The sequence below is a fragment of the Cibotium barometz genome, chromosome 32 (genome assembly GCF_041138505.1).
Source record: "Cibotium barometz isolate CiBa-2024 chromosome 32, ASM4113850v1, whole genome shotgun sequence".
Taxonomy (NCBI): Eukaryota; Viridiplantae; Streptophyta; class Polypodiopsida; order Cyatheales; family Cibotiaceae; genus Cibotium; species Cibotium barometz.
The window spans coordinates 15,626,744-15,698,832 of NC_141077.1; the positions used below are offsets into that span (position 1 = coordinate 15,626,744).

Genomic DNA, 72,089 nt, shown 5'->3' on the forward strand with positions numbered 1-72,089 from the left:
AAGAGGCAATTTCAGAGGTTGCTACAAGCGGTCCAAGGAAGATACAAATGGATATCACCAAACAATTCATATTGGATGAAGTTGTCAAGAAGCATACGAAGAATGAATCAAATAGTAACAACATGGAGTTGTCACTATTATTGGAACACATGAATCTCCTAATTCAATGTCAAAGGTAATGTTCTTTCCATATTGATTTTAATTGTTTGGAATTTCTTGTGAATGAACGTTTACATAGTTTGTTAATTGGTCCAATTCTCTTATAGATTCAGGAGGATGGTGCGTGCTTCTAGGATCAACAGTTCAGTCCAAGGAGTAGAGTCAAGTATCCTAGAAATGAAGAGACAATGTGCTTTTGAGTTCTTCCATGGTAGTCGTGTTCTTGGGCAAGCTTTGGATGGGTCAGATTGGTGTTATGTGTTTAAAATGTCAACCACAAGGCCTACATCGGGTTCAGATCTGGTGAACCATATGCACCAAATAGGAGACGAGAATTTAAGGAAGGCTTCGATTTATTTTGATCACGTCAAGCATGTGCAAGGATGTACAACAATGGCTGCACATGTATATGATCCAAGGTAGTTTGTTCTTATTAAGTTCTTGAAGAAAATTGATCTTGTTTTTAGTACTTTTCCACCAATTGTCGTATGATGGCATGCAGCCTGCAAGATCTCATGACAATTGCAACTTGTGAAATGAAAGAGGAGGACACAATGGCACAAGTGCTTAAATTCTGGGAGATGGTTAACAATGTTGTGGTCCAAAAACGCTTCTCCAAGCCAGATTTTTTTACCTTCATGGTGGCTGATGAGGCTGGAGCCAATTAGAGGGCAGTTAGGACTATCTATAACAATGGACCAGAGAATATATTAGAAGTTCAAGAGTGTTCATGTCTTTTTCATTGTGGGAACAAATCTTGAACATCCATATAGTACAATATGTAGTTAGGAATTTTCAAGAAGAGCACAATCGACTATGTTGTCCACCAGTGGCATTGTGCATTGATGAGTGAGGAAGAGGTACTTTTAAAATACAGACACATTAGATCGTGGTGGATGAATGGTAAAGTTGCTGATGAAAACTTACCAGCCATGGATTGTTGGCTTAGTTGGTGGCATACTAGATATCCCCATTAGAGGAAACATCTTGTAGGGGTAAGTATTGTTTTCTTGGTTCTTTGAAAATAATAGCTTGTATTTTGAATCTAAATTATCAACTTAACTATTTGGTTCTAGAATGCAGTTAGATGATGTAATTAACTTAATTTCTTGTTGTAGGATGTCGACGATGCTTGTGTGCCACACATGCCGACCACTAATCTAGTAGAAACAAAGCATGTAAGTTGGTTAGTAGGAGAGGGTTTTAGTAGGGGGACCATCTCTTTATATGATGTAGTTGTTTCAGACCTCTCTAATGCCCTCTTGCAATCCACAAAGAAGAATGCATTCATGCAAGGCAAATATCACAGAGCAAGCCCTACAATAACAAAGTTGATGGAAAAGGCCAAAACATCAAAAGCTCCAAGTCTGTCAAGCACTAGCAGATTGATGGAGGAAGCAATGAGCGGCACACCAATGCACGTGTAACCAAACTTTTTTGGTGATAACATTACTATTAGCGAGCATCGAAAACCCATACTTATAAATCTTGAGGAAGATAACTCATCACATCGTCCAGAGTATGTCATAGAAAACCAACCACGCGCTCAACACCATAAGCGAAACTGAAGGCAGTATATCCCGTCGCTACCTTATATGATGTTCAATATGCCCATAAGGCTGCTGTTAGCTTATGTTCCGTTCGACTTGCTTCCAATGTTTTTGTCAAGATAATACACAAAATCCTATTTGTACTCTCCGCTTGACCATTAGCCTGTAGATAATAAGGTGATGACTTTCGGTGTACTACAAGGAATCCAAGAAGTAAGTGATCAATCACCTCATTAATGAAATGTGAGCCACGATCACTGACTAACTCTAATGGGTAGCCGAATCTCAAAATAATTTGCTCATATAAGAACTTTGTTGTTGTTCGTGCATCAGCTCGCTTAAAGGCTCTGGCTTCTGCCCATTTTGTGAATAGTCCGTGTGGCCACGATCATATATCGGGCTTGTGATGGATGCGCAACTAGACTAATAGATTCAACAAAATCAATTTCCCATTTTTTAAAAGGTTGTCTTATAATAACAGGGGGTAAGTGGTATCCTGTCCCTTTGTTGTGACGGGGATAGCAAATCGCTGACATTCTTTGTACCTTTTGACAAACTCTATGGCATCTCCAAACAACGTAGGCCACCATAGTCCTACTTGAAGTACCTTGCGGACCGTAATCTTCCCAGCAAAATGTCCTCCGGCTATCCTTGAATGTGCTTCATCCAATATCGTACAAACTCATCTTCCCTCACACATCTCCTTAGGACATTTTCCTTATACCTAACTTGTATAGTTCTCCCATAATTAATTGATAAGGTGCAGCAAGCTTAACAAGCCGCCGTATTTTATCTTTGTTCAAGGATTGTTCTTGTGGAAAACCATAAGCTAGATAATCAAATATTTCCTTGCTCCATCCGAGCACCATGTCCAGTTTAAACAAACAAGCATCAGGGGGGTCATCATCAACACTAGTTGCCGGTTATCCATTTGGAATTCTCAACATATGATCAGCCCCAACACATGTGTTCCCTTTCTCACCCCGTAACTGTGAAGTCAAATTCCAATAGTAATAGCAACCAGCGTGTTATTCTTCTCGTGGTGCAAGGCTTGTTCATCAAATATAATAAGGCCTGATGGTCCATGAAGAATACAAATTTATTGGCTAGGTAATGTTAATACTTCTTAACTGCATAAACCATGGCCAACTCTTCTCGTTCTATGGTAGTATAATTCAGCTCTACATCATTCAATTGGTGACCAACAAAGCAAACTGGGTATTCCAATTTGAACTCACCAGGGTGTGCCAATACGTATCCAATAGCAAAGTTCAATGCATCGATATACACATGAAATATAAGGTCCCAATTAGGTGGTCTTAGAATTGGCGCACTAGCCAATGCTTACTTCAATCTATCATATGCTTCTTGGCATTCTTGAGTCCATTCAAAGACAATGAGTAGCTTATGTAATGGCCTCACGATTTCAGCATAGAAGATTATGAAGTGACCGTAATTCCCAACGTGGTCCATAAATCTTTGCACACCTTTGTAATTAGTGGGTGGTGGCAGTTCTAAGATCAACCTGAACTTACTGCTATCATCTGTGGATATACCATTCTTAGAGACAATGTGTCCCAATATCACACCGTGTTTGACCCAAAATTGGCACTTTAAAGGGTTTAAGGATATACAATACAATCGACATCGCTCAAACACCTTCCTTAAGCAAGTCAGATGGTCTGTCCACCGAGAGTGTGCACACAGATCATCAATGAATACCTCCAACCACTTCTACAACAAGTAGTCTTTGAAGGCTATGCACATTAATCGTTGGAATGTTGCTAGGGAATTGGTGAGACCAAAAGGCATGACTTTGTAAGCAAACGTCCCCCACATTGTATTGAAGGCTGTCTTATGCTAGTCTTCGGGTGCTATAGTCACCTCATTGTAGCCTAAAAATCCATCCAAGAAGTTGTAAGCTTCCTCACCAGCTACTCTCTCCAAAACATATTCCGTATAGGGCAATGGATAATGGTCCTACCTAGTAGTTGCCTTATGATCTAGTCCCTTCTATGCTAGAGACCTCCTCTTCTAATTCCTCATCAATGGTTGCCAATTGACCATACAGACAGAGATAGTGGGAATAGTTCCAGATTCCACATATTGGGTTCCTCAAGGTTGCATCACTTCTATAGTAGCTAGCACATGCATCTAGTTTTCACTGAAATCCGGAGGAGGAAGTGATGCATACATTTTTGTTTCTTCTTCCTCTTTGGAAATTTCCACCGTGAGGTAGCATATTTGCACGAATGTGGTCCGCTCGGTTGTTGTGACCGAATCATTACCGAACAGTTTTCCTTCCATAAGCTATGCTCTCCATGTTCTCAGATCTATCTTTAGAATTTACAAATCCCTATGAGCATACACATGGTCTAATACCCAATCGTGCACCAATTTGGATTCCCTCATGAAGGGTCTCCCCAATATTATGTCATACGAGTCTGGTTGGCGTAGAAAGTTCATTACTACAAATGTATGATGGTAGAGAAACGTAAAGAGTTTGAGTCTCACATTCTCCAAAAGCCCAATGCGCCTGAAGATGTTCCTACTATCATTTTAACGATAAGATCTGCTCTTTTTAGATCAGGTTTGCCCTAGTTTTCCCAACATCATTTTGTGATGATGCTAACCCCCCCATCCAGGATAGCTAGTGCCTGGTATCCGTTATGATAAATTGGGATCGTAGCATTAGTGTCGTCGCTTTTAGATCAGGTTTGCCCTAGTTTTCCCAACATCATTTTGTGATGATGCTAACCCCCCCCATCTAGGATAGCTAGTGCTTGGTATCCGTTATGATAAATTGGGATCATAGCATTAGTGTCGTTGCTTTCATAATAACGTCCCAATTGATTAACTAGTATCTTGACGACTCTGGTTGTTCCTTCCCTTGTTTGTTTTAAGGTTCTTTCTGCCATAGGTGACAGAACATCCTTGTCGGCTGGCCTTAGACCACCCTCTACCTATTCCTTTATATCTACCCATAATGTGGGTGAACTGTGCGTAGCAATTGTCCCCATGGCATTTTCACAGAAGTGGATAGTATAGTTGCAAGGCTGCCTATGTCTCTGGTTTCTCTAGCAATTGAGGGTTCCTTCCATGTTTGCGTCTCGTATCCATCCCTAGGGAATGAATGGATGGACACATCCTGCGCATCTTCCTCAAACATTCTTGACATCGTGTTTCCTTGAGATCCCTCTTCCGTCTTTTCTTGAATTGGAGTAGGTACGTCCGATTTCCTTTCCCTTGTTGGTTCGTTCTTCCTAGGATACATCGTATCCCTGACTCGGTTAGCCCCTAACTTTTAGCTTCGTGAAGTTGTTGACACTCTTCTACTACGGCCCTTGCTTCTTCGAGCTTCCTTATCTCCTCTTTGGCATTTGGGTATTCACTGGCTCCTTTAGAGGTTGATGGTCTTTCCCCTTGCATCTCTTGGTCAGGCTCTTTTGGTTTGACCACTTGATCCCTCTCCTCTTTTGATTGAGTGGATCCGATGTCAATCGTATCTTCTTTAGATCCATCTTGAATTATGACCCTGGTGTCACCCTTACCCACTTTTTGCACCCTCCTTCTCCTACCTGTTCTAGAACTGGTTACATCTGCTGGGTTCTTCCCTTTGTCCCCCAATTGGGCATGGGCTCATGTCAGGACATTGAGTGATGTGATGTTTCCAGGTTGCACACTAATGGTCTAAACGGTGCCCTAGTTAGAAGTAGAAGTCAAACCACTAACGCAGTATGGACAATCTTTGATCAAATGATCAATCCCACATTTAATACAAGTAAGTACTGGCATGTCATTGGGGGGTGCAGTCAATTGTTGAGGTTGGCGTGTATGAACCACATTCTTATTTGGACATTCAGCAATCCGTGCGGTCCACCACCACGACCAAAACATTGTAGCGGTTCTCTCCTCATGTTCAATTTTATGTCCTTACCCTTCCATTGTACCATGGTTTGAAACACAGGTACTGGGGTGTTATTCTGTAAGACATAGAATTCTGGTGCAATCTCCGGCAGCTTCCTCATAGTACTCACCACTGAGTTCTACTTCACGCACCATATCCATATCTTCTGATGGCTCTTCAATCAATACTTAGTTTATTTTAGCCTATGGTGGTTGTCGTGGTTGTGGTGGTAGAATAGGTGGTGGCAGAGGTGAAGTGTCATGTACCTAAAACATCCCCCTAGGTAAATAGGAAGAGTTTGGTTGTCCTGCAGGTGCAATGATTTGCACAGGTGGTGCTGGTAAGGTTAATGGAGCTTTAGGTGCCGGCAATTGTGCTACTATTTGGAACCTTGGATATCTACACATGGAGGTGTCATGATTCCCTAATTTTACACAATAAGCACAATAGAGTAACGGTCTTGCTCTTAAGTGTGGGCGTTTGGTGGTAGTGTGATTCAATCTGCACATAGAGCACCACACCAATTCTCTACGAGAGCAAAGATGGGTATGCCCATGCCCAGATGATTCTCTTCCATCCTTTACCTTCAATTTTTCCCAGTATTGCATTACTGAGTTCATCCACAGTCATGTTCCCGACTTGCTTGCTCTGAGTTCCAATCTCTTAGTGACTCGAAACTCGCAAAGTCATTGCTACCGAAGATATTTTGACATCTTTTGGTTGTGGCAATTCCAGCATTTTATCTTCATATTCAATTGCCAGTTTACAACATGCATCCAGAGTAGCCGATCGGGCTAATACCAGATAATCATGCATCTTGTGGTCTCAGACTCCTCTCTGGAAGCAAGGCAATAATTGATTCATCAGTTAGCCTCACCCGTAGTTTACACCTTGAATTCAAGTGCTTGAGTCAAGACACATGGTCTCGCATCGACTCCATTTCCTTTTCTTTGAAGTTGTGCAGCTGTGCCGCCCCACAGGACTCCATTTGTCACCACTTCTGACAAAGCTTGGTACAAACACATTCTTGAGCCGTGTGAAATTAACCTTATCTTCAGGTTTGAGGGTTCGGAACCATTGATGCACTTTTTCTTCTAGGGTCAGTGAGAAAGCATGAATCATTGGTACATCACTTTACTGGCCCGTAGGTTTCACATGTGGACTCAAAGATCTCTACATGTTAAATAGGACCCCCATCCCCATAGAATTTCTAGATGAGCTTTGAAATGATGTGTGGCTTCATTTGAGAGGGTCGGGTTTCTAGAGCAGTGGCCTAGTTCCCTGACCACTCCTCGGCCCATTTCCACAGCCATATTCAACAAATCCATCCTTGTGACTGCATTAAGATCTATGGTTGGATCCGCCCTTGGTCTTTGAGGAGCTACTCCCCCCTACCTAGACCTCGTCTTCTTCCTAAGTTGGCTCTTCTAAGAATTTCTAGTCTATAGGATGGTCTGGCCACTTCACTTTGGAATGGCTCATCATTAAGCACCTCTGTATGCCTTTGTAGAATTAAGAGCTCCATGTCCTGTAAGAACGTGGGATGATTGATCATCTGCTCGATGGTCCTTCTTGGTGTACAGGCGGTCTTCCACTTCACCTGCTTCTCTTAGTAGATATTCCCTTCATCTAGGGTTACAAACTCTTCCTCCGCTCTTGGCTCTTCATTAATGGGTTCTAAGTTTGGAATTTCTCCCTCACTCCTGCCCACGACTATTTTCATCGGCTCTTTACCACATGATTGAAGTAAGTTCACACTTCCCATCTCCTTTTATTCTGCTCTAGCCCTTCGAGTATCGAGCTCTTGTTTCCTTAAGCTCAATTCTCGTAGTTGTTGTTCTACCTCAATCCTTTTCAGATCTAATTCTCCTTCCTCTAAGGTTGGGAAGAATACTTGACCAATCTTGGCTGCGCTTTCCATGTCTCTTCTCATTCGGGGGGTGCCAGTGTTTGACAACCTCGAATTTGAAGGTTGGATAGGTACTTCTTGCCTTGGACAAGGTTGGATAGGTACTTCTTGCCTTGGACAAGGTCCAATGCTAGTTGACAGACCCATGCCTGCAGATTGCGCCTCTTCATCGTCGTTACTGGTTTGGAGACCAAAAAATCCTCGGGCTATATTAATGATATCGCTAGATCTGCTAGGGAGGGTCGTTTCTCCTCTTCCCCAAACCCAAAGTATCGTAGCCCTTATTTCATGGATTCTTCACTTCTAGTTTCGACGGTGGTTAGATTCCTTAAGACACTCAATTGAGTGCTTATTGAGTGGCCTAAACTGACACTCTTTTGATAGGAAGATCTTGGGTGATTTGATGCACTATTGTCAGGAGAGTGAGGTCGTCTCCGATGAGCTTTCCGGACCTCAAGTGCATGAAAATATGATTTGATAAGCTATTTTGTTGTCCCAATTAAATTCTGGTCAGATACTGTCGACTTGTTTTCTAAGGCCGTAAGATTGCATAAGAACAGTTCACGGCGTGAAATGTCAGAAAACTGTTCACATCATGAAGAACGATTTTTTACACTTTCACGTGTTTAAAATTTTTGCTTTGGACTCAAAAATCCACGTTACATTGTTATGATTTTTACTGGTCTCAAGAACTTCCTTAACCTTAATACGACAATACCAAGTTCGTGAGTTAGATTTGATTAAGGCGTGAAATTATAGAAATAGTTCACGCTGTGAAGGGAAAATGTTTCATGTCGTGAAATGCAAATGGTTCACGTCGTGAAATGAAAATGGTTCATGCCATGAAAGGCTCTGAAATAGTTCACGCTGTGAAATGAAAATGTTTCACTCCATGAAATGCAATTGGTTCACTTCATGAAATGCTCTGAATCTGTTCACATTGTGAACATTTTCTACTAATTCGTGATTCTTAATTTTGTCAGGCCTATGGTGTCAGAGGTGTCAGGATAAGACTACCTATTTTTGTGGCAAGGTAATCCCGTGAATTGTGGCGATGATGTCCAGAGCGTTTCACACCGTGAAGTTGTAGAAAACCTTTCACATCGTGAAATGGTCTCCTCCAGTTTCACATGGAAAATTCTTGTGTCGACTGAGATGAATTTGGGTGCAAAACACCCATCCAGATTTTTCCAAAATGATTATGCCACGCAGAAGGAATGTAATACGAGTTCAAGACAACACAATCAATGGCTCTTTATTTTTATGATTTTTATAAATTTTTGAAAGGAAAGAAAAATAAAACATCACCCTGCTTGTTCACGTTAACGATTCTGGTGATACAAACATTAAAATTGACTGGAAAAGACAATGGAGCCTTCTTTCAAGACCACTCCACCACACAAATACACAACCAAAACAACCAATTTTTTACTTTCACTAAAATCTTATCCATTCATTCCATACATAATGCACTACCAAAATGCAAAGGCAATGATGAATCTTATGTAATGGAAGCTGAAACTCAAAGAGGATGGAAGAAGCAAAGGTGTTTCCCTGGTAGCAGCGCCAAAAATGTTATAGGCTACCACACCTCTAAGAGGAAACTCAATGCATTCACCTTTAGGAAGAGCAATAAAACACAACTATCGTAGGGCACTTTTACCAATGCTTCGAACTTGGTCCCTTGAGGTCTCCAAGATCACTTGAGAAACTCCAGCTCTACACTGTCACCGTAGAGTCCCTCACACCACCACACAAGGCAATCACTCTCTCTCACTCATAATACAAGCATGCAACATACAAGTATAGAGAAGGCACAAGTGCTAGAATGATCTCTCTCAAGACAAAAGCAAGAGCTCTCATAGCACAAAGGGGGATTGTGTCCATTTATTATGAGAAAATGCCTTATATACAATTGGTCCTTATTCACACTTGGGCGCCCAAAACTTACTTAACTAAGGCCTTACGTGGCCAATAACTCATAATCTACAACTTTTATAGTGCCTTTGCATGACACTTATTAATGTCCTCAATGGAGGAGCATATTTATTAATCCAAACTGGGATTAACACATGTCTTTTGTATTAATTGTGGGTTTGTTGTTGTTATGATTAATTATATCAGATTTTAAGTTTATTGTATTTTTTGAATAGCAGTGTCATGTTATTATCTCTCTCACTCTCTCTCTCTCTCTCTCTCTCTCTCTCTCTCTCTCTCACTCCCTCTTCCTCTCAGATAATTAGGCCATGATCTCAATCATAATTGAAAATTTATTGACCTTAATAAATTTACATTCTTCATTGCTTCTTACGTAAGGCATAGTAGATAGCTTGTATGTATAAATCTGGAAATTATTCACCTTGTTAATTGTACTCATCACCTTGTTAATTGTACTCACATGCAAAGATATACCATCACATGCAAAGGCTTTAAATGCTATGAAATCGCATGCAAAGGGCATGGAGTACCATCATGCAATCACATGCTAACAAGGAGGGTGGGAGAGTGAAAGGGAGGGAAGAGAATAGGAGAAGGAGAGAGAGGGTATTGTGTGGGACAAGGAGATAGAAAGGGAAGAGGGTGGGAGAAGGAGATAAGGGAGGGTGGGAGAGATGAGAGAGAGTGAGGGTGGGAGAGAGAAAGGAAGGGAGAGAGGAGAGAGAGGGAGGGTGGGAGAGAGAAAGGGAGAGAGGGAGAGGAGAGAGAGGGTGGGTGGGAGAGTGAAAGGGAGAGAAGAGGATGGAAGAAGGAGAGAGAGGGTAGTGTGGGACAAGGAGAGAGAGAGATGGAAGAGGGTGGGAGAAGGAGAGAAGGGAGGGTGGGAGAGCAAAAGGGAGGGTGGGAGAGATGAGAGAGAGGGAGGGTGGGAGAGAGAAATGAAGGGAGAGTTGAGAGAGAGGGAGGGTGGGAGAGATGAGAGAGAAGGAGAGAGAGGTAGGGTGGGAAAGAGAAAGGGAGAGAGGGAGAGGAGAGAGAGGAAGGGTTGGAGAGTGAAAGGGAGGGAAGAGGGTGGGAGAAGGAGAGAGAGGGTAGTGTCGGCTGGGCGGTGGGCAGGACAAGGAGGGAGAGAGAGAGAGAGAGAGAGAGAGAGAGAGGGAAGAGGGAAGAGGGTAGGAGAAGGAGCGAAGGGAGGGTGGGAGAGCAAAAGGGAGGGTGGGAGAGATGAGAGAGAGGGAGGGTGGGAGAGAGGAGAGAGAGAGGGTGGGAGAGATGAGAGAGAAGGAGGGTGGGAGAGAAGGAGAGAGAGAGAAAGGGAGAGAGGGAGAGGAGAGGGAGGGAGTGTGGGAGAGTGAAAGAGAGGGAAGAGGGTGGGAGAAGGAGAGAGAGGGAGGGTGGGAGAGAGAAAGGGAGAGAGGGAGTGTGAGAGAAGGACAAAGAGAGAGGGAGTGTGAGAGAAGGAGAGGGAGTGTGAGAGAAGAGGGTGGAGAGGAGAGAGAGGGAGGGTGGGCTGGGCTGGGCTGGGTGGTGGTGGGCGGAGATGGTGGTGGCAATAGTTAGAGAGAGATAGTTCAAGTAGAGAGAGAGGTCAGCCAAGAAAATCTCCCTCCACCAAGCTTCCTCAAAAATCACACTCATCCTAGGTAAGCCAAGCTAAAGCCTTTTTGTTGGAACCAGCATTTCTCCATACAAAGTCTCTTATAGGCCTTACAATCTTCTATGAATGACCTTTCCCAAAATCCAACCCAAGCGACTTCAACAGAAGGAGATTTGGACAAGGATACTAAAAGAGCTAGTGGATTGTGTTTAGGTATCTATTTTGAAGGTAGTTGGCAAGGCCTAGGATGGAAGGATAAAATCTTCTCTCATGCTCCTCTTAAGATTACAAGGTCTACACTTTGCAAAATGCTTTGCACCAGATGGAAAGAGGTTTTGGAACTAATGGTTTAGGATGGGTGTGGTAGGGCTTCAAAAAAATCTCTGTTATGTCTAGGGATCTAGTGGACTCATAAGTTTAATCCTCCTTTAGCTCTGCAAGATCTTAGAATAGCTAAAATCCTGAACAATAAAGGATTGAGAAGGTTTTCTAACTGTTGGGATGGGGCTTCAATTGGGTGGAAGGAGCATGAGCAGCTGGAAGTGGAACTTAATTTGTCTTATAGTAGGTAAGGGAAACTTGTTAGACATGTATTGAATGAGGTACAAAAGGGATGGACCTCCACAACTGTGCGTGAGTCTTGTTGGATAAAGGACTAGGTCTGGTTTAATGGGTCTAAACTAGACAGTGGATCAACGAAGGTTCTGTGTACAAAGCATTGAGAAAGAGTGAGAATATTGTTTTTTATTGTAATAAAATTTGGAGAGTGAGCTGGAGTTCTAGTTGCTAAAGGATGAAATGGAAGGAAATATGGGAGACTAAAACTCCTACAAAATCTCAAGTTTTTCTATGGAGAGTGTGCATGGGATCCTTTCCTATTGGATCTAAGTCGGTATAGAGGAATTTTACCACTGACTGCTACCCTAAATGCAAAACTACTTTGGAAGATGGAAAGCATGCCTTTTGGGATTACCCTACCATTAGGAGTACTTGGACAAGATTGGAAAATGGTTAGGGGTACAAGGTCAATGGGGGGACTAGTTATTAGGAAGATGGACAGCCAATGTTGGACATGTTGATATGATTTTTAACATAATCAGGTTTTGTTGCTTGCGGAGAGATCTAGAATTCCAAGAATTGTATTATATTTCAAAAGACTTGTGGCACATGAATTGATGTAGCAAGGTTGATGCATAAGTGTATATGCATGTGCTAGTCCATATGTTTGGTTAACAAATTAAATATGGTGGAGCTGGTTCAGATCATTCAAGCCCTACAAACAGCCATCACTTGATCTTTTCCTTTGGGAGAGACCTTCACTCATATTGGGCTTTGCCTAACTGTTTGGTGTATATGCTTTTAGGGTCTCTCAAAGCTGAAGTTAAAGTCTAAACCAATAAAGTATGGACCAAAGACTAAGAGATGGTACAAGAAGGTGAAGCAGATAGACTACACTTTTGTTGCCTTTATTGAGAATCCAGCTGGCACCATACCTATAGTAAAAATTTGGTCCAAGAAAGGGGATGTGTTTGAACAACAGGCACCCAAAGGATGCACCACTAAAGCTATGGTTGAAGCCTGTATTTAGCTTGGATATCAAATATCTTGGGAGAAATCTTCCTTTGTATTTGAGGATGATAGATGGGATCTGATATGCAAATTGCTTAATGAGGCTTGAATAATGTTGTAATGTTAATAAAGTGTAATACCTTTTGATTAATACATATATATATATATATATATATATATATATATATATATATGTTAATAAAGTGTAATACCTTTTGATTAATACATATATATTTATATATATTGGTTCCAAAAAAAAAGTTTTTACATAAGCTAATGTTTTCTTATTTATTTTGGTTTGTTCTTTGTTTCTAAGTTGTCTTTGTTGAAGGCTAGAAGTAAGCAAGCTCTCCACAAGCAAGCAAGCTCTCTACGGGTACGCCTTAAACACACCATATTTTTATATGATGCACCCTCATAGCATTTACTTTATTTATTTTATGCAATATTGGTTTTATACTCTATGCATGTATAAAGTGCTTTATGCATACTCTCTTTAAGCATGCATAGAGTATACAACATGTCATAGAGCTTGCATACTCTATGCATGTATAGAGTATACAATCTCCATACTCTCTTCATGTATGCATAGAGTATACATAATGCATAGAGCTTACATACTCTATGCATGCATAAAGAGAGCATGCTTTAAGTGTGCATAGAGCTTGCATACTCTATGCATGCATAAAGAGAGCATGCATTAAGCGTGCATACTCTATGCATGCAAGCTCTATACTCTCTTTATATATGCATAGAATATGCAAGGTCTATACTCTCTTTATATATGCATAGAGTATAGAAAATGCATGCTCTATGCATGCATAAAGAGAGCATGCAGAATATGCAAGATCTGTACTCTCTCTATGTATGCATAGAGAGTATGCATGCTCTTGAATTAGGCTTTATGCATCCAGAGAGCATGCTTTATGCGTGCTCTCTGGATTAGGCTTTATGCATACTCTATGCATGCTCTCTGGATTAGGCTTTATACATAATGTTATGCTGCATGCATAGAGCTTGCATACTTTATGCATGCATAGAGCATAGAGCATATATACTCTATGTATTCATGGAGCTTGCATACTCTATGTGTGCATAGAGAATGCATACTCATTATGCATGCATGCATACTCTTTATGCATGCTTAAAGAGCATGTATACTCTTTATTCATGCATAGAGCATGTATACTCTTTATATATGCATAGAGCACTTCTCAACCACCCGCCGAGGTAAGCTCTTTTGCTATTTATGCTTTTATGGCATAGTTTAGGCTTATGCAAAAAGAGAGCTCTATAACTCATAGTCTTATGGATAGGATTTTAAGTATTTATATTTATGCATAGATAGATGACAAACAACTTACAATGCAATGTTACATGTAAAGAAGGAGTAGATATCCCATCAGTCTTTGTAAGTATATTACCTCAAATTGTGTCTTATCTTTTAAGAAATAAAGATCATATTATCACAATGTAAAATCAATGTTTATTTGTTTAAATGTATGTAGTTTGAATTACTAGGTTGCCCCCTATACAGGATGAATATGATTTCACATTATAATAGGATTTGGAAACTTTCTTTGAAAAGGTGCAAGAAGAAGAATAGATTATTATTTTTAGAGGCCGTGCTTGGCAAGTATGGCAAGTAAGTACATTCCAAAACCCATAACCTCTTTGTTTTTTCTAAATTATTTTTCACTTGTGTTAGTTTTGTTGTGTTTTAGGAGCATGTTACTTCAAACTGTACCCATGTGCAACTGAAAAGTAATAGTAGAGGCTAAAGCTGTAAAGGGGCAACAACAATCAAAATGTGTGAGAGTATTTAGCAAAGATGATGATGAGGACCTCAATGCAACGCCAACTCCTTGGACTTTATTTTGTTATCTTTTATTTTTGCTTATAAGGGTTTACTCATTTTTGCCTATGATAAAGGATTACTTTTGTTGCCATAATCCGAGATGTACTAACGATTGAGTAATGAAAACTATATTTGGCTTCAATCTTGTGCAAGATTTCTTGTCTTTCATCTCTCAATGTTTATATACGAATATGATTGGCATTCACTTGCACATGCATGAGCAATAAAACATGGGGCATAATTCTATTATGCATAATTCATGCATGCTCTATGTATGCATAAAGAAAACATGCATAATGCTTTAATGTATGCTTTTATGCATAATGCTATGCATGCATAAAGAGATCATGCTTTCTTTATGCTTACCTCATTTTCTAGTTTTGTGTTGTAAGTCTTTCCTCTTTTAAGCCAACCCATCTCAATCACTTGAAGTAAGTTCTCAATGCATGCTCTTTTGATATTTATACTTTTCTTGTTTGCATCCTTGGGTGCGGGAGTTTAGGGTTTGCATAGTATTTATGCATAGTTGGTTATGCATAAAGAGAGCTCTCTATGCATAAGAGCTATGTGTAAGAGCTCTATGTTTTAATAATATGTTATAAATGTCGTATTTTTTATCCATGTGCTAGTTTTTTAAAAAGAAATTTGGGGGGAGGGGGGGGAAATGGGAGAAAGTTAAGTAGATGTGTCTCTCCCATTCTATCCTCTACCATTTTTATTTTCAAATTTCTTTGGCATACACGAGGCTATCCCGCAAGGCTATGGGTGTGGCTATGCATAAGGCTATGTGCAAAGCTATACTTGAGGCTAATTTTTCTATATCTAAAGTACCTAGCTAGGTAATATGGGTAGAATGAGACAGGTTGGGGCAAACTGCCTCAATCCGTCCCATTCTGCCCAATGTTTTTCCTCACAATGTCAGTATAAGTGTCAGTGCATCCGATACTTATACCGGGTAGAATGAGTTAGCAGGTTAGGGCAAACTGCCTCAATCTGTCCCATTCTATCCAATGTTTTTCCTCACAGTGTTGATATATTCGTCGGTGCATCCGATACTTATAGCAACACTTTGATAATAACTCGTTATAAGTGTTGGTAAAATCATTAGCATGCTTAAGGCTTATACCAATGCTTATACTGATAGTTCAGTACTGACAATGATACGGACACTTATACCAATGCCATAGGAAGTTTGGAAAAAAAACCAAGTCTAAATGTCAGTATATGTGATGGTATTAGGCTGATGTCTTGTAGTGTCTCTCATAACCACTCAACAAACTCAACACCAGGTCCAAACCTTTTGAAGCATACCTCATCACATTCCCATTGTGAGAGCTCATTCGTGCTTTTGCAAAAGCCACCATCAAGGAAGAAAAATCAAGTAACAACCTCATATTGATCAATTACCAAATTTTTTTACATGTGTTTAGTAATCAGCACCCCTAAAGAGGGTTTTATACTGAGTGGCCCATGTGGCTAGATTTGTGAGCTTACCTCTAAGTTTATCTTTGAGTGGTTGGATAAGCTCAGCCATTTGTAGCACGGCCCCTAGGTTTGGTAACGAAGTTGAGGGGCGAGGTGGAGTTTCGTGAAGGAGGCTTTGTTAGGGAAAAGGGGTGCCCGAATTGAGCTTTTAAGTGCCCATGGGTTGGGTGTGGGCAAGTCCGTAGGATTTTGTCGAGGAGAAGGGGACTTGTCTGCCCTTTGGTCGCCAAACCATAATTATCAATTGGATAGGTACTGGCTTGGTGGGTGTGGCTTGGGCAAATTGCTGAGGGGTATGCCTTGGGAGCCAAATGATGGAATTGCCATCACATAGAAGCCTTGGACTTCTAAGAGACATTTGGGCACCCAACGCTATCGAGTGATGAAGGTCCGTGGTTGTTGAGGCTTCTTGGTTTTTTTGTCGACGAGGCTTTGGGTGACGAGTGTTGCCTTCACAGTAGCCTTGTGCTCGATCAGGCGGTCGGAGATAGCCAACATTGAAGCTTTAGCTTAGGGTTGGTTTTTGTTGGCTTAGTTGGCTTCTTGCACTTGGGTGGTGGAGATGGCCATTTAGGAATCCATAGTTCTGTGTAATCATAGAAGCCCTGAGCGGCAAGAAGATACTTGGGCACCCACCATTGATTTTCATGATAAAGATATAAGGTCGGAGTGCTTGCGGTGTGGGTGGTCGAGGTTGTAGAGTTGAGGGACAATGTCAACGACAAGGCTTGATTATCATTGGTGGATAGTGTCGACAGTGGCTGATTGATCAGCTTTGGCGAGGCATGGGGTGTGGGCACATGGGAGATTGTCGGTGATGATGAGGATGGGGCGTAAGAGGGAAGGGTAGTCAGGGGCGAGGGTGTGTGTATGATTTCCTCTTTGGGACACAAGAGGATTGTAGCCTTTTGGCCGATTGCCATGATGGTGGCCATTTCTTCATGGCAATTGATTTGGTAGTAAGTGGCATCAGTCCACTCTTTTCCAATGATAATCTGGTCGTGGAGTGCTCCTGCATCTATGACATGAAATCTGCACTCCAACTAGTTATTTCCAGTAGAAATTTGAGGAATGAAATACCTAACACTCATTAGACGCATTTCGTGTGATATTTCAATGTAAGTGTTCTCTTTTGTTAGTGTGGGTTTTCCAAGAGTTTTCCATGCCTCCAAGAATATGAGATTGGTGTGGACCATGGGATATATGTGGGCTTGCCACCGTTGTAGACCATTCGGTATTCCAATCCATATTCTTGGTGGGTTTAGTTCTGGTGGTAGTTCAGGGGTAGTGGAAGACTTACCAATTATTGTGGGGGGGTGAGAATACCCTTTGTGGAAGCAATTGGTGGGGGCAGAGGATCAGATTTGAGGCACTCCCTGACCTAGACGATCATTGTTACCTGCCCAGGGAAGCTTGAGGGATAGTTGTGTTGTCAACTAGGTTGATTGTACTTGTAGCGTTCTGGACCCAGCTTCCTCCAAGGATGACTGCCTCCTTTATCTCACCTGTGGGAACCGCATAGAACTTACAAGCCAATGGGTTAGATACATTATGTACAGTTTATGTAAAGGACCCAAGGCTTTGTATGTGTCGTCCACCTGGCACAATTGAACTTTGGCGCATGGCAATTTTAAGAGATGGTTTGCCAAGAGAGACCCATGTTTCCCATGGTAAAAGATTGTGGCTAGTTGTGGGTGACAGCAAGGCATGTTTTCATTGCATATTTCTGCCAAAGGGGAAATCTATCCAGACCCTAAGGATGGTTGTTTCAAGTTGGGTAGCTATACTAACATTTAGGGTGTTAAGCAAGGCAATAGCTTTGTAGGATTCATGGAGGGTCTGGCCGTTTGGGAGCACGAATTATGTGCCAAGTTTGCGATCTGGGAGGATGTCAAGTGTAGCAAGGATTTTAAGCCAATCATGGTCGACTTCGTCACTATTGACAGCAGCGATCATGCAAGGCACCCGCGCATCATCAAGGGCTTGATAACAAGCATCGCAAACCAAGAGATCATTGCTCATGGCAGGGTCAAAAAATCTTCAGCAAAGGGAGCTTTGGCCATGGGATGTGAGTGCCAGGTATATAAATTGACCTTAAGCGTTTGAGAACCTTTGCGGAGGTAGACATGATGCGTGTCCCAGTCATGGATTAGTTGTGTTTGTCGCATGAATTGTGTGCCTAGGATGGCATCAGAGGTTGCATTTTGAAAGTCCATGACCACAAATATGAGGTTGAAGTTCAGGTCATAGACTGACCTTGAGGTCATGTGCTATGCCCAGAGTTCGTGCAGATTTCTTGTCCACGAGCTTTATGACCAGTGTGGTATGATCAATGGCCCCGGTTTTCCTAGCATATTCGTGTGAGGATGCTTATGCCAACACCTCCATCCAAGATGCCTTTGACCACACGGCCCTTATAGGCAATGGGTAAGGCTGCGTTTGTGTCATCACCTTCCAACGCATTCACACGAATTGTGGGTGCACCTTTGGGTTCTGGGTTGTGGTGATGGGGTAAGTTTGGATGATGGGGCTTAGATTCATCCGAGGAATCTGAGGTAGCTCCTTGTAGTTTTCTTTCCATCCAATCCCGAAGGTCATTCCATAAAGTTGGACTACCTTTTAACAAGGTTCCAATGGGCGTTTGGATTTGGGAGGAAAGGAAGGCTTAGAGGCTAGCCAAGTCACGTTGATGAGGAGCTTCTTGAGGGGCGGGGTCTTGATCATAGTGTGGACCAACATTAGTATATGGAAGTTAAATTTGGTCCTTTTTGACAGGGGTGGAGGTCGAGAATTGGTGGCCGTAGGAGGATAAAATGCCTCAGCAAATTTGGTGTGTAGACCTTGTGAGTTATTGTCAGACTCTGTGTCACAGTTCTCATCGCTCGAGCTGTTCAATGTGAACGTGGGATTTGGGCTTGGCCGTTTGTGAAATAGGCACTGGAGGATTAAAAGGTGCATGTGGGGAAAAACCTTTGTTTGTCGACATCATGTTGGTGGTGGCGAATGGATCTTCATCGGCCTTAAGCATAAGCGGTGGCTCCTACCTTACCTAGTGCAGCAGTTCAGGTGCAATGGGGGACGATGCACACTCAAGCAATGGGTCAAAGGTTATAAAAATAGGCGGTGGCTCTAGTTGAGCCTGGTATTGCTCTACCAATGCTTGGGCCTCATGAAGACATTTCTTCCCAAGAATGGCATTGGGATATGTGGCGAGCCATTTTTCTCGTTTGGTGAGTTTTTGGTGGGATACACGGGGGAGTGGCAGTTCGGCATGATCATCACTCCCGGAGGAGGAGGATGTAGTCTTTGTAGAGCCCGTGCAGTTGCTAACCCGATCTTCACCTTGGCCAACGTGCTTAGAGCGTTGTTTCTTTTGGGATGTGGCCTTCTTTATCTTGGCTTGCAAACGTGTGATGACATTCAATGGGATAGTTAAAATCTTCCCATGTTGAATGCTCAACACGTTGAGGAATGGCATGCCTTCAACTGTGGAGTGAGAAATTGATTTGGCAAAGGGCAATCTTTGAAGTAATGGTCAATTCCACAGCCATGACATTGTGGTGTCACTTGCATGCATTTCTTTTGAGGGCATTCAGCCACTCTATGGGGTCCATGGTAGAGGAAACACAGAATAGGTGGTTTCCCTGTTGGTGCACCTATAGTGTGCACAAGTGGTTTAGGGTCCATGTGAGGCACCGAGACAAAGGGAGATGAGGTGTTAGGGGTGCCTCAAGGATGGTAGAGTGCATGGGCTTCACAGGTTTAGCAATGGACTTGGTTGGGATATTTCCATGAGCAATAGGGCTTGCCTGGAGAGGCAATGGTTGGAATGGAAACATTGGTACAGGAGAAGTTTGTGGTGGCGCTTGGTGTGAGTAGTTAGTTTGGGGTGGTGCCACCAGTAAGGCTTGGGGCTCGGGAGGAGAGGAAGGTAATGTTACAAATGAGCTTTGGGTTGTCATTGGCGCAGTGGCTAATTTTATGGAGGAATAGCTTTCTCGCATGTTATCATCGAGAAAGATCACCCATTTGCAGGCCTGATCAAAGGTGGAGGGGTCCTTGACCAACATGGAGTCGTGTAGTCTTGGATTGTGCAACCCCAAGAGGAAACGATCCATTAAGTGCTTGTCACTCAACTTTTCCCTCTCTTCACAACGTGAATCAAGGTACTTGATGTGCGCGATGTAGTCGCATAATGTTTCCTCGGGTTTTTGTTCCAATTGGAACAATTGGATGATGGGGCTCCATTTGGGCCCGTAGGGTGCAAGCCAAGGATGAAGGCCTCTCATTGCTTTGAAAGTGTTTGTGCCAAGGGTCCAAGGATTGAAACCATTGTGCACCTTGCCTTCAAGAATGAGTCCAAGGAGATGGACTTTGGTTACATCGTTGAAAATTTCAAATGCCTGACAGATTTGGTTAAAGACGTCAATGTGGAATACGGGGTCTCCAACTCCATGAAATTTCGACAGAAGTTTGAAATTTTTTGCCCACATAGGTTTTGTATGTGATGTTTGTGGGTGCAAGTGTTGTGACACTTCCCTTCCTTCTGTGCTAAGCTCAGAATGTCAAGTTGTGGTGCAAGGGGAGGTGGTGGTGGGGAATAGATCCGTGTGGTGGATAAAGAAGAAGTATGTGAGTATGCTTGGGGAATCTATCCACGTTGGGGAATCTACCCATTAGATGAGGGCTCTTCAAAAATCATTTCGCCCTCCCAGCCAAACATGTGTGGCATGGCGACCACATGTGAATCTATCCACGTTGGGGAATCTACCCATTAGATGAGGGCTCTTCAAAAATCATTTCGCCCTCCCAGCCAAACATGTGTGGCATGGCGACCACATGTGAATGTTCAATAGGGGCCAGGGTGCTGCCCGAATGGAGCCATTGAGGGCATGCAACCATGACCAAAAGGGTGTCCATGGTGTGCGGGGAAGCTTAGAAAAGCTTTAGCAGTACACGTGTGGGCCCGAACAGGAGTTTTAGCTCACTTTTGCCTTGTGCATGAACGCACCCTTAACAGTACACGTGTGGGCCCGAATAGGAGTTTTAGCTCACTTTTGCCTTGTGCGTGAACGCACCCTTAAAGTTAAAAGTGATCTTTTGAGGCCTTTTATGCGTGTAAAAATGACCCTAGTGAGTCAGGAAGGCAACTCAACAGCACCCCTAAAGACTTGAAACTTTTAAAAAATTTGATTTTTTAAAAAAAAAACGGGAATGATACGTTTGTATGCTTAGGTTGGTACGACCATACGCTTAGGATGGTACGCCCGTGGCAAATTTTTTTTGGTAAATTTTTTTAAAGTTTTTTTGGGAATGGTATGGCCGTACACTTAGAAGCGTATGCCCGTGGGCAAAGGTTGGTACGGCGATCGTGGCAAAGAATGGTATGGATGTACGCTTAGAAGTGTACACCCATGGCAAAGGTTGGTGCGGCCGTTGGCAAAGGATGGTACGATCATGGCAAAAAAATATTTTTTTTAAATTTAGGGTTTGTTTTCGGAGAGTGGTACGTCCGTATGCTTAGAAACCCTACCCTGATGTGTCGTGGAAGTTGCCTATCCATCAAGCTCGAGCTAGGCTCAAGAGGTCCACCGTAGCCACTCATCATCGTCGTCCTCCCGCACTTATTGTCACACTGAGATGGTTGATTTAATCGAACGGGTGATGCCACCTCTCTCGTGAGGATCGTGTGGGATCTCCACAAAAGACGATCGCGTTGGTAGCCCTAACTAAAGCAAGAGGGAGAGAGGAAGCAAGCCCTAACTAAAGCAAGAGGGAGAGAGGAAGCAAGCCCTAAGCACACCACACATGCTAGAGGGAGAGAGGAAGCAAGAGGGAATAAGTGATTAGCACTAATCACTAATCACTAATCACTAGAGGGAGAGAGGAAGCAAGCCCTAGGCACACCACACATGCTAGAGGGAGAGAGGAAGCAAGAGGGAACAAAGTGATTAGCACTAATCACTCTCAAACCCTAACACTAAGCACACCACACATGCTAGATTAGAGTTGCAAGAGAGAGGGAGAGAGAGAACACTCCACTTCTATTGCAAAAATGGGAGTGAGTTACAAAAAAGAGAAATTGGCTTTTATAGTTTCAAGCCTTTTCCCACTAGGCCGCCCGAGAGTAAATGACCTGGGACGCCCAAAACATAGTTACAAGGCGTTTCTCTATGGATTGGCCAACTGACCAAGATTCTCTTGTTTGTCCTTTGAAGCTCAATACTTGGGAGCGTCTTTAGGGAATTTTCTCTCATCAAATGACGGGATCTACAATATATAGTGTCGGCGCTCCCATTACATAAGTGCACGGACATAGTTGTCATAGGACTGTGTTAATCAATATGTGGTTAACATGGGTATTGGAGATCACGACACTTTGGCTTTTCAAAATAAATTGGTTTGTGTTTTCTTTAAAAATTTGGTATTTAGTAATCCTTTTCCAAGTGGTTGCATTATGTGTAAATCAATATGTAAACTAATAATATATTTCCCTTAATGAGAAGCTTTAACAATATTTTACATCGGATGTTGGAAAATGTTTCACTTTAATATACCAAAGTACAGTTCTCATTAAGGGCAACATTTTCCAACATTTTGATATTCTTGGAATATACTCAATAGTTCTCATCAAGGGTACCATTTTCCAACATTTTGATATTATTGGAAAATGTTTCACTTTAATATAGCAAGTAGTTCTCATTGAAGGTAGAGGGAACACAAGGAGGGATGTGTAGAAGTTGTGTGATAGTAAGACTTCATATACTCTCCCCATTAGTGCATCTTTGCTTTGATATTAGTTGTGATTAGTGGGGCACATAACAAGGTTCGTTGATTGGACAGATAAAAAAACTTTCCATTTTGTACTTCATGTTGATATGCACCATCTTTAAGACCATTTTTTAGTATGATACTTAAACTCTCCTCATATATTCTCCAATCTTACTTAAACTTGTTAATATTTGTTGGTAGTACCCTAAGAGATACAAAAGAGTTTCCTTGTTTCCCTCAATACAGCTTGCACTTCTACTTACAATCTTGATATCTCAATTCCATAATCTTTGCTGATTTGTGCATCGGTGAATTTCTTTATAGGATTCTATTCTTTCCATAATTTCTCAAATAAGACTTTTTCTTGAGAAGTGCCTCAAAGAGTCGACATGCTCAGCTATGTGTTTTTGGATGTAAACTTGGCATTCACACAAACTATAAAACCCTCTTTCACAACCATTGCACCTAAAACTTACTGGGTTGATTTGAAGAATTGTGTTAACTTGATAGAGCGCTTGAAGAGTTTGATGGGTTGATTTGAAGAATTGTGTTAACTTGATAGGGCACTTGAAGAGTTCGATGGGTTGATTTGAAGAATTGTGTTAACTTGTTACAACACTTTGCCTTGCCTTAACTTGTTAATTGTGCTAACTTGTTTTAGAGCACTTGCCTTGCCTTCACTTGTTATGTCATTGGGATCTCCAAAACGTGTTGCTCAATTTTGCAACCCTTGGATGTTGGGCCACCATCAATACCATGAGAGGCCTTTGAGCTTTAAGGAAGCTTTGCCCTCACCTCATGCACAAAATGGTATATAAGGGAAGATCAATGCCTGTCTAATCTTCTTTCTCATTTGGCAAATGAAAACTTCCTCATTCTCATTCAGTCTATCACAATATCTTTCATAATAATGAGAAACACAAGAAGGAACACGTGTAATAGAACGTGGATGAATGGCAACAATCATGTGTGTGGCCAAAGGCTAGCTTGTTCACCTTATGGCTTGGGGTTGCCGTGCGATAGGGAAAGAAACGGAAGAGACAACAGTCTTTAGCAATGATGGGCAATGCTTTGTTTCCCACAAACCCAATGTGGAAAAACATGGGCCTTTTGGCTTGATCCAACGACGAGTGACCCTTGCGCATGTAAACCCCCTCCCTAATTTCTAAGGCAAGGCCAAAAGCCCCGCAGTGTGTCGTACGGCCTGTACTGAGAGATGGGGCAAAAAGAAAGCTTGACCGGGTTTGGATGATGTCAACAAGAGAAGGAGCCTGGAAGCAGGCCTTAAATTTGATGCCTAATGTAAGGCTTCATGGAAAAAAAAATGAAGCTTTGGAGTCCACAAATGGGCTTCAAATTGCAACCTTATACAAAATTTTGGGATTCATAATCTCTCTCTCTCTCTCTCTCTATATATATATATACTATATAGTATATATATTATAATTTATATACTATATTTTTTGAAGCCTTGGTGATTTAGGAGGGCTTCAATTTGAAGCCTTGCATGAAAAATTGGGCTTCATGGTTGAAGCCTTTAGAATATTGTAGGGCTTCATTTGAAGCCCTGCACAGCCATTGAAGCCCAAAACGGGCTTCAAATTTAAGCACTGCCTGGAAGGCTCTCTTCACTCTACAACAGCGTCTTCGAATTCTCATCTCTCTTCTGCTCTTGATGATCCCTCCATGGCGCCCAAAGCCATCTGCACCAACAATGTCCCTTTTCCCTTCCTCTTCCTCCTTCTTCTCCTCTTTCTCGCCCAGCTTGCCTTCACCATCCAATCAAGCGCAGATGACACAGGAGCTTCCAATCCTTTCCAGGTTCTGGTCCCACACAAACCCTGCTTTACAGAGTTTGTGGATTGCTCTGACCCCACCGACATCAAAGGCTTCTCCATCGACGTGTTCAAAAACGCTTTCTCCATCCTCATCCCCAAACCTTCCTGGACCGAAGTCAACTACACCTGCTTCACCATTAGCACCAACGACACGAACAGTACTTACGATGACATGATACGTGTATTGTCCAATGAGGTATAGTGAACATTCTCCCTTGATGGTATATGGGCTGTCTACTCTCCTTATATTTGTATACAGGCATGCATCCTAGTGTCCGCAATAAGCACGTTGTCCAATGAGCCAACTTTAAAAACCTGCTTCCCTTTCGACTCTCTTCTCTGAGAACAGCCGTTCACACAACCTTCTCCCCACCCCCATTCCATATATCACAAACTCTCTGTTATGTGAGGATAAGTCCCTTTCACTTAACTCCTTCACAAACCCACACACACTTAGATCCTTTAATATGACTCTCTACGTGAACACCCTCTCTCTTCTAAGTGATCCCGCACTCAACCTTCTATGTCAACACACACGGTTCAACGGCCACAACCGTTGCTATGAAGTAGAAGAGGTTCCTTATTAAGAAGAAGTGCACATGACAAGGCAAGATCCTTTTAAGTTGGTTTCTCTTATTATTCACAATGAGATAATTACAAAATGAGACTTCCCTTTGTTCTTTGGCAATCTGTCGTCAAGCGCCCGCTTGCCACTGTCTCGTTCCTTTGAGGACCACCATGTCTTTACCTCCAACCTACTTGATCCGTCGGCCTTGTTGACTATGAAAGAAAGAGCAAACACAGGTTGTAAGCCCAAAGCACAAACTGTAGAAGGCTGGGAACAGTTGATTATTGCTGAAAATGAGCACGAGGGAAGCCCGTAGGTGCTTACACGCATAAGAGAGGGTCCAATCCTCCACGACCATCTACAAGGGCCAGTCGGCCAGCATACATGAGTCGGCCAGGACCGTACATAAGTTGGGTACAGTTGGCCAGAGGAAAAGCGCCTGCCAGCTCACGATTGCCTCCCCAAGCCATAGATAAATGGAAAAAAATATGGGAAAAAATACGGGGAGTGAGGAAAAATGAGAAAAGCACCTACAAGGGCGGGCACACCCACAACAGAGGCCCTGGTGTCTCAGTAAAGATAGGAGATGACTTCTAACACCCCCTCTCCGCTCTTGGCTGTGAAACCAACCCCAAGGAGCTGGAGTGCCGCTTGAGCATAGCCTAAGGTAGAGACTTCGTGAAGAGGTCCGCCGCATTGTCCTCCGTCGAACAATAAAGTAGCAAGATGTCACCAGCCAAGATCTTCTCACGTACAAAGTGATACTGTATCTCTATGTGCTTGGTCCGGGCATGGAAGAGCGGGTTCCGAGCAATAGCTATACAACTCTGGTTATCACACTGGATGACTGTGGGCTCCTTCTGTGGAAACCCAATCTCGCCTAGCAGCCTCTGCAGCCACACAACCTCGCAACAAGCAGAACCACAAGCAGCTCGGTACTCTGCCTCTGTCGAAGATAGGGCAATAGTTGGCTGCCTCTTACTGCTCCAAGAAACCGCTCCTGAGCCGAGGGTAAAACTATAAATTGAAGTAGATCTCCTCGTGTCTGGATCTCCTCCCCAATCTGAGTCACTCAAACCTTGGAGTCTGACTCCATCCCCTCCTGTGTAGAAGAGTCCTAGATCCTTCGTACTCTGCAGATACCGCAAGATCCGCAATCCTGCGTCCCAATGAGACTTTAATGGCGTCTGGATAAAAGGGCTCAACAGCCCCACGGAGAAGCTCAAGTCCAATCTGGTGTTTAGCAACCAGATCGATGAACCAACTAGCTTCCGATACTACGAGGCATCAACTGGCTCACAAGGATCATTAACAGTTAACTTTGTATTTGGGTCCATCAGCGAAGTAATAGGCTTGCAGTTCTCTATCCCAAAGGCCTGAAGCAACTCATGAACATACCGCTGCTAAGAGACGAAAAACTCCCTCTGGGTCTTCCAGATCTCCAATCCCAAAAAGAAGTGGAGTAAGCCTAGGTTGGTCATCTCAAACTCCTTTGACAAGGCAGCCTTCGTTACGCCAATGTGCTCCACATGACCGCCGGTGAGAATGAGATCATCCACATAAAGGATGATAATCGTAACCATGCCGCGTTCCTGAAAGAGATATAGGTTGGGATCTGCAACCGATCTCTGAAAACCAGTTCGAACAAAGAAGGAATCAATCTTCTGATTCCAAGCCCTGGGAGCCTGTTTAAGACCATACAAGGCCTTACGTAACCTGTAAACCATCCCTTCTGATCCTGGAACGACAAAGCCTGGAGGTTGCTCAACATATACCTCCTCCTGTAGGTCACCATTAAGGAACGCAGATTTTACATCCATTTGATACATAGGCCACCTTTGAGAAGAAGCAAGGGCAAGAACGGTCCGAATTGTGGTCATCCTTGCTGTCGGTGCAAAGGTATCCTCGTAGTCGATGCCTGGCCGTTGAGCATAACCCTTAGCCACAAGCCTGGCTTTGTGTTTGTCTGCATATTTGGTCTTAAAGACCCATTTGACACCAATGACTGACCGTTTCGATGCCCTCGGTACCAACTCCCATGTGCTGTTCTTCTCGATGGCATCAAGTTCCACCTGCATGGCTTTCCTCCAAGTGTCCTGTGAAAGGGCTTCCTGGATGGAAGTGGGCTCCTTGTCCGGCATGATACGAGACATCCAAGCATAGTTTACCTGAAGAAGCTTCGCTGAATGACTTTTGTCTCGGACTTTGTGCGATCTTCGAGGGCTGTCCTCTGTGGTCCATTTGGAGGGAAGCTTCGTGACACCTGACTCCCGAAGGGTGTCTATCAACCACTTGGGTACTCGAACAGACTCCGGAGCCTCTTGCAGCTGTGGGGACTCTACTCCAGCTGCGGGCTCAACCTCCTCTGTACTGACTGTGGTTGTCCAGCTGGAACAATGGACTGGGAATCATCATCAAACTTCTCTGGGTCTCCAAGAAGTGGTGGCTCCTCGACAGTGGATACTGGAACATGCTCATCAAAAACCACATCTCGGCTGACAATAATCTCATTCCTCTCTGGATCATACAATCTGTATTCCTTGGAAAGAGAATTATACCCCACAAAAATAAGCTTACGGGACTTGGAGTCAAGCTTCCCCCTCTGCTGCTTCGGAATATGTACATACGCATCGCTTCCAAACACACAGAAGTGGGCGACATCAGGTTTCCTGCCAAAGTATGCCTCAAAAGGAGTCATGTGAGGTACTGAAGTCGTTGGAGACCGGTTGAGGGTATGGACAGTTGTCGCCACAGCCTCTCCCCAAAGTGGACGAGGACGATCACGATGCTCCAGCATCGTCCTCGCCATCTCCACCACAGTCCTGTTTTTGCGTTCGACAACTCCATTCTTGGAAGGCGATCTTGTATTGGCCTGTTCCCACTTGATGCCATGATTTGCACAAAATCTGACGAAAGCATTTGAAGAGAATTCACCTCCTTTGTCAGCCCTGAGAGTCTTTACCTGCAATCCAGACTCTCTCCACCATCAGATGCCAATCCTTGAACCATGCGAAAGCTTGGTCCTTCTGTGAAAGAAAATAGACCCATGTGAATCTGGAACAGTCATCAACAAGCAGCATGAAATATAGAGAACCTCCCAATGATTGTGTTTGCCGAGGTCCACACAAGTCAGTGTGAATTAACTCCAATGGTTTTGAAGCCCGCTTGGAAGTGTCACGTGCATCTTGCACTTGGATGCCACGTAGACATTTCTGTACAGAAGGTGCAGGACTTGGGATGGTGAACTGGTCCCATGTGAGCCCAGTCCGGGACGAGTCAGCCAGGGATCCATCTCAGTTGTCCGAGGTCAGGTGTGCATTGTCCTACACAGGAGTCTAAGGTCAGGTGTGCACTGTCCTGCACATGAAACAGTGCCAGTCCGCACTGTGAGTCTCCCTTTAGAATGATGTCAGTGATTTTGTGTATCGGGTATGGTACCGGATGCCAGATCACTGAGTAGTTAGTGTTTAGGACTAGGGGCCAGCCCATAGGGCTACCCCGGATCTTAGTGTGGGCATGGGAACGGTGTGGAACCACCCCCATGAGGGGCAAGAAGGCCCAGGCTGAACCCACCAGCCATGGAGGGGTTGTAGGACAGCCCTAGGGCAAGAATAAGGCAAATTCCAAGAGTTTACAGCCTTTACATGGCTGTAGGGCAAGTATGGGGCAACCCATACAAGCTGCCCAGCCCTTGGGATGTGTGCAAAAGCTGTGCCCAGCACTTTGGAAGTAGGTGCATCACCTCCCAGCCAGTTAGGAATAAAACGCAGCATTTTCTAGATTTAATTCAGCATTTATTGCTGTATTTTAGGCAGTCGTGGGACATTTAAGGCTGGCCGCCTGGATTTATACTGGCCGATTGCTCATGTTGAGAAGTATAAATAGCCTAGCCCACAATCCCATTCATTCATCTCATTATTCACCAAGAGCTCAAGCAAATCAAGGGCTAGACAAGCCAAGGGAGTTGCCAAGCAAAGGGGTGGAGAACTGAAGGTCAAGGGCAGGGATTTTCCAGCCAAGAAAGGTCAAGAATTCTGTATTTTCTTTTCAGGTTCACATCATTCTAATAAAGCAAATACACCATCCGTGGTGGGGGGACCTACAGTGGGTAATTGGGACCCAATACTATGTCCTCTCTCTCTCTCTCTCTCTCTCTCTCTCTCTCTCTATTTTCTGCACATCTCCTTTCAGTTTGTGCGTTAATTTCCGTCACGAAAAGAGTGCTGAATTCTGAGTATTGAAGTTACCGATTCTTCTCCGAAGCTTCTGCATGTTACAGTGGTATCAGAGCCTCAAGTACAAAGATTCAGCAAAGAAACCAGAATTTTTTCTCGCTCGTGTGGTTGGTTTTTAGATGCCGGTGGACTACCCCTTTCGGAGTGACTCCTGTCCCTCGAAGGACGGTTGGTTTTCAGCCTCCGGAAGCCTCTGGACATCTCCCATACAGATAGTGGATGGTCAGATTGCGTTCCGGAAAGGAAGTGCATTTTCTTGCTATGGCGAGCTTTGACGACGAGAGAGATCAAGAACCATGTGACCAGAGTGCACCAGGCAGCCCAGCTAGGACACCAGGCTTGAGTGTCACAGACATGTTCCAGTAGATGATGCGAGCAATCGCGGAACAGACAGCCAAGTTGGATGAGCAGAAGGCGCAGATCTTGGCTTTGGAAGAGCGTACCGGTTCTCTAGCATCGCGTTTTCCATCTCCTCCTCCCTCTCCTTCCGTATCCCAGATGCCAGATCCTCGACACAAGGATCCTCTCGCGGGGTCACAGCCGCCGCAGCCAAGCTCTTTGCTTGAGTTGCAGATTCGTGCATTGGAGATCCGACAACGAGAAGACGAAGCCATGCGACGCGTGGAACACGAGCGTTACCTCAAAGCATTGGACACCAGATTGACACCGGCGGCGCCCTCGAATCATTTTCCTGAGAAAATGAACTTTAGTAAGTATAATGGTAACTCGATCCCACAACTCTTTATTCATGGTTACATCAATTTGAAGCTTACTTTGCCACAGTTAGGAAAACAGATACTGACAAAGTGATCTTAGCCAGTTGGTACTTGGAAGGTGAGGCCATTCCTTGGTGGACTCAGTGGGCTCATGCCCACACCCGATTAGGTATGGCAGCTTATGTGTGGGACGAGTTTGTTCGTGACCTTAAGCAGCTGTTTCTACCGCCCCACTATCTTGAGCGACTCGAAGACGAGTTCAGGGGAGCGCGTTTTGACGCGCAACCAGTCCTTCAGTTTGCCAATAGAATTTCGACTTTATATTTGCAATTAGGCTTATCTGATACGGATAAGAAAGGGCAGTTTTTGTATGGCTTGGACACGCAAATCGAATGGGAGGTGCGTATGTAGGCCAGCCACCTTTGAAGACGCACTCTCGCTTGCGCAGAGTGCAGAAATGAAACATAATGGTGGCAAGCCCAAGACTTCCCAGCTGGCTTCTCCTAGGGCTACCGCCTCGGGGGGCAAAAGCCAGAACCAGACGGGGTCTTCCCCAAGACAGAGCCTGGGAGCCTTTGGCTCCAAGAACTTGAACAATGCGTCTAAGCTTACTCCAGACCAGAGAGCGGAGGCAGGCAAGGTAGGTGGCAAGTTAAGTGCTGAGGAACTTTCTCAGTACAAGGAGGGTAGATGTTTCTTTTGTCATACAAAAGGACATACTTCTCGGGATTGTCCGAAGAAGCCTCCAAAGCCCGCCGCCGCCGCCGCCGCCTCCACCGCTTCTGTGGTGAGCTCAGCTCCCACACAGACCCCAGCGGCTACCCCTAGTTCTTCAAACCCCGGTGCTTCAGTTGGAGCAATTATTAGCCAGGAGCTCGAAGATAAGCAGAAGGGCGCCCATGACTAGGAGTATGAGCGCAACAAATTGCTCAAGTCCTTTGGCTACATAGGTGGCCAGAGAGTCGTTGTCTTGTTTGATAGCGGCAGCATGGAGGATTTGGTCACGGAACAGGCCGCTAGGCGTGCCCGTTTCGATCTGACTTCGGTGGACAAACAGGTTGAGGGTTTTAGCACAAGCATGACAACGAGCGTCAAGTATGAAGCTCTAGGTGCTAAGTTAGTTATTCAGGGCATAGAGTTTGTGCGTGATTTTATGATTGCCCCTCTTGTAGGAGCAGACATAATTTTGGATATTCAGTGGTTTCACAAGTTTTTTCTTGATGTCAAGTGGGACAAGCACACGTTCCAGATCAATCGGAATGTGTCAAACGCCCCGGTGACCATTAAGTGTGAGCCAGGAATTCTGAATTTTCCGCTCATAAGCCACTTGCAGGCTAAGCGAGCAATTGGGAAAGGCGCACAATGTGCGATGATTTACATCCAGACAGCCCAGACGGTGGCCAATGCTTCCGAGAAGTACTCGGTTCTCCATGAAAAGTTCCAGAAGATTTTTCTTCGGGATAGCCTCCCTCCCCAGCTCCCTCTGTCCAGACCGGAGGACCACAAAATTGACCTCCTCCCAGGCTTCTTGTAGAACAACCAACCGTTCTGTACTGAATAGTGGCCAGGCTCAGAAGTGAGGGCCAAACTATACTGAGTACCAAACTCAGGGGAGTCGACATATTGGTCTTTCATACTATCCAAGTCCTTCCCCGTGATTTCGAGAATGGTAGCTTCTTGGACTGCTTGGATGCTGGACTTTCGACTGAGAGCATCTGCTACTGGGTTATGCTTACCAGGGATGTATTCAATCATACCTCCAAACTGTTGGAAGATTTGACTCCACCTAGCCTGTTGATCACTCCACTGGGCACTTGGCATAGTCTGAAGCCACTTAAGTGCTTGGTGGTCTGTTTTCAATGTGAAAGCCTGTCCATAAAGAAAAGGCTTTCAATGTTTGAGCGCTGTGATCACACCCAAAAGCTCTTTGTCATATACCGAATAATTCTTTTTGGCGACATCCAACTTTCTGCTGTAATATGCCACGGGTCTATTGTCCTGCTGGAGGATTGCACCTATGGCTACATTGCTGGCATCGGTGATGACCTCGAAAGGTTCGTCCCATGATGCTAACTTTAATACAGGTGCTTCTGAGGCAGCTTTCTGGAGTGCACGGAATGCATCAAGTGCCTTACCTGTAACTGATACTTTCTGCTTGCAAGTCTTCACCCCCTTGAGCAAGTCGGTAAGAGGTGCTGCAAGGTTGGAAAAATGATGGACATGTGTGCTATAGGCCTGACAAAGACCTACGAATGAACGGATTTCTTGGGTGGTCTTAGGAATGTCCCAATCTAAGATCTCCTGAACCTTTGAAGGGTCCAGTCTAATCCCATCGGAACCGATGATGTAGCCCAAATACTGAACTTCTTTAACACCAAAGATAGACTTTTTGGCGTTTATGTAGAGCTGATTATCTCGCAAAAGTTGTAAGACTTTCTCCACATCTTTCTCATGCTGCTCCGCAGTGGCTGAGAAGACTAGTATGTCATCAAGGAATATGAAAACACACTTCCCAATGTGGACTGCGAAAATCCTAGACATCATCTTATTGAACGTTGCTGGTGCATTTGTAAGCCCAAAAGGCATGACTACGAACTCGTAGTGACCACGCTCTGTCCTGAAAGCTGTTTTTGGAATGTCAGCTTCAAAAATGCGGACTTGATGGTAACCACTCTTGAGGTTGATCTTAGTGAAAAACTTAGCATCGTCTAAACGCTCCAAAATGTACTCTATCTTGGGCATAGGAAACTTATTCTTGATAATGAGTTTGTTTAATGCCCTGTAGTCTACACAAAGGAGGAGAGCTGCTGATACCTCAAGTGTATGGCCTCCTTTTCCCGTTGGTGTTCGAGTAACATACGTTCTCGATCAAGGTCACGTTGTTGTTCGCGAGCGGCGAGGTCAGCCTGACGCCAGTCTTCGTCGATCCTGCGTTGGGCTTCCTCATAGTCCCGTCTTTCTTCTTTTTCTCTTTTCCTTCGGGCCTCGTCCTCTCTCCTTTGTTGTTCCATCTGAAAGAAGAGGGAGATGTAGTCGGGTGCTGCTGGAGGTGTAGAAGGACGTGCTGCTGCTGCCTCCAAGAGTTGGAGACGCTCCATGAGCAGCTGGTTCTGAGCTCTAAGAAGAGCTATGGTGTCTGCTGTAGGCGGAAGAACGAGGTCTCCTTCGGGGGAGACGTCTTCCGGTTGATGAGTACTCTCTCTTGTAGACATGATGCTGAAGTCGGTGGTCGTGCCGGAACGCAATCTAACCATCCAAGGATGCCCCCACGCTAGGATACGGTGTGTGTGGACAATGTGAATCTGATACCAATGTGATATGCAGCGGAAGTCTTTGTATTGGAAGATCCTGTCACACAAATGCTCACACCGTCTTCTGTATCCTGAGTTTCGTGAGTTTAGCAATCCATTTCAATACTTCAAACTTTAAAGAGATGAGAGAGAGAGAGATGAGAACTGTACACCAGATTGGGTCCCAAATTACCCACTGAAGGGCCCCCTATCCCGATAACGAGATAGTATTTGCTTTATTTCTTTAGAGGGCTGGAAACTGCTGTGGACAGAAACGCTAGCCTGTAGAGATGCTGTGGACTGAAACGCATGAGGAAACAGAGGCTGTAGGCGGCTGCTGTACGGCTGGAACAGAAACGCAGGACTGCTGTACGGCTGGAACAGAAACGCAGGACGGCTGTACGGCTGGGCAAAAACGCAGAGAAGCTGTACTGTTTGCTGGCGTTGAACTGAGTTGATTTGGATGCTGAATCTGGGCCTGAACTGATGCTGAATCAGGGCTGAATGATGCTGAAGGCAGGCGCCTAGGGCTGACTGAAGCTATGGTTTCTCAAGGGGCTGGAGAAGCAAGCTTATGGGCTCTAGGGCTGGATTAGTCTAGGGCTGAAAGCAAGGGTGCTCCTAGGGCTGAGGAGGAGAGCTCTTAGCACAATGAAGACTGAATGAGAAAATAGGCTCTAGGCAAGCCTATTTATACTAACTGGAGGTTGGTCATTTAATAAAGTTTATATTTATAAATGCCCAATAATGCAAATAATGCTAAATAAATACTAATAAATATGGAAAAAATACCAGATAAATCCCAGTAAATTCCCTAAGGCTTCGGGGATTATTCTAAATGATGCACAAGCATATGAATGCATATTATGCAGGATGCAGAGTGCTTTGTGATGCAAACCCTAAGGCTTCTACTAACTCTACATGCATGAATGATTCTCTCCAAGTGGGTTAAGGGACTTGACTGACTGACTGACCCACTAAGGCTGAGGAATGACCTACGTAGCTCGTGCCTGACTTATCCTGGACTGAGGATGTACAATGGGGTCACGGCGTACGACAATTATCATCCTATTGGGTTCTAAAACTGTACAACTGTTGCACTTCTGATGATGAGCCATCTTGTCACCATGCACTGAGTGCAGAGTGCATGTGACAGCTGCTCCGTCGAGGCCGAATGGACGAGATGTGATGTGGATATGTTGTGACGTGATGTGATGAGGATAGATGTGGATAAATGTGATAAGATGTAAAATTTTTTTTTTGGGGAAAAAACGATCCTTCTATTAGTTAATGAGAAAACGCCATAAGGCTACAAAGCTCACCTCACAAGGAGGGATAATAAACACAGTGAACACCGGAGCTCCACCCCCGTGGCTAGCCGCTCTCTGGGGGGGGCTACCTAGTAGTACATGCGGGAGGTGAGAAGAGCCAAACTGGAGGCCTGTAGTGCCAAGTGACATCCTCGCCCCTCGCGATGAGGAAAGGGCCAGGCTGCCAAGTGCGGAGGAACGCCTTGCAGCGACCTCTCATGCGATCCGAGTCGCCCTGAAGTTTCCCCCCGTGTCCTCTCAAGGTGTGAATGATGTCCACCCAGAGGGCCTGTATGACCTCCGCCGGTGGAATCGCCTAGCGGTCTATGGCCTCCCTGCATCGGGCTCTCCATATGTGCCAAGCCGTCATGCTGCTGATCATCTCCCATCTGTGCCCGTCCCCCTCCTGGGAGACTGCCGAAGAGAAGTCTGGCGTCGGAACCACCGCCATCGCCCTGTCAGAGACCTGAATGGTCACACTGCCAGGGACGTCCTCGTATCCAAGGGCCGGGCTGCTGTCCGTGGCCCAAGCCACCGCACCCCACGTCACCATCATCTCACCTGGCGAGCCTGCAAAAACCATCCTGAGAGCGCGTTGCCAGACCTGCTGTGCCTGTGGGTAATCCCATAAGCAGTGCCGCTGCGACTCTTGTGCATGGCCGCACCGAGGGCAGGACGCTGGGTGTCTGCCAAAAGCTCGCCAAGCCCCCACAGCCAGTCCTCTATGCGCTGTAAGCCAGAGAAAAAGCGTCACCTTCCGGGGCCGGAAGCTGGCCCAAAGGCGCTGCCAGAAGTCCCTAAGGAAGGCAGGGGAGAGCCCCTGTCGCCGCCAATGCTCGGTCGCCGCCGGGGTGCCCGCTATCCTGTGCCTCTGGATCCGCCGCCCCAGCCTCGCTGTGTACTGAAAAAAGGGGATGCCTGGCTGGTAGGGGCTGAGTAGGGATGTGATAAGATGTAATATGGGGTGATTAGATGAGAATGGAGGAATACATATGACTGGATGTGAAATAAGTAATGTGAATTGATGTAGAAGAATGTGGAATAACGAGAAATGATGTGGAACAATGTGAAAAGATGAGAGTTCGTTAGAAACTGTATTTATGAAACTTGTTTTTAAATGACTGTTTTATGTCAAGAATGTTGGAGAAGCATTTTGACTATCTTGTGAATGAGGTCGTGGAGACCTAAGTGATAAAGTTGTAAAAGCTGACGGAGAGTCAATGGAGGACGTCTCGCGTAGCAAGGTCGGCCGAGGTCTTGACCAGTCTAGGTTCGATTTAAATGGTGAGCTTCCGGTATGGTGGATGAGGGACCAAAGAAGCGGCCTATGAATGAAGCGCTAGGTGACCTGCGAAGGAGCCTAGAGAGTGCTGACCATACGGTGCTCGGGCTCTGGGTCGTCGAAGATACTCACATGTGCGTCGAGGAAGAAAATAGAACCAAGGTGTTAGAGTTGTTCTCTGAACTCGGGTATGGATCTGGTTGATTGGCCTTGTGGGTCCTCAACGGATGAGTCCATGGCTTTTTTATATGGATGTGTTGGTTGATCTTGCTGATCTTCAACGGAGAGTCCATCTGGGTTTTCTTAAGTGAATATATTTCTAAGTACTATGAGCTAGGAACTATTGAAAAGGTCCCTGAGTGAACAGGTGGTGAGCATTCTGGTTGCCAATGATGCTATAGGTACACCGATGAAGGAATGATTGCAAATTGGAATTCAAGATGGATATTTTGGAGGATTACGATCAGTGATACTGTGGTTTCATTAAAAGATTGAATCTGTGAAACAGACAATTTCATATTGGGTGTGTAAGTGGTGTGACCATCTTGAAGTTTGTTTGAAGCGCCGGCTAGGGGGCCTGGGAACTCTTTTCCCTGGTACCTCGGGCAAAACATAACCAAATTTCTAAATGGATCGTGTCACTACAGTGGTTGGGTGGTTGGCTAACCCATGGGATTGGATGGGGTTAGGTTGGATTGATGGATCCCAAAAATGAGATCAATTCTGTTAAGTTATGATAGTTGAAGTAAATCCCGGATAACCCTTGTTCTATAGAAAAGAATCAACGGATGTGTCTCTTGATGAGGAAAAAAGCGTTGGTCTCTATGATCCAAGTGCAAGTCTCTTCCTTGATTTGACCATGAGACTTACGGGTTCGGTCGGATCAGTTTGGTTAGACTACGTTAGAATAAAATTATCCTGGAGGAATCGCCTGTTTGCTGGGCGAGGGAAGTTTTTTCGGGTTCGGTTTTGGAAGAACCGAGGGATTAGTCTCTTGTCCGGATATCTGTGCGAGGCCCCGAGTGAGAGGCTCTGCCTTACGCAAGAAGTGCTACTTTCGCTGCTAGTACCCCGGAATTCGTTGCGCGGAGGGGGCAGGGATCTTTCAGTTGTCGCCGATTCGAATTGAAGAAGAGTGAGTCTAGTAGTCCTCCAAGATATGAGCTTGATTGGTTATGTGGGCAAAAGCACCGCTATCACCAACCCATTCCACCGCTTTAGGTGTGTCACTGACCTCTTTTGGAGAAGTCATATCTGTGATCACGAGGAGTGAATCTTGTGAAGAAGTGGATGAATCTGTGACTGCCATGTATGCAACTTTAGCAGATCCTTCCTCTGAAACATGTCCTTGCCCTTGTCTTTGGTATTGCCATTTTCAGATGCTTTGGAAGCATCCTGGGCTTTATACTTGGCTTTGGCTGCTCAAGAGTCATAACGACGAGCAAAGCAACATGCCTCAGTATTATCTGTCCTGCCACAATAATCACATTCATTGCTTTTGTCCTTGGACTCCTTTGAATCCTATTTACCCTTGCCTTTGCCTTTGCCTTTGTCTTTGTTTTTGTTGTTGTTGTTGTTGTTGTTGTTGAAGTTCCCTTTTCCGCCTTTGCCTTTGCCCTTGTTAGAGGCAACAGAAGCAGACTCTGACTTGTCTTTTCCGCAAAGCATGCACTTGTCGTGGAGATAACTCATGACTTCCTCAAAAGGAGGGAGAGGATCACGGAAGTAAATATTATCCCTAAAAGAATCAAAGGAAGCAGGCAATTTACCAAGAAGTTTATGGATGGGATTGTTGATGGTGCTCTCGTACTCCTCAAGCTGCAGCTTGATACGAGTGAACTCTCCAATCTTCTCAATCAAGTTATCTGACTCATTGATTATAAGCCTACTCCAATTGCCTAAGTGAAGCCAACTTCCCTGCTGTGTGCTGGCCACCTATGTGCGCCACAGGAGTGCCCCAACTATGTCCCAGATGAGAGTGCCCACCAAGCTGCTATGTGTTGGCCACCTACGTGCGCCAACTATGCATCCGACTGTGAGACGTGCAGCCCACTATGCAAGGCAGCTGTGCATCAGCATGCGCAAGGCAGCCCGACCCTCACACAGCTGCAGCCTGACTGCTAGCAGCCCTTTGAAAGCGACGCCCTCCTCCACAATTATGATGGCGACCCCTTCTCACGATGCTCTCCTCTCCATGTGTGCTGGTGGCGGCTGCCTCCTATATGGTATTTGTGAAGAGCTCCATGCACCCTTATGGTGGAGGGCGGTGGCCTTTCGTTTCTCAAAGGTCCAACGCCTCACATTTCACGTTAAAAAGGGCTGGCCGGTCATATTCAAAAACCCCCAAGTATTAGAAGCCCTTCACATCGATTTAATCCAACAAGCTCCAGTCCTTATGGAATTGTACAATGGCAAGCCTAATAACCCAACCACACGACATCCTGCTAACGGCTCAACCTGAAACTGTCGGTCCGTGCTCGCCATGGAGGCCGCGTCGCACGTACATGGTGTGGATAATTCCACCCACCCTGGCAAACAAGTTGGACTTGACACCCCCCCCTCCCCCTTGCACTATTTGTTATGTACATACATACTCATGTTTGTAGGTATGTCCTGTCCAATGAGGTATGAGTAGCACACCTTTTTAAAACAACTTCTGCTTTCAACAGTCCTGTATGTGACCTTATAACACCTTTTTCTCTTTCAACACATGTTTTTCTACATAACATTTGCAGTTTCTAAATGTTGTAACCTTTTGCACACTTTCTATTCACAATGCTTTAACCTATTGCACGCAAGACCATTCTCAGTTACCTACATGAGGTATCCTACTGCCCACACACCATTCACAGTATTTACTTTTGCGTTCACACACTGTCTGCTGCCCACCATTGACAATCTTTTGTGTTGTCCCAGTCTTTGCCTTATGATGCAGTAGTTGGAGATGTCACAATTTCAGCAGCACGTTTGGAGAATGCCAACTTCACACAGTCATACTTGGACTCTGGAATCGTCTTGCTTGCACCGGCTGTTGGGGTTTCTCAGCACTTTCCTGGAGTGTTCTTCACGCCTTTTACATTAGAAACCTGGGTTGTCATGGGCCTATCGGTAGTCTTAACAGGAATATCTTTGTGGCTGCTAGAGCGCAATGAGCACCCACACCTTGGAGGAGGACAGTCAAAATCAGAGCAGTTCAAAAGAGCCTTCTGGTAAGTCCTCTTTTCTCAAGCACGCTTCTTAGGGACTTCAATTCTCAGATTGCAAGAGCAATGTTTGTTGAAGGGGGTGAAGAGGCGTAGAATGACAATTATTACCTTGCTTGCCTCATGTTCCTATGTGGGGAATGGCAGCCTAGGCCATTGGTCTCTGCCATTTCAGCCTCAAGCCCGCTTGGACAATTGCTCTATGTATGGCGTTAGGTCTCAACTTTTCTGCCCCATGTTTGTTGAAAATATTCCAAGAAAGTGAGTAGAGAAGAACTGAGATGAGTTGCTTTTAACCAAATGTGAATTTCTTGCTTTCTCTGTAGAAACTTGAAAGAGCTAATGAATGGTGTGATGTGCATGCGTTACTAGAGGCTTGAAGCATGTTACATGCATGAATGATTGTGCCAACATCAGCGGACACACATGTCTATTTGTGTATGTATGGATGTACATATATGTGCTGATGTATGTATGTATGTACATACATACTTATGTACGTACATACATTGTACATACATATGTACATGAATGTATGTAGGCATGTATGCATCCATGCACATATCTATATATGTATATGTACACTTGTGTGTACACACGCGCACACACACACACACACACACACACACACACACACACGTGTATGTATGTATGCGAGCTTATATATGTATGTATGCATTTTATTATTATTTTTTTCCAGGAAAAAGATCCTTCTATTAGTTAAAGAAAAAATAGCCGCAAAGAGCTAGATACAACCAGGAAGGGCTAAATACAAACTCGCCTCATTTAAGGTGGGAATCAAATGATCATAAGGGGAAGAGATGCTTCTCCTCCGGCCGGCCGCTCTGTGAGGAGGAGGCTATCTCATACAGGGAAGGGAACAATCACACAGGTGGTGTGTAATGCCAAATGGGGTCACCGCCTCTATCTGTGAGGAAAAGGCTAGGCCTCCAAAGCCTCAAGAAAGCTTCCTGCGCTTCTGCATGCAGTTAGAACCTCCCTGTAACTTCCTCCACTGACCGCGGAGGGGTGAATGATATCTGATGGTCTCAGCTGGCAGAGTGTGGGTACCCTTGATGGCGACACTGCATCTAGCATGCCAAATGTGCCAGGCTGCTATGCTACTGCAAATCTTCCATCTCTGGCATGAGCCTGGTCGCAGTCGCCTGTAGGTGGGACTGTGATTGGTACTGCATCAATACGATGGTGAGAGACCTAAAGGCCTAGCCCTCCCCCATCCTCCTCATAAGCCGTGACCACTCTAGCTTCTGTGGCCCAAGCGACAGTGCCCCATGTAATGATTCGGGTTGGTGCCCTGTGCATAGCGAAGATGCGAAGATGCGAAGAATCCGTTGCCAAATCTGCTGAGCCTTCGAGCAATCCCAAAGGCAATGTCTCTAACACTCCTGGGGGTGGCTGCACCGCGGGCAAGCTGTTGGCCGACCTCCAACTACCAGCCAAGTACCATCCGCCAAACTCTTATGTGCCATCAACCAAAGAAAAAGGGTGATCTTTCTAGGCCGAAAGCTGTCCCACAGTCTCTTTCAAAAATCTGAAAGGAAGCGTTGTGAGAGGCCTTGAGACTGCCAATGTGCTACTGCTGCCGGTGTGCCATCTATCTCAGGCATCTGGATCCTGCGGCCTAGCCGCACAATATATGCAAAGAAGGGGGCATCCAAAGTCTCCGTCCCAATCCGCTGGGTCATGCCAAGTCCACTTTCCCAGGTCCCATTGAAGGCGCGTGAGAGGTCGGCACTCCCATATCCATAGCTGCCATAAGCTCTCCTTGGCCACCTTGGCCGGTGTTGGATCCATGTGCCATTCCCGTGCCTGAAAACCAATCACCCTTACCCTCTACAAGGTGCAGCCACTGAAATCCTCCAAGGGAAGCTCAGATCTCTCTAGTCTGCCATGGGATCCAATAGAAAAAGTGAGCAGACTAGTATCCTCATCTACTCCATGGACCGCCACGAGGATATCGTGTCTGGTAAACACGCCTAGCCACATTGGGGGGTAGGGTCTGGAGGAGTCAGCCGCTCCTGAGGGATAGCTGAGTCGATGTTGATGTTGAGACAATCTCTACCCGAGATCCTTGTCAGGCCTGTCTCCTGCACCTTCGGGGGTAACTGCCTGTGGGTGATCCAATCTCCAAGAGACTTGATTGGTCCCATGCTCAAGGCGCCCCAAGATACATGTGGTCGGGCCCCTAACATGTGGCCACTGGGTAAACGGATCAAGGGGTTCCAGACCAAAGGCTGCTGAAGCCTCTCCTTTGAGGCAACTAGAGCTATTTGTTGGAGGGCTAGCCTAAGATGATCCCAAGCACGAAGTAAAGTGGCTGCAAATTTGTTCTCAAAAGCCGGGCTAAAACCACGGGCTCGCATCTCTGTGAAGATCGATCGGGTACTTTGCCGCCAAGGGTCCCCAAGACTTGGAGTGCGGGCTGAAATCCGGGCCAATAGAAAATCCTTCCAGGGCTCACTACCGGGATGGAGGCCTCTAACAATCAGCTTGCCCAACAGGATGCGGCTTTGGATAGCAGGGTCGATGAGGCCTAGCCCCCCTCTATGACGTGGCTGAATGATCACTCTCCATGCCACCTTGGCCATGGCTGGCCTCCCATCATTGTCGGCCCATAAGAAGTTCCGGATCAATCGATGTACATGGCCAATACATGCCCAAGAAAAGGTCTAGCACAAAGTGATGTACCACATGGTGGCAAGAAGTACTTGGTTCGCCACCACCACCCTGCCTGCTAGGGAGAGCCTCACCGAAATCCAATATAAAAGCTTCTTCCGAATATTCAGAAGAAGCAGGGCGAGCTGTTGCTCGAGAGAGATATCAATGCCAACTTGGCAACTGAGATAATGAATTGGAGTGCCCCTCGAGATCCACTGGAAAGCTTGAACTGGTTGCCAAGTTGGGGCGGATGTTGAGCCTACCCAAAAACCACATGACTTGTGCCAGTTGATCTGTGCTCTTGATGCACGGCAGAAAATCTCGATCGCCTCCCCAAATCTTTGGAGATTCCCCACATCTCCTGCAAGGAAAGCTACTTTGTTGTTTGCAAACTCTGAGTCTATCAGCTCCTCTTGCGTGCGGAGGGGAAGACGCAATCCCTGAAGCCCGGTCTCTTAGGCGGAGAGAAAACTACTCATGGCCTCAGCGACGACGAATAGGAAGAGGTAAGGTGCTAGAGGACAACCCTGTCTAACCGAGTGGAAAAGGGGGAATCTGTTGCCACGGGCTCCTTGAATGAGAACCTGGTTGTGTGAGGCTGAGTAAAGTCCCGAGACTCCACGAATCCACTCCATGGGGAATCCCATCCTGCTCATTGTGCCCGCTAGAAAGCTCCAATCTACTCTATCATAAGCTTTCTCAACTTCGAGGAGTAGCACAATGAGGTCCTGCTGCCGCATCTTGGCCGAAACTGTCGCCTCCCAGAAGCTAAATATGTTGTCTAGAATGCTGCGATCCTGAACAAAGCCAATCTAAGTGTCGTGGATCAAGTCTGGAAGAAAGGGTTGAAGTCTCCTGTTGATGGCCTTGGCCAAGATCTTATAGGCTGTTGTTGGAAGAGTGATGGGTCTCCACTGCCAGATCTCCAATCCTTCACCACCCTCCTTGGGAATCAAGTGAATCAAGCCCTCTGAGAGGCTCTCTGGCATGGCCCTTGTGATCATAATCTCATTGAAGGTAGCTCAAAGGCCGCCTTCCATGAGGTCCCAATGGCGAAGAAAGAAAGAGACTGGAAGCCCGTCCGCCCCTAGGCATTTGCCCCTGGGAAGTGCCGTCAATGTCTCCGCCACTCCTCAGCAGTGAATGGTGTCAATAAGAATGACCGAAGAGAAGGGGGAACCACCTCCCTCGTGTGCCGCTAGACCCTCTCGCGTGTGTCCACCACCTGTGGAGATAGGGGCACCTGTGAGGAGAGATTGAAAAAAGTCCTTGGTGATGGCTCTCACCTGGGGGGGGGGGGGGGGGGGGGGGATCTGAAACAATAGCTCCATCCTGGCCACACAACCTGCGAATACGGTCTCTCCTCTTGTGGGGGCCGGTTATCACAAAGAAATGCCTTGTGACTCTCTCGCCGGCCTGAGTCCAGAAAGAGGCCTGGCGTGATACTTGTATTCCACCCTCCTCTCCCCTATGGATCTAATCTCCATGCGAGGGGCAGCAAGTTGACTCGCGATCCATTGGCTATGGGGGAGCCTCTCCTGTAGCCACTGTAAAGAGGCAAGACGACTCCTCAAACTCCTCTCCTGCTCCCGGAAACCCTCTGATTGGCTCTAGGCTGCCTCCTGTAAGAAACTGTTGATCTCCCCTAAGCCCTCATCCAATGTGCACACACTTGCCCATATCTACTCTATCCTGCTGCATATCTCGGGGTCCTGAATGAGGCTGTCCGGAATCCTTGAGCTCACATGCCTTTCGTGCCTCCAGGGGTCCTCTAAGGACATAATAACTGGGGCGAGATCAAAAAATGAAGTGCTTGCCAAGATACCAATCATACCCCGTCGGCTGCAAGCCCACTCATCAACATAAAACCTATCTAGTCTAGAGAGGTTGGGGTGGTGCTACTCCTATCCGATCTCAAGAAGCAAAGGCTCCCAGGGCTATGACCAAACTCTGGAAGATGCCAAGGGTCCTGTCCCCTGAGTGCAAGAATCATCTCCTCCCAAGCTGAATACTCTGCTCTTGAGAGTGTGGCCGTGCCACCTCCAAGTCTGTGCTCTGTCGCCTCTATCATGTTAAAGTCACCGCCCAAGCACCTGAAGTCAGCCCGAGGGAGGGCTTGTCGGGCTGAGCTCCAAAAGAGGGATCTACCTGCCGGCAACAGCTGCTCACTGACATAGATACACACCCCTCAGTCCGTCTTGGAGGGGCAGAAGGATGGGGACCATAAAGTGAGACTCCTGCCTGGAAGAATCTCCCAGGGTCCGCGCCTCTGAGAGTTGATGCTTATGGAGGAATAAAATGTCTATGGGTCCCTGAACTATGGCTCTCTGAAGCTCACCTCGTAGGATGCCTTGTCTCTGAAAGCAGCGAGGCCCCCCTAAAGCCTGAATGTTCCATGAAACAATCTGCATATCAATCTTTGTGTGATGCGGCACTAGCGGATCTGCCCTCCACTCGAAGAGTCTTGGGCGAGAGTTTAGATGGGGAATAATCACAATCCGTTCGGGGATGTATAATCCTGTCCTCCATGTGATGCCACTATGTAGGAATGCGACGTATGCATACTCCGGACTCCATCAATCACAATGGAGGTATTTGTAAGAGGGGGGAAGAGGTACCGTGGCAGAAGTATGCATGAATACAAAAAGCAACACCTCCAGGTTGGAGATTGCCATCTCCCCATCCTGGCCTTGATGGGCTGAACGTCCAAGCTCCGTCCTAGCCAAAGGCCAAAAATGGGTGAGAATGTCGGTGATGTGAAGATTGTGGAGATGGTGGGAGAGCTCGACTGCTTGACCTTGGATGGCTGCTGCCCCCAACTTGGGATCCCACTCTGTCCCCGGGGTTGTATTGAAGAGGAAATCATCACATCATTATCTAGTGTAGAGGGCCTGAAGTGGTGAAAAACCACACATACCCGAATAGGGGCTCCTGTCTCCTCAAACATGTCGGTCCCTTCCGTCGTTAGACATCGGAAGAAACTATAGTCTATAGGCTGTCCCAAGATCCTCGGGGCCCCACCTGGGAAGAGCGGGAGACTGTCTGGAAGAGTGCATCCACTACCATCGGGGCTGCAGCAAACTCTACCTGGATAATCTGGTGTGGGACTGATGGTTTGCTGCAGATCATACGGGAGAACATCATGACCTGGGGCCTCTCAACTCGCTGCCAATCCTCATCGGATAAATCTGGCCCCTGGAAGGCTGCTCCATGCATCAAGGTTGGTGTGACGAGGGTGTCAAAAAGCCAGTCCTTTGTCTTGGGCTCCTGGAAATGTACCTGGAAGCACTGCCGCTCAAGTAAGCTCAAGGCTGCATATCCCCGTGTCACTCTGGCATGTGCTACCGGAACCATGGTAAAGCGTGGGCCACTGAAAGTGACACCAAGGTAGACATAGGATGAGACAATCTCCACAGGATCCCCTCTGTATGTGAAGCTCAATTTGGATGTGAAGGAGCGAGAGGTATTGAAGACCATTACCTTGGTTTTACCAAGGTTAACAGAGAGGTCCTGCTGAGTGCAAAAGTCATGTAAGGCATCCAACTGTCTCTGAAGCCCCTCGGCTGAGTCTCAGAGGACAACGATGTCATCTCCATAAAGTAGTATGGGGATCAATATGCTTGCTAGTGTGGGACTAGCCCCGCCTAATCCGTCAATGAAGCTCGAGATCTCATCAATGTAGAGGCCGAAAAGAGTGGGTGATAGAGGGCAGCCGTGTTTCACACCAATAGTGCTGGGGATCTCTTGTGATGTACTTTCCTGGGGCTCTCACTCGTCCGGTGACGGACTCATAGAGGGCGATGATGCTCCAAACCTTTATCATCCTGGGCTTGGATGATAAAGGCAGGGTGGAGTGAACTACGACGGTGTCGAGGTTGGGAGAGGAGGGGGGGGGGGGGAGGAGGTGGGGGAGGCGATGAGGGAGGGCGGAGGAGCGGAGAGGCCGGGGAGGGGTGCTGCTGTGAGAGAAGCTGCGGAGAGGAAAGCTGCGGGGAGGGGCTCGCTGGGGGCTTAGAGAGGCCAGCTGGCCTCTCAGAACACTAGGGGGTTGGGGGGGATCTCGATGAGGGATCGGTCGCCATATTGGTGGGGATGGAGGGGCCCGCTTCGAGACTGCAGATGGCGCGTCACCAATGGGAAAATGTTGAGATAAATGCTCATAACCGTTCTTTGACAGAACCGAATCCTCCTGACATTTGCCAACTTGGCGCGCACGGCGGCGACGCTTGGCTCTGGTGGTTGTCTGGCAGCTTGCTGGGTGCGGGCTAACCGTCTGCCACTCGCCAACAGCTGGGTCATCTGTAGTCAGGGCCTGGTGCTTCGCTGCTTGAGGGCCTACCTCTCTCCTTGTTGCTTGGTGAGGATCATCACGAGAAACGAGGAGAGGAACCACTAGAGGCGGTCTTTTGGATTGCCGTCGAGGGTAAGCTCTAGCTAAATGACCCATCTGCTTGCAAATGAAGCATTGGCCTGGAAGGCCTAAATACTCTACTTGCTGTTGTACACACAGATGCCGGGGGGGGGGGGGGGGGGGGGGGATCGAAGTTGCCCTCGTGAGGGCCGTCGGGGGGGGGGGGGTGGGGGAACTCCATCACTCTCCGGATGGCTGTCAGAATATGCAGCGGAAATGACAACCAAACTTGGGTAGACAAGAGCAAGTAGACTGCAGAAAATAATCAGCATAAGAAACACAGAGAGATAGGTGTGTAAACTCTTCTCTATACACAAGATCCCGAAAAACTGAATGAATAAGTGGTGGGGCCTGAGGGGCAATATATACATCTCCATGTGAGCAGTCGGCCAGCTTCAGATGGTGCCCACGACTGAGAAAATACCCACGACCCGACTGCTGAAAATTGCAGTCGGCCAGCTACAGATGCCTATGCCCGAGCAAAGCAAGTCGGCCAGCACTCCTACAGCCCACGACTGATGTAGATCCAGTCGGCCAGCAATAGGGTGCTCCTGGCATCACTTGGCAGCCCTCCAACCACTAGGAAAAAATGGAAAAAATAGGGAAAAAATACGGGGAGTGTGGAAAAATGATATACGGGCGGGCACACCCACAACAGAGGCCCTGGTGTATACAAATAGACAGGAGATGACTTCTAACACCCCCTCTCAGCTCCTGGCTGTGTAACCAACCCCAAGGAGCTGGAGTGCCGCCTGAGCGTAGCCTGAGGTAGAGACTTCGTGAAGAGGTCCGCCGCATTGTCCTCCGTCGAACAAGCAAGATGTCACCCGCCAAGATCTTCTCACGTACAAAGTGATACTGTATCTCTATATGCTTGGTCCGGGCATGGAAAACTGGGTTCCGAGCAATAGCTATACAACTCTGGTTATCACACTGGATGACTGTGGGCTCCCTCTGTGGAAACCCTATCTCGCCTAGCAGCCTCCGCAGCCATACAACCTCACAAGCAGCACCACAAGCAGCTCGATACTCTGCCTCTGTCGAAGAAAGGGCAATAGTTGGCTGCTTCTTGCTGCTCCAAGAAACTGCTCCTGAGCCGAGGGTAAAAGTGTATCCTGAAGTAGACCTCCTCGTGTCTGGATCTCCTCCCCAATCTAAGCCACTCCAACCTTGGAGCTTGACTCCATTCCCTCCTGTGTTAAAGAGTCCCAGATCCTTCGTACTCTGCAGATACCGCAAGATCCGCAATCCTGCGTCCCAATGAGTCTTCAATGGCGTCTGCATAAAAGAGCTCAACAGCCCCACGGAGAAGCTCAAGTCCAATCTGGTGTTCAGCAACCAGATCAATGAACCAACCAACTTCCGGTACTGCGAGGCATCAACTGGCTCACAAGGATCTGTAATGGTTAACTTTGTGTTCGGGTCCATCGGCGAAGTAATAGGCTTGCAGTTCTCCATCCCAAAGGCCTCAAGCAACTCATGAACATACCGCTGTTGAGAGACGAAAAACCCCCTCTGGGTCTGCCAGATCTCCAATCCCAAGAAGAAGTGGAGTAAGCCTAAGTCGGTCATCTCAAACTCCTTTGACAAGGCAGCCTTCGTCACTCCAATGTGCTCCACATCACCGCCGGTGAGAATGAGATCATCCACATAAAGGATGATGAGTGTGACCATGCCGCGTTCCCGAAAGAGATACAGGTTCGGATCTGCAACCGATCGCTGAAATCCAGTCCGAATAAAGAAGGAATCAATCTTCTGATTCCAAGCCCTGGGAGCCTGCTTAAGACCATACAAGGCCTTACGTAACTTGTAAACCATCCCTTCCGATCCTGGAACAATAAAGCCTGGAGGCTGCTCAACGTACACCTCCTCCTGCAGGTTACCATTAAGGAACGCCGATTTTACATCCATCTGGTACACGGGCCACCTCTGAGAAGAAGCAAGGGCAGGTCACCATTAAGGAACGTCGATTTTACATCCATCTGGTACATGGGCCACCTCTGAGAAGAAGCAAGGGCAAGAACGGTCCGAATCGTGGTCATCCGCGCTGTCGGTGCAAAGGTATCCTCGTAGTCGATGCCTGGCCGTTGAGCATAACCCTTAGCCACGAGCCTGGCTTTGTGTTTGTCCACCGACCCATCAGCCGCGTACTTGGTCTTAAAGACCCATTTGACACCAATGACCGACCGCTTCGACGGCCTCGGTACCAACTCCCAAGTGTTGTTCTTCTCGATGGCATCAAGTTCCGCTTGCATGGCTTCCCCCCAAGTATCCTGTGAAAGGGCTTCCTTTACGGAAGTGGGCTCTTTATCCCGCATGATACAAGACATCAGAGCATAGTTCACCTGAAGAAGCTCCGCCGTGTTGCCTTTATCTCGGACTCGATGTGATCTTCGAGGGCCGTCCTCTGTGGTCCACTCGGAGGGTAGCTCCGTGACACCTGACTCCCGAAGGGTGTCTAACAACCACCTAGGTACTCGAACAGATCGTGGAGCCTCCTGTGGTCGCGGGGGCTCAACTCCAGCTGCGGGCTCAACCTCCTGTGATGACTGAGGTGGATCAACTGGAGTGGTAGACTGGGAATCATCATCAGACTCCTCTGGATCTCCAAGAAGTGGCGGCTCCTCGACAGTGGATGCTGGAACATGCTCGTCAAAGACCACATCCCGGCTGACAACAATCTCGTTCCTCTCTGGATCATACAACCTGTATCCCTTGGAAAGAGAGTTATACCCCACAAATACTAGCTTGCGGGACTTGGAGTCAAGCTTCCCCTCTACTTCTTCGGAATATGTACATACGCGTCACTCCCAAAGACACGGAAGTGCGAGACATCGGGTTCCTGTCAAAATATGCCTCAAATGGAGTCATATGGGGTACAGAAGTCGTCGGAGAGCGGTTAATGGTATGGACAGTTGTTGCCACAGCCTCACCCCAAAGTGGACGAGGAAGATCTCGATGCTCCAGCATGGTCCTCGCCATCTCCACCACAGTCCTGTTCTTACGTTCAACAACTCCATTCTCCGAAGGCGATCCTGTATTGGCCAATTCCCTCTTGATGCCATGATCTGCACAAAACCGGAAAAATACAGTCGAGGAGAATTCACCTCCTTTGTCAGTCCTGAGAGTCTTGACTTGGAATCCAGACTCTTTCTCCACCATCACGTGCCAATCCTTGAACCGAGCAAAAGCCTGGTCCTTCTGTGAAAGAAAGTAGACCCACGTGAATCTGGTACAATCATCAACAAGCAGCATGAAGTAGAGAGATCCTCCCAAGGATGGTATCTGCTGTGGTCCACACAAGTCAGTGTGAATCAACTCCAATGGTTTCGAAGCCCGCCTGGAAGCCTGCTTCGGAAAGGATTCCTTGTGCTGCTTACCACGTATGCAAGAACTGCAGCGTCCTTGCCTATTACCAATATCTGGCAAGCCAACCACCATTTGGTCCCGGAAGGGGCGCCGCAAAGCATCCACATTTAAGTGGCCAAAACGAAAGTGCCACAAATCTCCGACCTGAGAGCCTGTCAGTGAGGAGAGTGCAGAGAGCTTGTAGATGCCGTTCTCCACACCGCCTTCCCAAACAACTTTGCCTGTCTCACGGTCCCTTAGAGCAATTGAATGCTCCTCAAATTCCACCTGAAAGCCAGTCTTGCATACCTCATGCAGTGACAAAAGATGAAAGCCCAGAGCAGGGACATAAAGAACACGGGAACCATGCTTGCTCCCCTTGCCGTCGGGAATAATCTCCATCCGGCCCTCACTATGAATCGGAATAGTGGAGTTATCGCCAATAAAGATACGACCTGACTGCCGTTTCAGATCCAGAAAGAAGTCACGGGATGGAGTCATGTGCCTGGAAGCACCACTGTCGAGAATCCATTCCTGGGTATCCTTTGCGGTGAAGCCAACTGCCTCCTCGCTCGAAGATGATGAAGCATCGGAGTCCACCATCTCCAAGTGCACAAATGCCGGAGTCTTCGCAGCTGAGGTTGAGGAATCAGCACTCTTCCCTGTCCGCTTAGGGCACTTCCTCCAGTAGTGGCCTTTCTCGCCACAATCATTACACGATCTTTTGGCCTTCAGCTTCTCTCGTTCTGGATCAGGCTTCTTCTCAGAAGACTTCTCCGGTGAAGCCTTCCCTTTGCCCTTGTTGGTATTACGGCCTTTCGACCGTTGGCCAGTTAAGGCCTCCGAACCTCCGCCGTGAGGAGGGTTTGTGAAACGTTCCTCCTGGTCCAAGACCATTGGCACAAGCTCCTCCCAAGTAATGGTGCTGAGCCTGCCACTTGTGATCAACGAGGAATAGAAAGCGGAATACTGACCAGGCAAGTGGGAAAGTAACGTGATGGCCATATCTTCGGATGATATCTCTTTCCCAGCTTGAAGGACTTCCTGCTGAAGGGCCTGCAGCTTGTTAATGTGTTCCCGCATCGTCGAAGACTTTGCAGGGTTCATAACCCGCATCTGCACTTCCAAGGATATCCGCTTCATGGGTGATACCCTGTTGTACAAAGAAGCCAAGTACTCCCATATGCCTCTCGCCAGCGTCATGTGCTTCACATGGTTGATCACCTGTGGTGTGCAATTGAGGAATATAAACGACCGGACCCTGGCGTTGACACGGTCCCACATGTGTGCCTGTGCCTCTCGGTCCTTCCTCGTCGATAATAACTCCCCTTCCTCAGCTTCCGACCTTGGCACCCCTATGATAATAAAATCAGCAAGGTCATATGACTCTAGAACTGACTCCATCATGACCTTCCAGATGCCATAATTGGACCCGTCCAACTGACGATCCACTGGGAACGTGGGGAGAGTTGGAATCTTCACGTGCTTCTCAGCCATCTCGAGTAAATCTGCCATCTCGGAGAGTAACCTGAAAGGGTAGGTGGGTGGGAAAAATCTGAAAATCTGAAAATATGCAAGTGGCTGTCCAGCCCTTTGCCCGCCTTCCTCTTGCACCTTCTCTTCCCGTTCAGCCCGAAACAGTCCACCGATCAGCAACCTGTTGCTCCCCCTCTTGCTCAGAAAAACGCCCAAGATCTCCTAGAGCCTAGGGCTCTGATACCATGTCAGAATATGCAGCGGAAATGACAACCAAACTTGGGTAGACAAGAGCAAGTAGACTGCAGAAAATAATCAGCACAAGAAACACAGAGAGATAGGTGTGTAAACTCTTCTCTATGCACAAGATCCGGAAAAACTGAATGAATAAGTGGTGGGGGCTGAGGGGCAATATATACATCTCCATGTGAGCAGTCGGCCAGCTTCAGATGGTGCCCACGACTGAGAAAATACCCACGACTGCTGAAAATAGCAGTCGGCCAGCTACAGATGCCTACGCCTGAGCAAAGCAAGTTGGCCAGCACTCCTACAGCCCATGACTGATGTAGATCCAATCGGCCAGCAATAGGGTGCTCCTGGCATCACCTGGTAGCCCTCCAACCACTAGGAAAAAATGGAAAAAAATAGGGGAAAAAATACGGGGAGTGTGGAAAAATGATATACGGGCGGGCACACCCACAACAGAGGCCCTGGTGTATACAAATAGACAGGAGATGACTTCTAACAATGGCATCACCAATCACCGGGAGAAGAGGAAGGTACTCCTTCCTAAGGCGTGGGAAACAAACTGTCATTGGGAAGCTAGTGGGTCAGACGTTGGATCGAAGCCGTGGTGCCACGGTGCAAAGAAGGCCAGCGTCGTACGCAATGCAAGGGGACTAAGCTGCATGACTTGGTCTGACGCCCATGGCGAATCGAACTCCACCTGGTAGTATCTGCTGTTAGAATGCACAGTGGAAGACTAATGCACGTAGGAGAAGCATCACCATCGAGCTCCACGAACACCCCCAACGGGCACTGCAGCATCCCTCCACCGGGTTCCCATCTCCCGGTGAGCTGTCTCCCAAAACACCGGCCGGAGGGAGATGATTATGACAAGGTGCCACTCTAGCCTATATATGGCTCTTCAACTCCCATGCTTCCACTTATGGGATAATCCAAGGCACCTTCTAGCCATAGATCACATGCTCGAAATCGCCAACCTTCCAACACCCTCCCTCGGTTCAAGCTCCGCAAGCCATCGAGGCGCGAGGGGGTCGCCTAGGACCACACATGCCCGGGCTTTGATACCATGTCAGAATGCGCAGCGGAAGACTAACGCACGTAGGAGATGCATCAAAGCTCAAGTCCAATCTAGTGTTCAGCAACCAAATCAATGAACCAACGAGCTTCCGATACAACGAGGCATCAACCTGCTCACAAGGATCATTCACTGTAAGCTTCGTGTTTGGGTCCATCGGTGATGTAATAGGCTTGTAGTTCTTCATCCCAAAGGCCTCAAGCAACTCATGAACATACCGCTGCTGAGAAACAAAGAACCTCCTCTGGGTCTACCAAATCTCCAATCCCATGAACCTCCTTTGGGTCTACCAAATCTCCAATCCCAAGAAGAAGTGGAGTAAGCCTAAGTCGGTCATCTCAAACTCCTTTGACAAGGCAGCCTTTGTCACTGCTATGTGCTCCACATGACTGCCAGTGAGAACGAGATTATCCACATAAAGGATAATCAACGTGACCAAACCACATTTCTTGCCACTCTAGCCTATATATGGCTCTTCAATTGCCCATGCTTCCACTTATGGGATAATCCAAGGCACCTTCTAGCCATAGATCACACGCTCGAAATCGCCAACCTTCCAACAATTGCACCCTAGAGGGTGAATATCAGTGATCTTTGTAGGTTTGCCAATGAGGCTAGCCTGTAAAAGATCCCTGAGCTGTCCGCACGCAAGGCGGCTACCAACAATTTTGTAGACCAGGGTGGAGGCCTCAAGTGAGGTAACAGTTGTGGCGAGAACGTGAAGATCCGCTTCGGAGAAGGAAATGCAAGCAACGGCGGCCTCGGTAGCAGTTGCCATGAAGTTCTGCTGAGGGCGGAGACCAGAATAGGCCGAAGCTTGCCGAATAAAGCAAAAAAACCCCAGAAGCCTGGAAGCACCAACCTGCATGGGAGGGAGAAAGGAGAGAGGTGGAGAACAAAGAGGACGGAAAAAAAGGGGGGCGTGGCTCTGAAAAGGGGCGGGACAGGTTAGGGGGGCGAAGGGAGGCGGCAAAAAGGGGGGGGGGGATGAGGCGGGTGCGCCGAGGGAAGAGTGGGGCGGGCGAGGCAAGGTGGAGGAGAGAGGCGGGAGACTGGGGGGGCAGGCCAGGCCAACAGCGTGAGGGGAGTGGGGGGAGTTTGCCAAAGAGGCTGGCCTGTAAAAGATCCCCGAGCTGTCCGCATGCAGGGTGGCTACCAACAATTTGCAGACCAGGGTGGAGGCCTGAAGTGAGGCAACAGTTGTGGCGAGAATGTGAAGATCCGCTTCGGAGAAGGAAATGCAAGAAACGGCGGCCTCGGTCGGGGATGAGGGAGCGGCTGCCATGGGGTTCTCCTAAGGGTGGTGACCAGAATAGGGCGAAGCTTGCCGAATAAAGCAAAAAACCCCAGAAGCCTGGGAAGCACCAACCTGCACAGGAGGGGAGAAAGAAGAGAGGCGGAGAACAAAGAAGACGTAAAAAAAGGGGGGCGCAGCTCTGAAAAGGGGCGGGACAGGTTAGGGGGGCGAAGGGAGGCGGCAAAAAGCGGGGTGGGGGGGGTGGGGGGATGAGGCGGGTGCGCTGAGGGAAGAGGGTGGGGCGGGTGAGGCAAGGTGGAGGAGAGAGAGGCAGGAGATTTGGGGGGGGGGGGGGGGGGGGGGGGGGGGGGGAACAGAGGGAGGGGGCAGATCTGGAAACACACAGGGAGGGGGGTGGGGGGTGGGGGGGGGGGGAAACAGAGGGAGGGGGCGGATCTGGAAACACACAGAGAGGGGGGGTGGGGGGGGGGCAGGCAATGCGAAGGCAGGGGGGGGGAGCTGAGGAGCTCTCCATGACTTTTTTTGTATGTATGCATTTATATGTGTATGTCCTCCACTTTCATCCTCTGGTCCTGAAGAAGCCTCCATTTGGGACTGTTCCTTCGTGTTTCTCAGACAATCTTTTGCAATGTGCTTGGTGGAGACACTTAAAAAACATTGACCGGCCAGGTGTGCAGCTCGGAACTCTTCTTGAGGGTCATATCCTAGTATGCTCCCTCACTAGAATTGTCCTTATCCTATGTGGCCTTAACAACTCTATCCTTGGAGATCTTCTTGACCTTTTTCTTCTGGGCTTGAGTCCTCGGCTTGGAAACTTTTAAATTCTTGAGGGTCATTGCGATAAGAATTGTGTCCAGGAGACTATGGGGCCATTGTGCATGAACATTTGTGTGCAAGGACAGCTTCGTAGCCATCCACAAAATGCTCTACTTGCTACGGGGACTCATCAGTCCTATGGAGCATTAGTAGCAACTTCCTGAAGTGGGCCAAGTAGTCAGTTATGTGCTTGCTGTGCGTCTGTGAGAAATTCTCCCATTGCTTTTGTAATCCACGGGAGTAAATTCCTTCAGGCTTGTCTGCAACCATTCCAGTCCTCCTCCACACAGTGCTTCATGTAATCTTTCCACCATAACGTTGTGGCTCCAGTTAACACCGTTCAAACAAGATGCAGTTGAAAAGTATCAATACTGCCTACTGGGACACATCTTCGTGGATCACTTCGCCTTCCATCTTTCCATTGAACTTGGGATGTCAAAAATCGGTTTAGCTCCTCTTGTGGAGGTGAGTCATGGATCCTTGTAACTTTGCTGCTATGAACAGGGGATGGGAAACTGGCACGTTGGGGTGCCTCAAAGTGGTTTGTTGATGATGCTTATACGAGTGGTGGCTCCCTTGCGGGTTCTTCTAATTCTCAAAGCGTTCTCGGGATTGGGAATGACACTCTAATTGCCGTTCACCATGCTGCACTGAGGGAGCCAGCTGTTTCACCTTCTGCTCAAGGTTTTCATCCTCCTGTTGGGAATGGCAGGCAGCAGCAGAGTTAAAACCTTGAGGTTGGTGCTCCTGTTGGATCGAATTCACTTCTAAGGACACAGTTTCCAGTTTCCAGTTTTGGAATAAAAGAATACCCAAACAAGTGGAACTGGCTCATCTTTCAGTCCCGAAGCGTGTGCTTGGGCATGAATCACACATACGCTGGCATTGTGATTTATATTTGTATATTGTATGTGCATACCGTTAAGGTCTTGGTGTACTATTGAGATCTTACTGGCCAAACCTGTTACACAAAATATTAGCCCAAGGTTTTGATCAGTTAAGATGGGGTCCATTCCATGATGGATTGCTTTTCAATAAAGGTTGTCTGTATGTTCTTCCGTGTTTTAAGCCATGCTAATTAAGAAGCTACATGATGGTCTGCAAGGAGGAAAAAGAGAAGTTGGAGGTGCAGTCTCTTATTCCATGAGTACAAGATACATGAGAGAGGAAGAAGTGGGGTGGGTGATTGGGGTGCAACACAAATGTAGTCCGCAACGTTGTGTTCCTTCTGCATCCATCTCACTCTTCTTCCACACTCTCCTCTCCAGACACTATGCATGTTTTCTGCACAGATTAACTATATTTTGTCCCAACCTATTTGCTTGTATCGAACTTGAGTGGTGTTTAGTGCATTTTTCTTATTGATGTTTGTTTGTTTTATGATTTCAGGTTTGTCACGTCGATACTAGTCTTTTTCAAGCGTAAGTATGGATATGTAGCTTGTTTATATCTGACAATATTGTATCCAGCAATGCTCAACTTGCACGCCTCTGAACATGACATAACACTTTTCAGGAGAGTCAATAAAAAACCCGCTAGCCAAGTTTGTGATGATAGCTTGGATCCTTTTTATCCTCCTCCTTGGTGCAAGCTACACGGCAAGCTTGAGCTCAATTCTCACAGTCTATGACCTCTCTGCAGAAGCCAAGAATATCAGCACGCTTGCAAGTGAGAACCTTCCAATTGGCTATCAAGTGGGCTCAATTGTGAGAGACTACCTTACATTGCGGTACAACATATCAAATTCAAACCTTATCCCGTTGAATGGTTCTGATGAGTATGCGAATGCCCTTGCCTTAGGGCCACATGTTCCGGGAGGTGTAGCAGCTGTTATTGATGAGATTCCTTACATTAGCTTGTTCCTTGGGGTCCAGTCACCTTCAGACTGCACATTCTCAGTCAGCCCAAAGCTCACCATTGAAGGTTTTGGCCTTGTAAGTACCTACAACCACCAAGCCATAATTTAAGATGCATTTGCCTTGCTGTGTTACTGACTTCCTTTGAGCTTTCAACTTGCAGGCATTTCGCAATCATAGTTTAGCAGCTGCGTTCTCTGTAGCTATTCTCAATCTTTCAGAGAGTGGCCAAATGCAAAAGCTGCAGGATGGGTCAAAGCTGAGTAATTATCAATGCCCTTCACAGGTACAATCTACTCGATTAGATCTCAAAAGCTCGGAAGGGCTTTTTGTTCTTCTTGGATTGGCGATGTTTGTTTGCATAGTTATTTTTCTTGTTAGGCTAGTGATGCCACATTGTGCTCGAAATTATGTTCGTCTGAGGAGTCCGCGGCCAGACATATTCCGGGAACCGAGCTTCCACAGACCCATGAGGAGGTGGTCATCAACCAGACATCATCTTGTACACGAAGAATTTTCATAACTGCATGAAGCCAAGACTCTGAGGGAACTCATGTATATAATGCAGACATTATTTCGTAGCTATATTGTTATTATCAAACAACTCACTGGTAGAAACATCTTGTTAACACTGTTTACAAGATGTTGCAGTTGCCGTGCAATTGGAGGCTGGCGGTGGAATATGGCCGTTCCAATTGGGTTGGCAACTTGGTTATGTACCTGTCAACTGTAGCTATTTTGGTTATGTACCTGTCAACTGTAGCTATTTTGGCCATGTGTAAACATATATATGAAAAAATGTACGCAAGTAACTTTACTGTAAGGGGCTTTGGCATGTAGAGGGTTAGGTGGCTTTGGAGGCTGCTGCCAGTGATGCTGGCAGAGCTGAAATGAGTCTGTTTCAATGGCACAGTGGGTGGCCTTAAGTGAATCATTACAGTAAGAAATTTTTCTCATAACCTTTGCATGAGGTTTCAAAGCAGTTTTTTGTGTCTGAAGGATTCTTACCAACTTTTATCAGGCACAGTAGTTTGAGCTTAATGTCCTCATGTGCTAGCCTCACATGTTAGCTGCTTTGTAAGACCAAAGTGATAGGTGTATGTGCTCAGCAAACAATAAGAAACTCTTTGAAATCTCGAATTAGTATATTTCTCATCTCCCTTTTTTCCTTTTCCCCCCCACACGTGCACGGACCTTACCTTTTCTCTTGATCTCCTCTCCCTCCCTCTCTTCAATTTCACTTCATGAATTTGAAAATCCTTAACTTCAGAAATTAAGAGTTGATTGAGCAATTGCAAACCTAGTCTGGTAATCTTTCATATCCAAGGTCCTCAACTATTTTATGAACCAAAAATGTATTGTCCTGTAATAAATTGAGGAATATATCGCCTCCACAAAAAATAAAAAATTTCTCTCTCTCTCTCTCTCTCTCTCTCTCTCTCTCTCTCTCTCTCTCACAGTTAGATATCCCAATGGGATACATGGCCCTTCTTACAAATGTTGGAGGGTCACATACTGCTCCCCCTTGCTCCTAACGTTTACCCAACATTACTTGCCATTTCAACAGTGGTCGCTTATCAATTCCAAAGGATAATTAAATCTTGAAATGATATGATTATATAAAAACTTGGTTGTTATCCTAGAATCAAACTTACTTATAACCTTAGCTTTGGCGTGGTGAAATAGTCGATGGCTACGTATAGGACCTATAGTGATCTTGTGCATCTCTTTTCATAGGATAGATAGGTCCCATGAAGTCTATTCCCCATTTCTCAAATGGTCGTTGGACCATGATGGGTGTTTAGGACATTCTATCCTTCTCTTGAGGCATTGCAAATTATTGACTCTCATTTAGACTTCATCAAACTTAGCAGTAGTATCATCAAATGGTGTTGGGGCCACCATGGTCATGCTTGTAAGAGATTTTGTGCAGTAGTTTTTAGTTGCATAATGTCCTTTGGCCACTCATGAATATGCCTTAGTTTTAGCTACATAATGTTATTTGGCCACTCTTAATGTGCATTAGTTTTAGTTGCATTATGTTCTTTGGACACTCTTGAATGTCCTTTAGATGCGTAATGTCCTTTGGCCATTCTTGAATGTGCATTAGTTGTAGCTCCATAATGTTTTTTGGCCACTCATGAATGTGCATAATGTTCTTTGGCCACTCTTGAATGTGCCAACGTTTTAGGTGCATAATTTTCTTTGGCCACTCCTTTGTGCAATAGTTTTAGTTGCATAATGTCCTTTCGCCACTCTTGAATGTGCGCGTTCTAAAACATTAACAAATTATCCTCTTGCACATAATGATACACGATATCATCTTATCCTAGTATAGTTATCTATAAGAAATCCATAAGCAAGGAAGTTTGAGTTCTCCTTGCATCATTTTAAGACAAGATCAAGTTTAGAAAGAAGAGCATTAGGAAGATCATAATGATGTAAGATATCATCTTATCCTAGTTGTACAATTGTCTTTTTGATTAAATGTCTCATTCAATATTTGTTCAAGGGTTTGTCATTAAGAAATCCATAAGCAAGTACATTTGAGATCTCCTTGCTTTATTCTGGAACAAGAAGATTAAAAAGAGGAACATGACGAAGATCTTCCTTTCTCTATTATAATGGTGATGGTTCACAATTTTGTGAACATATAATTGCCAAGTACATGTTGTGATTCTTTTCTTATAGTAAAAATGAGAATGTGTTCAAGTTAAGAGCTTACCTTAGCCTTGGAATCATGTGACGTTGGATCTTGCGTTTGAGTCACAATGCAACTTCCCAATGTGGGCGTGCTAGCTTTTGCGGTGGTTCTTTATCATAATACATGGATAAAGAAGAAGCTAATGAGAGGGAGCAACCTGCAAGTAGACCTATTCATACAAGGAAATCCATCAAGCATGCAAGAATCCAACAACATAGAAGCAAGCAAGACTAGAGAAGAGAAGAGTTCAAGAGAAACCATGTTAACTAGTGATGTGGTCAACATAGCCCCCTTTCTAATAGTGATCCTGTCCTCACATCACCGAGGTCGATGGTGAGGTTAGAGAGTTGTGAATTGTCTAAGATACATTGTGAAGTTTGTGTGCAAGGTTAAGTGGTAGATTCGGGACCCGATCCTTAGCCACATGTAGGGCATGTTCTGATAATATTTGGGTAGCCTTGGTGGTAGAGGCAGCGTAGCATGTCAAGGCAGCATGAAGGTTATATGCGATGTCGATGTTCTTCATGTGAGGTCTCCTTGTGTTGTGGAAGTAGCTTGGCTCTTTAAAAATTAAAGCGAATGTGGGGGAGATGGAGAGCTTCAAACCCTAGCAAGCAAACACACACACACAAGAGAGAGAAAGACACAAGAGAGAGATGGGGATAGCTGAATTTTCTTCTATCTTCTTCATCTCTACTCAACCAACATAACATAAAGATAAGAGTACACACTATATGGGTTAGTACTCAACTACAACATACAAGGGTCGGTCCATAATGTGAACCTGACTAAATGAGCTGGCGCTATAACTATGCCAGTCTCTAGTAATCCAAAATGGTTGTCACACAGTCTGTCATCCCACTAGCCGCATATCACCCATAATCTCACTAACCATGCTAGTGGTGTAGATGTAGAAGCTATCACCCAGGTGGGTCATCGATGTCCGCCGTAGCACTAGTTGAGCTTTATATCTCAACACTCTCCATCGAGCTCAACTCCACACACTGCACTCCAAGTAAGCTTCTAAACCTGTGGAGCTTCTCTGTGCCCAATGCCTTCATGAAGATGTCAGCCACCTGATCCTCTGTGCTCACATATACCAGATCTACATCTCCTGCTAGAACCTTCTCCCTCACAAAGTGATAATGCACCTCAATGTGCTTCATTCTAGCATGATAAACTGGGTTATTGGCCAACTGTATATATACTGCTCAATTTATCACAATATATGACAACTGCCCTATCCCACGGGCTCTCCCATGTCACCAAGTAGCTTCTGAAACCAAGCTACCTCACAAGCTGCCATAGCAGCACCCCTGTACTTTACCACTATACTCAACAAGGCAATTGTTGACTGCTTCTTACTGCTCCAACTCACAGTAGCACTCCCAAATGAGAACATAAAACCATTGGTAGATCTCTTGTGTCTGTAATACTACCAGCCCAATCAGCATCTGTGTACCCATGCAATTGTATCTCTGTGTACCAGCCTCATAGAAAAGTCCATAATCAACTGTGGATTTTATGTACCTGAGGATCCGTCTAGCCACATCCAAGTAGCGTGGCTTCCTAGGGGCTTGCATAAATTGACTCACAAGTCCAACAACATAGCTCAAGTTTGGCCTTGTAATGGTCATGTAGATCAAACTACTCACTATGCGTCTGTATGTAGTGGGGTCCTCCAAAAGCTTACTTGTATCTGCAGCAGGAAAGCTTTGTGTTATGCTCCAATGGCACTGAAACAGGCTTACAGCTTGTCATACCATACTTGGACAACATGTCCAAGCCATACTGTCTTTGCAATAGCAAAATGCCATGAGGTGATCTCACCACCTCTATGCCCAAGAAATATCGCAGCTCACTCAAATCCTTTATCTCAAACTTCTTCTTCAAAAGCATTCTGACACCATGTATGTCTACATCACTATCACCAGTGGTAATCAAGTCATCCACATAGATGACTAATAGCATGATCCCTCTATTAATCTTTTTTACATATAATGAAAAATCTACATTGGATATATGAAATCCAATGGTAACAAGATACTCCTCGATCTTGTTTAACCATGCTATGGGTGCCTGCTTTAAGCCATACAAGGCTTTGCGTAACCTGCACACAAAATCTGGATGTGCATCACTCTCATAACCTGGTGGCTGTATCATGTACACTTCTTCTTGCAAATGCAAGAAGGCATTCTTTACATCCATTTGATGTAAAGACCAACCCTTCGCTGCAACCATAGCAGTGATAGCTCTCATGGTTGCATTCTTGCAAACCGGGCTGAATGTCTCCTCATAGTCTATGCTATAAGTCTGTGCATAGCCCTTGGCAACCAATCTTGCCTTGTACCTGCTCACCACTAAACCATCAACATTGTGCTTGACTTTATACACCCACTTATATTCAATTGCCTTCTTTTCCTTAGGCAAAGTCACTAACTCCCATGTTGTATTTGCATCCAATGCTACCATCTCCTCATCCATGGCATCTTTTCATTTCTTATTACAAATTGCCTACTCAAAGCTAGTGGGCTCAACCTCCTCTATTTCTTTTACCATGTAAGCATAATGATGGGCTGTATATCCATCATATCTTTACCTGTCTCAACAGGGTACCTAACCCTCGTAGACCTACGTACACTTGGATCATTGCCAGGTGTCCTCAAAACAACCCTGGTTCTCCTTACACCAGGAGTAACCATAGACGGAATGCCAAGCTCCTCATCAAGGCTTTGCTCAGAGCCACTAGATTCACCATCCATATATGAGTGACCTGTTGACAAATCAAGCACAAAAGGTTGATCTACCTTTTTCTTCCCTTTCTATGATACATGTGTACCTACATCATTCCTCAACAACCTGCCTGACCATGGACTAACATTAGATCCACTGCTCGAGGACTCCCCAGGTCTACTCAGCACCTGTGATTGTTGCTGCTCTACATGTGGTGTAACATCAGCGCTTCTTACATCTGCATCTTCTGTTGCCTTCACTCTACTAGTGCATACCAGCTACTTATCTCATCAAAGACAACATCTCTGTTTACTCGCATCTCACGAGTGGTAGGGTTATAGCATCTATAACCTTTTTGCTCCATAGCATAACCAATGAAGATGCATTTCTCTACCTTTGGATTCAACTTTGTTCTCACTTCATCAGAAACATGTGCATATGCAATACACCCAAACACTTTCAAGTGAGACACATCTGGGTCTTATGCCTATAAACTTATGTTCAGGAGTCATACACCTGTTGAGATATCGAGCTCATCTCTAGTGAGGCGGTGGAAACTGATGAGCCGCCTAGGGGATAGGCCCCACACTTACACCACTAGCTTTTTGGATCTCTCTAGGCACAAGAGATCTGTCAGAATGCACAGCAGAAATGAAAGACAACTGTTATAGAGAGAAAAACGCAGAATCGAGAGAGAGAGAAGCTGTATAAACTCTGCTATATATAGTAGATCCGATACACAATATACAAAAGGTGTGGGGGGCAGGGCCATCTATATATATGGCCCTAGGCTGCTGGTCGGCCAACCCAAAACAGGCCAACAGTAGCCCTAACTGCTCACGACCAAGAAAATCAGTAAATCGGCTAGACAAAACACAGTTGGCCAGCATTGAATGAAGTTGGGTAGCAACACATCCAGTCGGCCAACAGCAGATAGAGTCGGCCAGCACATGACAGCCCCCCACGACCCAAAAAAATAAAAAAAATACATGGAAAAATAGGAAAAAATGGAGAAACACCTAAATGGGCAGGCACACCCACAACAATGGCCCTGGTGTGTAATGTACGAGATCATGGGTGATATGCGGCCAGTGGAATGACAGGCTGTGTGACAGCCATTCTTGAGATTGGCATAGTTATAGCACCAGCTCATTTAGTTGGGTTCACACTATAGACAACCCTAGTATGTATTTGGTTGAGTACCTTTTCATATGTGTGTACTCTTATCTTTGTATATGGTGTGATGAGTGTTGTGTGAAGAAGAAGAAGAATTTCAGCCTCTCACCTTGTGTGTTCTCTTTTTAGGGTTTTGTCAGTGTGTGTACTTGTTGCAAGAGCTCAAGCTTTCTTCTCCCTTGCATCTTTTCATGGGATCAGATCCTGGTTCATGCTAAGGGCTGAGCTGCAAGCAAGAGAAGCACATGAAGCGGTAAGAGGGTAAGAGCTTCATCTACTCTTCCCTATTTGTGTTGGCGACTACACCCTTGTCGGGAGCTCTACGCGGGAGGCACCGACAAACGATCTCTAATTGAGGGGCTTTCTTCGCTGGAGTAAAGCTATAGGGCAACTATATTGTCCTATTGGACTGAATTTTTTGGGCCGAAAACGAGTTTCAGGCGCGTTAGGACCTCCGTTTTTCAAAAAGCGGGTGATTTCGAGCACTGCGGGGTAAGTCATCGATTCTATGCAGAACTTTGTTTTAAGAACTACAGGAAGACAGATTGGTTGTGCAGACATTGTGTGTGTTGCAAGGAGGTCAAACAGTTGCCATTGGGTGTATGTGTGCACATTGAGGTCAGTGATTGTGACATTTGAGTGTAGTACAGTACCGCTACAGAAAATACAGCAGTTTGTGCAGGCCAAACCAGAGTGCTGTTTGTGGTAAATTTGTGTGTCTGGCAAGATGTAAAATGATGGCATAAACTTGATTGTTGCTGAGAAGCTTGACAAGAACAACTTCCATGCTTGGAGGTTCAGGTTGACAAATTTCCTGATGGGAAAGGGATACTGGGACTACATAGAAGGTGAGCATGAAGAGGAATCGGAGATACCGGAGATCAATCCGACTGTTGCAGATGTGAAAGAGTTCAAGGATTGGAACTAAGGAGCCAGAAAAGTTATGTATTGGCTCAGTATACAGGACACCATGATTGGGTACATACAGGATGCCAAGTCCCCCAAGGAGGCGTGGGACACCTTGGTAAAACTCTATGAAACAAATACCAAGGCACGAAAGATACAGTTGAAGAATGAACTTCATACTGTGGAGAAAAAGAGTATGTGTGAATGACTATGCATTGAAGATCAAGGGTATTGTGGAATCCCTTGCATCTATTGGTGTTTCAGTAGATGATGATGATAAGGTGGAAGTCTTGTCTACGTGTGGTCTCAGGCCACAATACAAGGCGTTCAAGATGTCTATTCAGACTTGGAAAAACGTTTTCAATTTCACAGATTTAGTGTCTATGTTGATTATAGAAGAGAAGAGCTTGGGTGAAGACCAAGAGTCTTCACAAAACAAAAACAGTTCAGAGCAACAAGCCTTCTACACAAGTTCAGGAAGAGAACGAGGTAGAGGAGGCCGTGGACACGGCCAAGGAGGTAGCGGAACAGGTAATCAGAATTATGGCCAGTAGAGCAGCAACAACAACAGTCCCAGAATTCATAAACAACAACAACAACACGTAGGTGGAAGAGGCTAATTCAGAGGTAGGGAGAGTCAAAGAGGTCATGGAAATTAACAAAGGCAGTATAATGATACACGTGGAGTGGTAAGCCTGGACATGTGCAGGCAGATTGTTATAAGAAGCAGGCTGACATGCAAAATGGAAAATTGCAGCAAAACAACTATGCATCCTCGAGAAGAAACAATGATGATAATGAAAGGTTGTTTGTTATGCAGGATGTCGTTAATGCCATGTCTGAAAATGTTGAAGCAACACATAACGATGATGTATGGCACGTTGATTCAGGTGCTTCGAACCACATGACAAGTCATGGGGAGTGGTTCAAGGAGATGAAAAAGCTTGAAAGACCAGGTTTTGTGGAAACAGGGGATGATAATGCTCATCCAATTGCCCATGTTGGAGATGTGCCATGTTTGCAGGTTCGGTTTAACCCTGATGGTTGTTATGTTGAAGACTTTAAAGACAAGTGCAGGTTGGTTGCAACAAAAGGCAACAGAGTGGGCAGAATGTTTACATTGAATGTAAACATGCCTGAAGTGAGTGCTGCGATGTTTGCAAATGGTTCAGGAATTGTTGCAGACACACACATTTGGCATAAAAGAATTGGACATGTGAATGTGCAGAGAATGAAGTCTATGCAGAAAGGAATTGTGACAGGGCTGCCAAAGTTTAAAGTTTAAGGTATGCAGAAAATATGTGAAGCATGCCAATTTGGAAAGCAAACAAAGCATGTATTTTCACGTGAAAAAAATGTGAGCAGAAATGCACTAGATGTTGTGCATTCAGATGTATGGGGTTACCATGTCTATGGGAGGCTGCAGGTATTATGTGACATTTATTGATGACCACACAAGGAAAGTGTGGGTATACAAGTCATGAAGGAAAAGAGTGAGGTGTTCACTCATTTTCAGAATTTCAGAGTAATTGGTTGAAAAGCAAACAGGGAAACATGTAAAGTGCCTAAGGTCAAATGGAGGGGGAGAGTACTTCTCCAATGAGTTCTTTGAATTTTTGCAGAAGAATGGTATTCAGAGACAGTTTACATGCAGATAGACTCCGCAGCAAAATGGAGTTGCTGATGAGCAGAAAAACAGGCACATTGCTGAGATTGACATCATGAACAGGACTCCAACTGCAGCCATACATGATGTAACTCCAGAGGAGAGGTTTACTTGATCTGTCTCATCTGAAAGTCTTTGCATGCATTGCATATGTGCATGTGCCAGATGAGCTGAGAACTAAGATGGATCCAAAAGCAGAAAAATGTGTGTTTATTGGGTATTCCCTTGAGCAAAGGGGATACAGGTGTTATAACCTTGCTACACGTGAGTTGAGGGCAAGCAGGGATGTGGTTTTTGATGAGATGAGCAACTGGTATGCTGCTAAAAAAGAAGCTGTTGGGGCTAATGTGAGTGGAAATGTGGTTGCACAGAATACAAGTCAGCAAAAATCACAGTCTTTGAGTGGACCAAGAGAGTCCTCATCTAGTGGTTTAGTTGATAGACCATGGAGTGGCAGGCTGCGTCATAATACCAGTCCTGTAAATGTGATTAGTACATCACATAAAGGCAAAGAGAAAGTGGTTGAAGCCCTTAGTATGCCTGACGTTTTTGCAGGGCATTCTCATGTTGATGGAGAGTCTAGTGGCTCAGAGATGAGCCTTGATGAGGATCTTGGGATACCAGCTATGAGAACACCTGGTGTAAAGAAGGCTATGGAAGCCATGAATGCAAAGCTGCGAAGATTTGGGAGAGTGAAGAATCCTGTGCAAAAGTTTACCTATGATGGTTATGTGGCACATCACTACGCATACATGGCAAAAGTTGTGCAGGTTGTAGAGCCCACATGCATTGATGAGGCTATTGGAAATGTGTGTTGGGAGAAAGCTATGGATGAGGAGATGGATGCACTATATGGAAATGAGACTTGGGATTTAGTGCAATTGCCTGAAGGCAAGAAAGCCATTGGATGCAAGTGGGTGTACAAAGTAAAACATAACAATGATGGAAGCATAACAGGTACAAGGCTAGATTGGTAGATAGCCAAAGGATATGCGCAGACATATGGCATTGATTATGAGGAAACTTTCAGCCCAGTTGCCAAGATGGCAACAGTGAGAGTTGTGATAGCACTGGTTGCGTCAAAGCAATGGTCTTTACATCAGATGGATGTAAAGAATGCATTCTTGCATGGGGATTTGCAGGAAGAGGTGTATATGTTGCAGCCACCTGGTTATGAGGATGTGAGTCACCCCGAGCATGTTTGCAGGTTGAAGAAAGCCTTGTATGGCTTAAAACAAGCACCAAGAGCATGGTCTGACAAGATTTCTGAATATCTTGTCACTATTGGCTTTCATGTAGCCAATGCAGATTTCTCGCTGTATGTAAGACACAGTGATAGAGGGATTGTGCTTGTTGTCATCTATGTAGGTGACCTGATCATTACGGGGGACCATGATGCAGAGATCTTTGATGTAAAGATCTTGCTTAGACAGAAGTTTGAGATGAAGGATTTGGGGGAGCTCAGATATTTCTTGGGAATTGAGGTGATTAGGTCACCACATGGTATTGGATTACTGCAGAGACATTATGGCTTGGACATGTTGTCCAAGTATGGTATGACAGGCTGTAAGCCTATCTCAGTGCCATTGGATCAGAATGGCAAGTTGAGTGCAGATTCGGGAGAGATTTTAGAGGATCCTACTATGTATAGGCGCATAGTAGGAAGCTTGATCTACATGACGATCACCAGGCCAGATTTGAGCTATGCTGTTGGGTTGGTGAGTCAGTTTATGCAGGTTCCTCGGAAGCCGCATTTGGATGCATTGAGATGCATACTGAGGTATGTGAGCCTGCCAAGTACAGAGGTGCTGCTATGGCAGCATGTGAGGTAGCTTGGTTGAGAAGGCTACTTGCAGATTTGGGTCTATCAGTGGATAGACAAGTTGTCATTTTCTGTGACAACATTAGCAGTATACAATTGGCCAGGAACCCAGTTTTTCATGCTCGCACGAAGCATATACAGGTCCACTACCATTTTGTCAGAGAGAAGGTTTTGGCAGGAGACGTTGACCTTGTTTATGTCAGCACACAGGATCAGGTCATTGATATCTTCACCAAAGCATTGGGTACAGAGAAGCTTTGCAGATTCAGGGCTTCGCTTGGTGTACATGAGATGGAGTTGAGCTCGAGGGGGAGTGTTGAGATATTGAGCTCATCTAGTGATGCGGTGGACACTCATGACCCGCCTAGGGGGAGGATAGGTCCCACACTTACACCACTAGCATGGTTGGTGAGATCATGGGTGATATGCAGCCAGTGGGATGACAGGATGTGTGACAGCCATTCTTGAGACTGGCATAGTTATAGCGCTAGCTCATTTAGTTGGGTTCACACTATAGAGAATCCTAGTATGTATTTGGTTGAGTACCTTTTCATATGTGTGTACTCTTATCTTTGTATATGGTGTGTTGAGTGTTGTGTGAAGAAGAAGAAGATTTTCAGCCTCTCATCTTGTGTGTTCTCTTTTTAGGGGTTTGTGAGTGTGTGTGTGTGCTTCCAAGAGCTCAAGCTCTCTTCTCCCTTGCATCTTTTCAATGCCATGAACAGTTGTAGTGTGAGTGTCTGTTCATAATGTACACAACAATTGAAACTGCTTCTGCCCAAAAATAATGTGACATATTCTTTTCAGCCACCCACCATCAAGGCACGTGCCATTTCTGCAATGTGCTTGTTTTTCCTTTCTGCAACACCATTCTGTTGCGGAGTGTACATGCACGTAAACTTCCTCTTGATTCCCTGCTTTCTCAGGAAATCGCTGAAGTCATTGGAGAAATATTCTCCCCCACCATCTGATCATTGGCATTTTATTTGTTGAAGTCATTGGAGAAATATTCTCCCGTACCATCTGATCTTAGGCATTTTATTTGCATGCCTTTTTCCTTCTCGACCAAGGCTTTAAATCTTTGAAAGTGAGCAAACACCTCACTTTTCTCCTTCATGAAATAAACCCACACTTTCCTAGTGTGGTCATCTCATCAATGAATGTAACATAGTACCTGCAACCTACAATTGTTGCAATCTTGGTCAGTCTCCATACATCATCTGAATGTATGACATCCAATGGCCTTGCACCTGACATGCTTTTCATGTGGGAAAGCATGTTTGGCCTGCTTACCAAGTTGTCATGCTTCACATACCTTATGCATACCGTCAACCTTAAACTTTGGCAAACCTGCAAACAATATTTTGGGCTTGCATAGACTTCAGTCGCTGTACATTCACATGACCAATGCGCTTGTGCCATATGTCAATATCCACAATGACACCTGTTCCATGCACAAACATGGTTGCCTTTATCTCATGCATGTTCACATCCAAAGTAAACATCCTATCATTTCTGTTACCCTTTGCAACCAAGCGACACTTAATTTGAAGTCTTCCACAAAACATCCTTGAGGATTAAACCTCACTTCCCAGCTGAACCATTTGTCCGAAACCAGGTTCTTTGTAATATTCGAAACATGAAGTACATCAGCCAAGTACTTCATTTTGCCATCCTGTATAGACAATGGCACTTTACCAACATGTGCAATAATGGGATGCGCAGTATCATCACATGTTTCTACATAACCTGGTTTTTTCATTTTCTACATATCTCTAAACCACTTAGCATGACTAGTCATGTGGTTGGAGGCGCCAGAATCCACATACCATATATCTTGACATCATGACACATTCCCTGTTATGGAACTAAGCATGTGTTGCATCACAAACAGCTGCTCACTTCTGTCATCACCTCCATGTTTGCTAGATGATGTATAGTTGCCTTGCTGCAACTTCCTACTTTTAATGTCATTCTGCGTTTTGTAGCAGTCCTTTGCCATGTCTTGGTTTTTTTTAATATTCGGAACATGAAGTACATCAGCTAAGTACTTCATTTTGTCATCCTGCATAGACAATGTCACTTTACCAACATGCACAATGGGATGCACAGTATCATCACCTGTTTCTACATAACCTGGTTTTTTCATTTTCTGCATATCTCTAAACCACTCAGCATGATTGGTCATGTGGTAGAGGCACTAGAATCTACATACCGTATATCTTGAGATCCTGACACATCCCCTGTTATGGAACTAAGCATGTGCTGCATCACAAACAGCTGCTCACTTCTGTTATCATCTCCATGTTTGCTAGATGATGCATAGTTGCCTTGCTGCAACTTCCCACTTTTAATGTCATTCTGCTTTTTGTAGCAGTCCTTTGCCATGTGTCTTGTTTGCCATAGTAATAGCACTCTATGCTATTTGCATTTTGACTTCTTTGGCCAACCACCTCAGCCTCTTTGGCTCCCCCTACCTCTAGACTAGCTTCTTCCATGTGTATATGATTGCTGTTGTGAATTATTGGACTGTTTTTGTCTAGAATTCTGATTTCCTTGTCGGCCACCACCTTAGCCTCGACCACTGCCTGAATTAGAGTAGAAGGAATGTTTCAATGTGTTCTTGCTTTGTGAACAAGAATCCTCACCTAAAGCTTCTTCTATGATCAGCATATATATCAAGTCCTGAAAGTTGGGAATATTTTTCCTAACTGCAATGGAGGTCTTGAATGGCTTGTACTCTTTGCTAAGCCCATTCACACAGACACTCACCAAATCATCATCCTCCATTGATACATTGATAGACCTAAAAGGGATTCAACAATGTCCTTGATCTTTAAGGTATATTCATTGATGTACATGCTTTTGTTTTCCACAATATGCAACTCTTGCTTTAACTGCAACTTCCTTGCCTTTGTGTTAGTTTTGGAACATCTGAACCAGATTCTACCATGCGACTGCTGGAGTGTTTGCATCTTGTATGTGTCCTATCATAGTGTCTGTGACACTAATTGAAAGCCAGTATACATGACTTTTCTTGCACCCTGATTCTAATCCTTGAATGCTTGTAAGATTCCTCCCTCCAACTTTTGAGAAGTAAAGATATAAGAACCTCCCCTTCTGTTCTTGAAATTATTTCCCTCTTTGAAATAGAAGAAAGATCTTGTTTTATCCTGTTTTGACCTAGAGAGAGAAAATATCTAGAGAGAGATAATCTAAAATTGAGATATCTTTGGATATAAAAATCCTCCTAGTGTCTAAAATGGATTCCCCTGAAATAGAAGTTCAAAATGAAATTTCCAATGTGCATTAGGAATTAATTGAAAATGGTATAAGGGACCTTAGCCTAAGGGTCTACATTTTCAGAATTTTTTTGGATTATGGTATAATTAAGGTTTCAATGGGCCAATTTGATTAATCCAAGTGTTGGGATGAGATAAATCCAAAGAATAAAATAAAATACCCAAAAATGAGTAAATGCTTACATAAGATAAAGAGTTGACTGATCACAAGGTTTATTAGTTAAAAATTATGAGATATTACTAAAAAATAAGATATTTTAGAATAATGATGTATTTTTGACACCTTGGTAAGGAAAGGGGGACTCTTGAGGTAGGCACCTATTTCACATGTGTGGAAGGGTTTTTAATTCAAAAAAATTATGATATTTTTATCTCTCCTCTCTCCTGGATCAAACCAAATAAAAAAGGGAGGAGCACCACTGTGCTTTGCTAGCGATAGAGTCATCATGATGGTCAACGACAACAAGTTGACAATACCGTACTTCAAGAAAGAGGATCTAACTTTAATGGATATCTATGATGATGAACGCAAAAGGATACAAGTCTCTTCCACAGAAGCCCCTCTACACAATGACTTACCATCTGCGTCAATGACCAACTCCGATAAAGCATCTACTCCTTCAACCCCATCCTCACCTACGAAGTTTGATGCCAAAACCTCGCAATCAACATCTATTCTTGAAGAAGTTCCCATAGCCAGACCATCTATCTCTAACAAGGAACTCAAAGGAAAGACCCCGGAGCCTATGCATCTTCATCGACAAACCTCACCAAAGGAGACAACCACATGCTCAAAGGCCTCGACAACCACTCCACAAGAAACTCTAACCTCATCATCATCAACAATGCCCATGAGTCTCAAACCTGTAGCCTTAGCGCCAACTAAAGTCAAGGAGGGCCCCAAACCTTCCACATCAACCCAAAAGAAAACTCCACCACGATATCTTAATAGTATCAGAATGTGGGTGGAGAAATAGCTACTTGTAGCTCAAGGCTACTATGAAGGTGCCAATCAAATTTGGGTTCCTCACAATAGACCAAAACCTCTTCCTCAACACAAAACTCAAAAGCCATGAAAAAAGAAAGGTACTTTACAACACCCTCTCCACAAAAGCCTATGCAAGTTCCACAAAGAACTCCACCAAGTCATTAAGTGTGGGTACCAAAAACACTGTTGCAAGCATAAGGGTACTACCAAAGAAATACCAAAGCTTGGGTCCCCAAGCACATCACAAAGTCCCCTAAGCTTTCACGAAGAAGAAAGCCTTAACACCAAGCACATCGGCCACCAAATTACAGTGTTCGTCAAAGATGGGTGCTTGTGCATGTACTTCAACAACAAGGATGCTATGATGGTAATTCCATCATATGGTTACCAAAATCAAACAATGTGAAGAAAAACTCACCACCGACTTCAACCCCAACAACTT

The 72,089-nt window shown here is 45.5% G+C and overlaps 1 protein-coding gene across 3 annotated transcripts; it reads left to right on the forward strand.

Moving 5' to 3' along the window:
- The first annotated feature begins 23,879 nt into the window (after positions 1-23,879).
- LOC147619861 (glutamate receptor 3.4-like) lies at positions 23,880-57,331 on the forward strand. Of its 3 annotated transcripts, none has more exons than XM_086825712.1 (6): positions 23,880-24,014; positions 24,358-24,777; positions 38,899-39,191; positions 55,884-55,915; positions 56,010-56,428; positions 56,514-57,331. In XM_086825712.1, the coding sequence occupies exons 2-6, from the start codon at positions 24,430-24,432 to the stop codon at positions 56,871-56,873; spliced, it is 1,452 nt and encodes a 483-aa protein (XP_086681838.1). In that variant the 5' UTR covers positions 23,880-24,014; positions 24,358-24,429; the 3' UTR covers positions 56,874-57,331. The 3 variants fall into 3 exon arrangements, with proteins under 3 accessions (XP_086681838.1, XP_086681839.1, XP_086681837.1); XM_086825713.1 differs by lacking the exon at positions 23,880-24,014 and having other exon boundaries at positions 24,227-24,777; positions 56,514-56,636; positions 56,732-57,331; XM_086825711.1 differs by lacking the exon at positions 23,880-24,014 and having other exon boundaries at positions 24,227-24,777.
- The last annotated feature ends 14,758 nt before the right edge of the window (positions 57,332-72,089 follow it).

Coding starts and splice junctions, on each gene's coding strand:
- LOC147619861 (XM_086825712.1), top strand. CDS start 24,430: ATGGCGCCCAAAGCCATCTGCACCAACAATGTCCCTTTTCCCTTCCTC. Junction 39,192..55,883: donor CAGTTCAAAAGAGCCTTCTG/GTAAGTCCTCTT, acceptor TTATGATTTCAG/GTTTGTCACGTCGATACTAG. Junction 55,916..56,009: donor GATACTAGTCTTTTTCAAGC/GTAAGTATGGAT, acceptor AACACTTTTCAG/GAGAGTCAATAAAAAACCCG.